At 47.7% G+C, this 72,089-nt stretch overlaps 1 protein-coding gene across 2 annotated transcripts; it reads right to left on the minus strand.

The window, feature by feature from the left end:
• Positions 1–11,739: 11,739 nt before the first annotated feature.
• SCMH1 (Scm polycomb group protein homolog 1) lies at positions 11,740–37,939 on the minus strand. 2 transcript variants are annotated; one of them, XM_078618278.1, is made up of 16 exons: positions 37,814–37,939; positions 32,432–32,486; positions 32,012–32,089; positions 30,461–30,531; positions 29,770–30,004; positions 29,138–29,226; positions 26,533–26,776; positions 23,540–24,105; positions 22,303–22,480; positions 20,987–21,187; positions 19,993–20,148; positions 18,623–18,733; positions 16,742–17,095; positions 15,354–15,467; positions 14,691–14,827; positions 11,740–13,969 (listed from the first exon to the last, which is right to left on the minus strand). In XM_078618278.1, exons 2-16 carry the CDS (start codon positions 32,451–32,453, stop codon positions 13,844–13,846), a joined length of 2,682 nt encoding a protein of 893 aa, XP_078474404.1. In that variant the 5' UTR covers positions 32,454–32,486; positions 37,814–37,939; the 3' UTR covers positions 11,740–13,843. The 2 variants fall into 2 exon arrangements, with proteins under 2 accessions (XP_078474404.1, XP_078474407.1); XM_078618281.1 differs by lacking the exons at positions 11,740–13,969; positions 14,691–14,827 and having other exon boundaries at positions 14,841–15,467; positions 37,814–37,938.
• Positions 37,940–72,089: the final 34,150 nt, after the last annotated feature.

Here is a 72,089-nt window from a genome sequence, read left to right on the forward strand (position 1 = left end):
ATCGAGTTGCGGGCGTTGCTGCGGGAATTTGCTGACATCTGTAGCCAACGTAAATTTGATATTGGCCGTACCTCATTGCTGCAACACTGCATTCACACGGGAGATGCAGCTCCTATTAGGCAGAACTCATATCGCATGAGCCCAAGGGAAAAAAAAACATGTACAGCAGGCGGTGGAGGAGATGTTGGCCGCTGACGTTATTTCTCCCTCAAAAGCCCCTGGGGTGCCCCCATAATGCGAGTTAAAAAACAAGATGGAAGCCTGCGGTTTTGTGTCGATTTTCAGAAGTTGAATAATGTTTCAGTGGCAGACGCATATCCGCTTCCACGAATGGATGATTCGCTGGACGCGTTAATAGGTGCACGTTTTTTTTCATCACTCGATTTGTTATCGGGGATTTGGCAGTTACCCCTGGACAAGGCTTCCAAACCAAAGACTGCATTTCGAACACAATTTTAACTGTCTTCCCATGGGATTGCACTCGGCGCCAGCCACGTTCTCGAGACTGATGGAATTGGTCCTGGCGGGCCTGCAATGGAACTCGTGTCTCGATTACCTAGACGACATCATTGTGTTTGGCCGCACTTTTGAGCATTTGCAGCGGTTGCGTTCGGTCTTCTTCAGGGTCGGGTCAGCTAATCTCAAATTGAAACCTGCTAAGTACCATTTTCTACAAACCTCGGAACGATATTTAGGTCACATCGTGAGCGCTTTCGGAATAGTCACAGACCTGGACAAAACGGCGTGCATACGCAATTGGCCAACCCCGAAGTCTGTGGGTGAAGTGCCCAGTTTTGTCGGGTTTGCGTCCTATTATCGACAGTTCGTTGCACAGTTCGCGACGATTGTAAAAACCGCTCCATGCTTTGACTGCTAAGAACCAAAAGTTTAGATGGGGGGAGGAAGAAGTTGTGTTTGTTGCGCTGCGCGATTGCCTTCCCAATGCACCTCCCCTTGACTATCCGGATTTCTCCCTGCCATTCATATTGGACACAGATGCCAGTGACACAGGCATAGAGGCTGTCCTATCCCAGGTAAAGAATGGGGTGGAAAGAGTGGTTGCGTACGGGAGTCAGATCCTGTCCACTGTGGAGCAGCGATACGGTGTAACCCGCAGGGAACTTTTGGCCATGGTGTATTTTATACAATATAGGCCTTATCTTTATGGCAGGGACTTCGTAGTCCAGTACTCTCTGAAAGTTGACCAGCCTTCCGGCCAACTTTCACGCTGGCTGGAGATACCCCAAGATTACTCGTTCCGTGTAATTTACAGCAAGGGTCTGCGGCACTGAAATGCAGGCGCATTGTCCCATTTGCCGCTGAGTAAACCTTGTGCGTGTTCATCGGGTGCGGGCCGATGAAGACCACCATTGTGGCTGCGTCACCAAGGGTTGTGGCGGCGTTAATTGACGCAGAACCGGCCAAGGTGGCCACACCTGGGAACACCACGTTGGGCCTCACGCAGGCCGAGTGGGGGCGGCGGCATGTAGAGGATGTGTCATTGCTGAGCTTGCGGCGCCGCGCCGAGTTAAATCGAAAAAACCCTGCTCCTACGGGTGTTTCGCAAGTAGTCCTTCAAGAAGGACTTTTGAGGTGGGATGAGGGGATGCAGGGTCACTGCATGGTGGTTCCCACTACCCTGCGGGGTAGGTTGACGCAGGTGGTACATGAAAATAAATTGTTACACCTCGGGGTTCGAAAAACGTTAACTCTGCAGCGAGATTTCTATTGGCCAGGAATGTCGAATTATGTATACCTCTTCTGGGGAAGGGCTGCACTGATTGTGTGCCTAAAACCACTGTTAAGAAAAGCCCAGCCTCCATTGAAGTCCATCAGTGTCCCGAATTAACGAATTGGTTGCGCTTGACATTCTGGAAACTTTTCCGGCTACGCAAAAGGGAAATAAATTTCTCCTGGACGGGGTGTAATATTTTTCCCAGTGGCCAAAGACTTGGCCATTGCCCGAACAATCTGTGGCATCCATTGCCGATGCATTTTTGCACGGCTCGGTAATGGACAAGGGAGTCCCCGAGCAGCTTCTCACAGATCAGGGTCGAAATTTTTGTCAAAATTGCTGCGCGAAGTGTGCGATGCATTAGGCACTAAAAAAAATAAAACATCACTATACCACCCTCAAACAGATGTTCTGGTGGAACGCCTGCACAGGACTTTTACATCGATGCTGTCAGGTGGTGAATGAGGCACAAACTGATTGGGATTTGCACGTGTCCCCGTTTTTTCCATATGTACGGGCGGGAAAAAGTGCATCTGCAGGTTACGCCGGGACGCATATCGGAAGCATGCGAAGCAGCTAAGGAACACACTGCCAAGGTGCAAGCTGCTAACGAAAAGAACGCGGGCGGTGTTAGCACGTGCTTCCATGGGAAATCGGGGACAGGGCATGGCTACACTGCCCACAGGTACCACTGGGGATGTCCCCCAAGTTGCATCGGCCAAGGCGAGGTCCTGTTGAGGTGGTAGAAATCAAACGGCCACAGTGTATATGGATACAGGCAGGGCGTCGCTGTTGGTTTGTTTACCCCTCGCGTCTGAAGCCAAATGTTCATCCCCAGAGTGACAACTTATCCCCAAGTCCTGTAGGGCCGGTGTCTGGTGTGTCCGACGAGCCAGGGCAGTCGGCCACAAAAGTTGTGCCTCAGAGAAAATGTGTTGTGCCACCCACAGGATTCAAGCCCCTGAAGTTCGGGGAATCAGCAGAATCCGCCATGTGCGAAAGACCGCAGGCTGGAGCCGGGTCAAATGCTTTCAAAGAGTCCAGGGATGAGCCTACCCTTTCAAGGCTTTTGTGCAAGCCCCCAGTGTCTGAAGAGGTGCAAGATGCCGCCCAAGGCGATGGACCGGCGTCAAGAACCCGGTCCAAATGCGCAAAATTCTGATAACGGAGTCCCCATGTTGGGGTCATGTGTGGGAGAAATGTGCGTCGGGCTAAGCCTTCCGCATTGTATTGTAAATTGTTTGTCGGGTCGGGCCACTTATATTGAATTGTTGTGCTATTATCGGGTGGGAAGATCTGTCCCGCTCATCCATCTTGGAAGCGCGTCGAGATCATGATCGTCAGACGTCGGGTTATTTTAGTTTTTTTCCCTCTCCTCTCATTTGCCCTAACCACATTGTTGTCCTCGTCTCGCAGGTTGTTGTTCTGCCCTAATCACATAGTTGATTTCGATTTAAAGCTTTCGTGACTGCAGGGATTCATCTCCTTGGTTCTTTCGGTAAAGTCACGTAGAAGGGAAGTAATAAAATAATACAAATAAAACATAATAAAATAAAATAATTCTCACGTTTCGGCTACAACGCAAGCAGCCGTCTTCAGGTGAAGAATGAGACACTGCCAAGCTAGGAGCTTATATATAAGCTGAGTTGGAGGTGGCAGAAGAAGAGAGCCTTAACAAAAGAATGTGCATATCAAGAGGAATTTAGCATATTCATGGGAAATGCGTAGGAGGTGGGCGGGGGGGTTTCAAAGTCATATTATGCCCATGCATTATGCAGGATCAGCAGCACCAAGGGAGGGTGCAGGGAGTAGCATTAACAAAGGAAAGGAATGTTAATAGTATGTAGCTGCAGTTACTAAACAACCACGTAGAAAACTAAAGTATAAACTACATAAAAAACTAAAGTATAAACTACATAGCACCATCAGTATATTTACTATACTCTACAATAAGCTGAGTTACTAACAGCAAGTAATACATTACAATTCTACGTCGTAAAAATTATATAATATGCTTCCATCTAAACTTTATTCTCTTACATCACACGAGCATACACCGTACTGCCATAGATAAACCCAACATTAAATTATATACTGTCTTGATATAAACCACCCGATACCTTATACATTTTAATATAACACTATGTATTATTCTACCCACCCTAATGTGTATCACACTGCTATATGTTTACTATACAATTACGATAATATATATTACTTTGTACATTGTATTAAGCATATAAATGTTATACTATTTGTTATTATACACTATACCATTGACCGTCGTGTCAATGGGTGAGTCGTGGGGGGAAAAAACTTGCAGCGGAGAAAAGAATCCATTCCCTGCGGAGAATACAATGCCAGTGAGTGGAACGCGGTCTGAAAGTCACCGTAAACGTGAACACAATCAGTTAAGATCCGAAATGGTTTATTACATCCTTCCAATGATTGCTAAGCCAGAATCCATCTTCTCGGTTGAAATTGTCTCTGTGTTTGTATATGTGGATCGCCTCATGAACGAATCTCTCATGATAGCCAGATGGCTTGCAGAGAACCTCTGTCTTGGAGAAGTCAATATCATGTGAGCCCACTGAGTTGTAACAGTGATCTGCCACTGCAGAGGTGTTTGTCCTACCGTGTTTCAGGTCTGCTTTATGTTCACTGATGCGGTCCGAGACATGTCGTTTGGTTTCCCCAATGTAACTGCTACCACAGAGGCAACTTAGTTTGTAGACGCCAGGGTACTGTATGTCTGGAACCACATCTTTTACAGACGGGACCAGATCACAGATTTTATGTACTGTGTTGAATCGGACCTGGATCTTGTGTTTAATCAGGATTTTGGAGATCCTTTTTTGTGACCCCAGCAATGTAGGGTAAGGTGATGGTCTTGAAAGGCTCAACAGGATCCTTCTTGATGGTTGGAGTGATGGCTTTGCGGATTGTGTAGTCGGAGTAACCATTAGCCTTAAGAACTTGGCGTACGTGCTTGAGTTCACTGGCAATGTGTTCCTGGTCGGAGATGCATTGGGCTCTATGGTATAGAGTCTTGATGAGGGAATTCTTCTGGGATGGATGGTGGTGGGAATCCGGTTTTAGGTAAGCATCCGTATGGGTGGCTTTCCTGTAGACAGAGTGGCTCATTGAACCATCAGGTCTCCTTTTAATTAGGACATCCAAAAAGGGTAGCTTGCCATCTTTTTCGACTTCCATGGTGAATCTGATGGCTGGGTGTATGGAATTGATGTGGTCGAGAAATTGGTCTAGAGCAGGCCGGCCATGTGGCCAGATGACAAAAGTGTCGTCTACGTACCTCTTCCATAAGGTCGGGCGTAGAGTGGCAGTCTGGATGGCGTCAGTCTCAAATTTCTCCATTAAGATGTTGGCTACAACCGGAGATAGGGGGGAGCCCATTGGGGTGCCCTCAGTTTGCTTGTATAAAGTTCCATTCCAGGTGAAGTATGTATTGGTTAAGCAGTGTCTCACCAGGGGGGGTACCCCAGCATTCAGTCCTTGATGAACCAAGTCTTCAATGATTGCGATGGTGTCAGGTACAGGAACCTTGGTGAATAAGGAAACCACATCAAAACTGACAAGCAGGTCGTCTGGGGACAGGGCAATCCCCTTGATTGTCGATACCAGGTCAGTAGAGTTTAGTACCGCAGAGGTGGTTTTTCCAGTGAAAGGCCGTAGGATTTCAGAAAAAAAACGAGCCAATTTATAGGTGGGGGAGTTGATAGTAGAGACAATGGGACGAAGAAGTGTATCTTCTTTATGTATCTTTGGCAAGCCGTATAATCTTGGTGGCCTGGCTGCAGAAGGTTTCAACGAGAACTGTTTGGTCTTATCAATTAATGCGGTTGAATCAGAAATGATTTGCTTGGTTTTTGAGACGAGGCTGTTGGTGGGGTCTCTTTTTATTTTTGCATAGCTGCCATCGTTGAGTAGTTCTTGGATTTTGTTGTTGTATTCTGTTTTGTCCATGATGACAGTGGCATTGCCTTTGTCGGCTGAGAGGATGACAATGTCATCCCTCTTTTTTAATTGAGCTAATTCAAAACGCTCATCTTTGCTGATGTTGTTAGCTGGCATCTTAGCGTTTTTGAGGGTTGCAGAGATTTCAGATCTTGCTACGTCTGCAGCGATGTGACTCAGGCCCTTGAGAGCTACATCTACTCGAGCAATTATATCATTAACTGGTATGTGTCTAGGTGTGACTGCAAAGTTTAGTCCTTTAGCTAAAACGGATTTCAGACCTTCAGAAATAGACTGTTACTGCGATTAATTACGACTTTGTTAACATCTAGCTTTTCAATGTGTGGGTCCGGTTTCTTGTTTGAGAGGCGGTTGAATTTGGAAATCAAGTTGTCCTTACATTTAGTCGACATAGCGTCAGCTGAAGAGGCAGTGGTTTATAGCAAGACAGTATATAATTTAATGTTGGGTTTATCTATGGCAGTACGGTGTATGCTCGTGTGATGTAAGAGAATAAAGTTTAGATGGAAGCATATATAATTTTTACGACGTAGAATTGTAATGTATTACTTGCTGTTAGTAACTCAGCTTATTGTAGAGTATAGTAAATATACTGATGGTGCTATGCAGTTTATACTTTAGTTTTTTATGTAGTTTATACTTTAGTTTTCTACGTGGTTGTTTAGTAACTGCAGCTACATACTATTAACATTCCTTTCCTTTGTTAATGCTACTCCCTGCACCCTCCCTTGGTGCTGCTGATCCTGCATAATGCATGGGCATAATATGACTTTGAAACCCCCCCGCCCACCTCCTACGCATTTCCCATGAATATGCTAAATTCCTCTTGATATGCACATTCTTTTGTTAAGGCTCTCTTCTTCTTCCACCTCCAACTCGGCTTATATATAAGCTCCTAGCTTGGCAGTGTCTCATTCTTCACCTGAAGACGGCTGCTTGCGTTGTAGCCGAAACGTCGTGAGAATTATTTTATTATGTTTAATTTTTATTATTTTATTACTTCCCTTCTACGTGACTTTACCGAAAGAACCAAGAACACATAGTTGATTTTTAGTATTAGCTGGGATGGTTATCTTTTTAAGAAAGGGGGGGGGGGGGGGGGGGTATGTGATGTAGAGACAGTGCGCCGACTAGCGGGCAGAAGTGGTAATTGCGGGTGTGACAACAATATGGGTTGAAAGAAAGACAGATACAGGGGAGCGACCACGAGGGGGCATATCTAGATCAACGGTCAGGGAGGGGATCCATCTGGGAGTTCTCAGAACCAGCGAGAGAGTTCGAGAAAGGGGGCGTGGCCAGGGCGGAAGTACGGCCACGCTGGGAGGATAAAAGGGAGCCAGGAACGGGGTTCTGGGCTGTCGTGGGGGTCGGAGTCCTGGCCGTCATCGCTGTCGTCTTTGTCATCGCTACGTCATCGTCGTCGCTAGTCAGCCAGCTATCGAGTCAAGTTGGCGTCGTCGTACCTACTGTCAGCATTATATTCCGTGCTACCGGGTCGTAGTCGTGTGTGAGGAAATAAAGAAGTGTCTACAGTTGATGTCTCCAGTCGTTTACACTACACTTATGTAAAACATGGGTTAGCGGTGGCGCAGTGGTTAACGCGCTGCACTAAACTAATTTTTTTACTATTTATTTTATCAGGTAAGGCCCCACTTGAGCTACGTAGTTCTTTTTCAGAAGCGACATGGCCACAAATGATAGCTCAACGCAGTGGCCTATCACGTGGTCATTTATAGCAGCCAAATACTATAAACGCGTGTTTTTAAAGCAAAGGACCCGGAGAAAAATCTCCACGACCAGGGGCAGATGGACACGCAAACTCCAAATTTAAAGCAGGCGTCATGGTCGGTATCGAGCCCACAACCTTCTGTATACCAGGCAAGGTATTTATCATCTCCTAGCCACCGTGATGACGATAATGAGATAGATACATGCAAACCCCCGAATATACAGCAGCAGGCGTCAGGGTCGGGATCCAATCCACAACCTCCTATATACCAGGCGAGGTAGTTAACATCTCCTAGCCACCGTGATGATGACGATGAGAGAGAGGCGTAAACTCCAAATTAACAGCAGCAGACGGGAGCCCAAACACGCGTTGGTGGTGTCAACACATTCAGCACTCTCGACATTTCGTTTTTGTATTTATTGTTTACTCATCTGCTCTGCTTAATCTAACCTCGTCCACCTAACCACCACCCCCCCAGCCCCCTCGACTCTCACAACAGTGGAGGGGGGGGGGGGCCCTCTCTCCCCCGCCATCACCACGGCGGTGACACTAGAATAATACTGAAAAACGAAACGGAACTTCTTTTTAAATATAAAAAAACGACACACACGCTTCGAACTTACAAAACATAACCCCCCCCCCCCGCCTCAACACAAATTATCCACATTTACAGAACATAACGGACCGAGCTTAATGCATAATTGTGTTTCGGCGACCGTCCGGTTATAGCAAAACTTAACCTAGATTAAAAAAAACCCAACAAACACAAACTTAACGCATGTGGGTCATTAAAAAAAAGAAACTAACGAAGATAAAACATCGAGAAACGCACGCAGATAGTGAAACGTTTGTGTGTGTGTCACAATCTAAGTGTGTCACAATCTAAGTGTGTCACAATCTAAGTGTGTCACGGTGTCGGTGAAGGAACAGCAGCAGCAGCAGCCCGGCAGTCCACGTGTGATTGCTGTGTACAAAGACAAAGATGTCCCCCCCCCCAGCATAGCCTGTAACAGACTGTTGGGGCAAGTGCTGTTAGCGAGCGCCTACGAAGGCCGGCACGGCACACGAGGGGGGTGGGTGGCCAACACCACCTTTATCTCCCCAGTGGCGAAGTTTACACATCGCACCGGGTGCTCGTTTGAGGCCGAGTAGACCTGTTGTGAACACAGACATGTGGTGGTGGTGGTCACGACTTTGCGTCTCCCCCCCAGCTCCGCCAGCTACGTACGGTGCGAAAGAAGTTCAACACACGGCACGTACACACACCGTCTGTCTCTCGATCTCTCTCGTGACGCAAGGGCAAATAAACAGACAATCAAATGGTATAAAACGACTACATTCGACTAAGGAACCGTCAACACGCCCTCTTGCTACTTGCCGCGTGGCACGGCGGCTTTGTTCGACCCCCGCTCCGGGTTCTGTAGTGTCCACTTCAGCCGCAACATGAACGTCGCGGGGTTTCCATTGTGTTTGTGTTGCTGCTGCTGCTACTGCAATAGCAGCAACAGCAACTTGATCGCCAGCTCCGTTGACCAAACGGAGCCAAGGCGGGTTGGTGGTGATCGTGTCGGACACGATCACGTCACGATCCTCATCTCGCTCCACTCGCCTGCCTCTCCCCCTCTCATCTCACTCCCCTACCTCTCCTCACTCCACTCTCCTACCTGTCCCCTCTCATCTCACTCCCCTCCAATCGCTTTCCGAGTTGAGCCAATCGGTGAACTCGGTAAACCTGCGTAGACACAAGACAAAGATCCCCCGTATAGCCTTCACAGCGATTTGGGGCAAGTGCTGTTGGCGCGCATCTGTTAAGGCCGGCACGACATTCGAGGGGACTGGGTGGCCAGCACCACGCCCGGCCGCCTTTGTCTCCCCGTGGTGATATTTACACACCGCACCAGGGACTCATTCTTGTCGGCTGAGTCGACCTGGGAGGGGAGGGGAATTCCGGAAACCGGTTCGGATAATCGTCAATGGCCTTGGTGGCGGCCGTGAGCGGGAATCGAACTCGGGTCTCCGGACTCCCCCACTAGTTACACACGGACACACACACACACACAGGCCACAATCAATGCGTGTGCGTTGTCCTTCGTCGCTGCACTGGAGGTGTCCCCCCCCAAAACGTCGCGCACAAAGTTGCTACGAAACCAGTCGAGTGCGAAGTTGCTACGAAACCGGTCGCGTGCGAAGTTGCTACGAAACCGGTTGCTCACAAACTTTCTACGAAACCAGTCGCGTGCGAAGTTGCTATGAAACCGGTCACGATCAAAGTTGCTGCGATAACAAGTCGCGCACGCAAGTTGCTACGAGTTGCACGCGACCACCCACGTTTTTGCGTGGCGCCCCATCGCTGAGGGTGGGGGGGGGGTCACGGAGCCCCTTGGCTTTAGGAACCTCTTCCAGCGAACGACTCTGGGCTCGCGAAGTCGTCACGCGGGACGGCGCGGCACGCACCGTGGTCGGTGATGCAGGAAACACGTTTGCCAAGACGCTTCGTGAAGTTGGGGAAGGGGGCAGTCAGCGCAGGAGCCTTTTTTTCTTTTTCGATGTCGGTAGAGAAAAGAAAAAACCCCACAAACAGCAGCAGCGTCTCGATATTTCGAGAGCCGCAATGCTGCACCGTGGGGGGGAGGGACACGGAGACGCAGGTTTTCCGCGAGCCCCCGCCGCCCCCTCTCCGGTTGGGCGTCGGCACGCGTGTCGCGATACGGCCAAAGGCGTCGTGTCGTGTTGCCCTCCGCCACCCGACACGGCCGAAACGCACGAAGCGGCGCGTGTGGCGACGGGCGGTTTCACCGGTGCGGGGCCGCCGCCACCTCCGACCGTCTCGGACTCGCACGGTGGAGCTGAAGGTCGCGGGCCTCTTGCGGCCGACATTCGGCGAAGTTGCAAACCCACCAATTGGATACAGCCCCCTTTTTCCCCGTTGCGATTTCGTACGTACACTCACGTACGTACACTCACGTACGTACACTCACGTACGTACACTCACGTACGTACACTCACGTACGTACACTCACGTACGATCCCATGTCGCACGTACACTCGTGTACGTACACTCACGTACGTACACAAGTGTACGACCTGCAGAGGGCAGCCCTCTGGCAACCTGCCGCAGTAACGACGTCGGCCACGACGACAACGTGGAGGTGCTCGGTACGCGCACACAGGCAGCGGCGGCGGTGGGAGAGTGGTGGCGATGGGGGTGATGATGGTGGCGGTGATGGTGGCGATGGTGGGAGAGTGGGGCGATGGGGGTGATGATGATGGTGGCGGTGATGGTGGCAATGGTGGGAGAGTGGGGCGATGGCGGTGTCGGTGATGGTAGCGATGGTGGCGGTGATGGTGGCGGTGATGGTGGTGATGGTGGCGGTGGTGGTACTAACAGCCGTAAACACGCAACAGCGACAACAACGCCGTCACGGCCGCCCACTTCAACTGTAAACAACGCAATGGGTGGGGAACGCAGCAGCAGGAACAACAGCAATGAGTGGCAAACGCGGCTCCTAACACTGCACTGCTGCATGTGGCGCCCGCAAACTAACCGCGCGGTTCACAATGGCCGTGACAACCGAACCAGCACCGCTGAGATGTTCGGTTGAAGTACCTCGGTCTCGCGGTGTCAACTGAGCGCAGCGAATCGGGAGGTGCGCGCATCATTCGAATGCATCTCAGAGGTAGTAGCTCTGTGAGATCCTCTTCCCGCGAGCCGTCGTGTCTGGACCAGAGTGCCATTTAGAAGAAGGCACATCAGATGTGGCTCTGTGATATCCGCTTCCCGCGAATCTGATCTCTAACAATTACATCGTCCGAGTGCACTACTTTTGATAACGCAAGGTTTTTGTAACTTTTAAAGCTCTTTAGAACCATCTTCTAATGTATTATACATAAAAAAAAAAATCCAACTGACCCGTTGGAAACTCCACATTACCCTGGCGGAAGCCCCCGTTTTACATGAACCTCCCCCGGGAAATAAACCGGTGCTCGTTTCAACCACCCGCTGCCAATCCCCGATGGGAGATTCGGACCCGGCACACGTCGGAGCCGCGATGAGTACGCAACAGCTCACCCACTGTCGGACTTTACACGGTCCAATGGCCGAGTCCAAGTAACGTTCTAAAATTAAGAAGACAACAGCAATAAAAAAAACACATCCACCGCTGTGATTACCATCGGTGTGCAAGGCCACGGCCCCCCCCCCCCTCCCATCCCCCGCTCCCCCCCAAACTCCACTGCTGGATGACGGCCTCCCCATGCACAGCGCCTGTGCCATGGTGCCATGTGTTGGCTGCGATGACCGGTAGATGGACACCAGCTGTACCCCCTACTGTGCCAACTTGCTGCATTTTAGCCGCCCGGCACTCTGCTCATTGTTGTGAGCGTCGCTCCTCTGCCCTCCGTTGTTGCTGGAGGGCGACTGCCTCGAATTGCCCAGTGGCGTCCTTCATGAGCCTCCTCCATAGAGGCCGATCCTGACACCGCTGGTACCAGTCTCTGGCAAGTCCACTCAGCTCCACATCCTCCTGTACTACAGCAGTCCATCGCTTCTCCAGCCCATGTCGTGCCCATTTAGCCCCCTCTATGCGGCCAAACAGAAGCTGCTTTGGCATGCGGTGGCTACATGACCCAGCCAATGCAGCCTCGCCTGCATGAGGAGCTCACTGATGGGACTGTGTCCAGATCTTTCAAGGATGTGTGCTTCTTACACAATCAAGCTTGGTTAAACCCAGGATGGATCGTAGGCAGGTTAACCTGGATGTTTTAAACTGAATCCGATGTTCCTCCATTAGAGGGGTCCACATCTCGCAAGCAGAGAGCGGCGAAGGCATTACTGTGGCGGAGAAGACCCGAAGCTTCATGTGGAGCAACAGACCTGGTAGGTTCCACATAGCGTTACGCAGCCAATGAAAAGATAATGCTGCCCGATCTCTGCTGTCAAACCGGAGCTGGTCATAAGCACACTGCCCCAGGTATGGGAGGGAATCTGTCCACAACTGCTCCATCATGCCCTCCTCCACCACCACCACCACCATGGCCACCACCTCCACCACCACCACCACGACCTCCACCACCACCATCACGGCCAAGGCCACCATCACGCTACCAAAGCTATCTCCAAACACCCTCGTCGCACCAATTGCTCTTAGACTCGCACGGACACTCGGACTTACAGACTCATAGACCTGCACGGAGACACACAGAGATCCGCAGACATACACAGAGATCAGCAGAGACCGACAGACTCTCACAGACTCATGTGGAGACGCACGAGTCTGCCCTGACGGTATCCCGCCATTGTGTGCTCTCAGGCCTTCACAAGCCCCCCTTCCCCCCTCTGGATTCTCGCCGGACTCGTGAAGTCCACTGCTGCAACGCCACTCTAGAAAGCATCGCAATGTCACTGCTGCTGCTGCTGCTGCTGCCGTTACAGGGGGGGGGGGGGGGGCGGGGTTCACGATGGCCAGCTTCGTCCAAGACGTGCCGTCTCCCGAGTGCCGACGGCACGGAAACGTGAGAACCGTACAAAAATAAAAACAATAAAAGGCGAGCGCGGGCGGGCGGAGAGAGCGAGAGTCTGTTTTTGTTTGCAGCTTTTTGTTTGTTGCAGGCGCCGTTGACCTTTGAACCCCTTCCGGGAAAGGGGGGGAGCAGGTGGGGGAGGTGTGGGGGCTGGGAATGGGGGCCGTGATGCGTGGATGGAGCGAGCGTCTGTGTTTGTGCCGCGTGGCTACGGTGAAGTTCCCAAACGTCACCGCAGGAGGAGCAGGAGGTGGTGGGGGGCAGCCGTTCCAACGCCGTTCCAACGCCGTTCCAACGCCGTTCCAACGCCGTTCCAACGCCGTTCCAACGCCGTTCCAACGCCGTTCCAACGCCGTTCCAACGCCGTTCCAACGCCGTTCCCACGCCAGTCCAACACCGTTCCAACGCCGTTAAAACGCCGTTCCAACGCCGTTCCCACGCCGTTCCAACGCCGTTCCAACGCCGTTCCAACGCCGTTCCAACGCCGTTCCAACGCCGACTTCCGCAGCCGGTGATGCCGCCGCCCTTCAGCGACCACTTCCGCACGGACGGCACGGACGGGCGATGTCACGGACGATGTGATCCACCTCACCCTCCACCTCATCTCCACCTGCACCTCACCCCCCCACCTCACCTCAACCTCCACTTCACCCCTAACCACCACCTCCCCCCAGCCACAGATCCCAGCCACCGCACGGTAAACGTCTTTAAGTAAACGACCGCCGTGAAGTAGTAACGATAGTAGAACGGAAATAACGACGGCTAATTCGTTCGTCGAGACGAGGAGAGAGAGAGAGTGGAGAGAGGAGAGAGGAGAGACATAGCAGAGCAGGGAGAAAGGCGAGGTTGAGCGGTTGTGTGGTTCAGCGCTTGCCCTGCCGCAAGCGGTCGATGTGGTAGGCCAGCTTGAGCGCCGGGCCCAACTTGAGGCCCATGTACTTCATCATCATCTCGCTCTTGAGCAGCAGCAGAGCCCGGCCATCAATCTCCTGTCGTGGGGTCACGTGGTCAGGGGGTCGTCACAGAGGTCAGACGTTGTCCGAGGTGTTCTTGGGGGTCGGCGTGGTGGAGGAGCAATGAGATGAGACGGAAACTACGGCAGTTGTCGAGGCACGATGATGACGATGACGACAATGATGACAATGATGACAATGATGATGATCATAACGATGACGTCGATGACGATGACGACAAAGTCAACAATGACGACAATGACGACGACAATGACGACGATGACGACGATGACAACGATGATGATAACGACAATGAGGACGACGTCGACGACTACAATGGCGACGACGTCGATGACGACGACGCAGATCATGACGACAATGACCATGACGATGATGACAACAATGACGATGGTAATGACGATGATGACGACGATGACGACGTTGACGACAATGACGACAATGACGACGACGTTGACGATGATAATATCGATGATGACGACAATGATGATAATACAACGATGATAACGATGATGACGACGACAATGACGACGACAACGACAATCATGACAATGACGATGATGACATTGATGACGATAATGATGACGAGAACAATGACGACGACAAACGCATGAGTGAGCATGGTGGGATGTGAGCGAGTGCGAGCGAGTGTGAGCGAGTGTGAGCGAGCGAGTGTGAGCGAGTGCGAGCGAGTGTGAGCGAGCGAGTGTGAGCGAGTGTGAGCGAGCGAGCAACTCACGTGCTTGCGGAAGAGCTCCGCGTGGGGGGCGAGCGCCGTGGGGTCGGCAGTGCGGATGAAGCTCATGACGTCGTCCACGCTCCACCCCGACGGGTCGCGGCTCGTCCCCTCCGCGTCGGCGCCGGCCGCCACCAGCACTGAGTACGGCAAGCAGACAAAGGTCCCCCCCCGCATAGCCTCAACGGACTTTTGGGGCAAGTGCTGTTAGTAGCGACTTATGAAGGTTGTGAGCGAGTGAAAGGGCAAGCGTGAATGTGAGCGAGTGTAAGTGAGGGTGAGTGTGAGAGTCTGCCGGTGCCACAGTGTGCGTATGAGAGTGCGAGGGAGCGAGTGAGAGGGTGAGCCAGTGTGAATGAGTAAGTGCAACAGCTAGGGAGTGAGTATGAGTGACTGTGACTGAGTGAGTGAGTGCGAGTGAGTGAATGTGAATGAGTGTGAGTGACACACGTGGGTCTGCGTGTGTCGCTGTGTGTGTATGACAGTGTGAGAAGGCGAGAGTGAGCGAGTGAGCGTGAGTGAGCGAATGTGAGGGTGTGAGTAAGCGAGAGTGAGTGAGGGAGTCTGTGGGTGCCGCTGTGTGTGTATGAGAGTGTGAGATGAGCGAGAGTGTGAGTAAGTGTGAGTGAGCGAGAGTGAGTGAGCGAGCGAGAGTGAGTGACGCACGTGAGAGTCTGCGGGTGCCGCTGGTGCTCGAGGAGGAGGATGAGCGTCGCCCCGCTGCATTCTGGGAGGGCGAGCACGGGCTGCCACGGCCGCCTTCAAACTGTCCTCCCGAGCCTGCAACACGACAACACAACAACACTGGGTGACACAACGCAGGGTGACGTAACACACGGTGAAGTAACACAGGATGACACAATGTGCCCCAATATACGATGACACAAAGTGACACGGCACAGGGTGACACAAAGTGACGTAACATGACACAACACGCCACACGGTGACACATCACGGGGTGAATGAGCGTGTGGGTGAGTGAGTGACTGGGTGGGTTAGCAAGTAAGTGACTGTGTAGGTGAGTGAATGGGCGAGTGAGCGTGTGGGGGGGTTGGTGACTGTGTAGGTTAGTGAGTGGGTGAGTGGGTGGGTGAGTGAGTGGGTGAGAGAGTAGGTGAGTGGGTGAGTGAGGAGGTGAGTGAGTGGGTGAGTGAGTAGGTGAGTGAGTAGGTGAGTGAGTAGGTGAGTGAGTAGGTGAGTGGGTGAGTGAGTGGGTGGGTTGGTGACTGTGAAGGTGAGTGAATGGGCGAGTGAGCGTGTGAGTGACTGACTGGGTGGGTTGTTGGCTGTGTAGGTGAGTGAATGGGCGAGTGAGCGAGTGACTGACTGGGTGGGTTGGTGACGGTGTAGGTTAGTGAATGAGCGAGTGAGCGTGTGGGTGAGTGAGTGACTGGGTGGGTTAGCAAGTGAGTGACTGTGTAGGTGAGTGAATGGGCGAGTGAGTGACTGGGTGCGTTGGTGACTGTGTAGGTTAGTGAATGGGCAAGTGAGTGACTGAGTGGGTTGTTGACTGTGTAGGTGAGTGAATGGGTGAGTGAGTGTATGGGTGAGTGAGTGACTGGGTGGGTTGTTGACTGTGTAGGTGAGTGAATGGGTGAGTGAGCGTGTGGTTGAGTGAGTGAGTGGGTTGTTGACTGTGTAGGTTAGTGAATGGGAGAGTGAGCGTGCGGGTGAACGTGTGGGTGAGTGACTGACTGGGTGGGTTGTTGACTGTGTAGGTGAGTGAGTGAGCGTGTGGGGTCAGCGAGCGAGTGACCGGATGGTTTAGCGATTAAGCCGGACTACGGCCGCCTTCCTTCAATGACGATCGCCCTGCGCTGCAAGAACCGCCCTCAACAACAACAACCACCACCAACAAAACAATTCAGTTCTTATTTATTTTCTGTATATTTTTGTATGTTTATGTAATGTTTTTGAAAAATGTATAATTTTTATTATTTTATTATTTCCCTTCTACGTGACTTTACCGAAAGAACCAAGAAGACGAATTCCCTGCAGTCACGAAAGCTTGAAATCGAAATTTAATTCAGTTATTGCTAAATCTCATCGGTCACCTGATCCGGACGAGGCTTGCCGGTTCAGCTTGCCTCCATCCCGCAGGAGGAACCCCTCCTCTCGCCTCCGCGTCGCCAGGTGCAGCTGCTGCCGGTGCTGTTGATGGTGCTGATGACGGTGCTGCTGCTGCTGCTGCTGCTGACGGTGGAGCTGCTGCTGCAGGTGGTGGTGGTGGTGGTGCCGTGGAGGGAACTGCCTCTGCAGGAGGCGAGGGACGTCGAGGGAGGAGGGAGGGGCGGGGCGCCGCCGCGGGGCCTGCAGCACGGCGAGCGCGTTGAGGGCCGAGTCTTGCGTCTCCAGCGAGGGCCTCTGCAGGCTGTCGCCCGTGAGGCCCTCGGCCACGCGAGGCTCTCCTGGGGGTGGGGGATGGGGGGGAATAGCGACACGGGGCAAGATGTTAACTACCTCGCCTGGTATACAGGAGGTTCGTGGCAGAGGTCGCAACCGGGTACCCGATACCCGTACCCTACCCGATACCCGGCTACCCGTACCCGGCCGGGTACGGGTAGGCCGTGAGTCACTGGTGAGTAACCGTTTATCACTCATTTCCCAACGTCTTGTTTCTTCTCACAATTCAAGTTCCTAGAATCAACCCACCCGTGCCTGCAACATGGCTTCATCCCAGAGGTCGCAATCAGGTACCCGATACCCGTACCCTACCCGTACCCTACCCGTACCCTACCTGTACCCAGCTGGGTACGGGTAGGGTACGGGTACGGATGGGTACGGGTACCCGTTTGCGACCCTGGTACGGCCGGGTACGGGTAAGGAATCAAAACCCGTTCGCGACCTCTGGTTCATGGGTTCGATCCCCATCCTGACGCCTGCCGTATATTTGGAGCGTGTGTTTCTCTATCTCCCTGTGGTCACAACTAAGAATCACACTCTTTGGTTCATCATCAGCTGATGACGGACGCTTGTGTTGTGCCCGAAACGTCGCGATTTATTTTAATTAAATTTTTTTTCTACCCACGTGACTTTACCGAAAGAACTAACGAGTATGGATCCCTGCAGTCACGAAAGCTTCAAATCAAGATCTTAGAATCATTCGCTTAGAGGAGTATTTGGCTGCTATACATTTTCCACGCCTATGGTTAGGTGTGGCCACTCTTGAAGAAGAGCTACAGAGCTCAGGTGGGGCCTTAGCTAGACAAATAAACACAGTAACAAAAAATTAATTCCTGCCACTCCTTGTCCGGTGTACAGAAGGTCGTGGGTTCGATCCCGACCTTCAAGTGGGACTTTGTCTTAGGGTCTTGTAGATTTTCTCCCCAAGTTTAAAATCAACGTCACACGTTCAGAGCATTTTGCCTGCTATCAATTTTCCACAACAGCCACTTCGGTGAGCTATTGTTTGTGGCTTTCCATTATCAGAAGGAAGAGCGCTCGTTGTAGTGAGCGTCGCATGTCTGCCTACACATACACGCATGCACATTCTTACACACGCACACGACAAAAATCCCCACATAGCCTTAACACAAACACACGTGCCTACACTCACACACGCACATGACTACACGCACACACGTGCATTCCTAAACGCACACACGCATGTGACAAATGCCCACTGGCAGGAGGTCACGGGACAGACCCAGCAGGTGTCATGGGTCGGCTGACTGAGATGAATGGCTGATGCACCACCTGTGACCTCCACTGTGCCAACTGTCTGCGCTTTAGCCACCCGACGTTCCGCTCGTTGTTGTGAACGTCGCTCCTCTGCCCTCCGTTGTTGTTGGAGGGCGACTGCCTCTAGCTGCCCAGGAGCAGCGTCCTTCACGAGCCTCCTCCAACAGAGGCCGATCTTGACACCGCTGGTACTGTCATGCCTACACACACACTCGCACATGTACGAACCCACGCGCGCACACGCACGCACGCACCTTCGGAAGGCAGGTGTTGGAGTGGCCGAGGCCGCTTTGGGGAGAGCGGGGAGCTGAACGGCTCCTGTGACGGACGCTTGATCCCCCGGGCCAGGTCAACGTCGTCACGACCTACAAATACAAAGATCACCCGTATAGCGTCGACAAGCCTGCTGGGGCAAGTGCCGCTAGCGAGAACCTACGAAGGGGGGGGTGGGGGTGTACTCATTTGAGGCCGAGTTGACTTAGGGGAAGCCCGGGACAGCTTCAGATATTCGCCATCGGTGAGTGGAAATCGAACTCGGGTCGACTGGTTCGAAGCGTAGCGTGGCGCTAACCACTGAGCTACTGCTCCCCATGACAACAGCAACAACTACAGCCGCCATTCGCCATGAAGTGGCAGTGACGTCACCACGGTGACTGTGCCAGGGCAGGTGCACTTTGAGGCCCACACAAACGCACGCTAACAACTAGCGCATCCAATAACCAAACCCTACTTCGACTCAACCATGCCAAAAACCTTTCACTCATCCTAACCCTACCCTAACCCAACCCTAACCATAAACCCACTTCCACAGAACCCTAACCCAAGCCTAACCCCATCTCAACCCTAACCCTATCCTCAGCTTATCAAAACCTTACCGTAACCTCACCGTAGAAGCATGCGTCTGGAACATTTGGCTGCTATAAATTTCCACACGACGATGATGATAAGCCCACCTCGTTGAGCAAGCATTTGCGATAGTCAGGGTCGCTTCCGAAAAAAAGAGAACGACATAGCAGCTCAGGGGGGACCTTACCCGGTAAAATAAAAACAGTTGAGTAACTTAAATGTAACCTCACCATAACTCAACTCAAACCACGTAGAAGGGAAACAATAAAATAATAAAAAAATAAAACAATTAAATTCTCACGACGTTTCGATTGCAACACAAGCAATCATCATCAGGTGTGAAAACCACAGCAAGAAAATTAGAAAAAAGTGGCGTTTTTTTCTTAACGTTAGTACCACGGACAAGTCGCTGTCAGCAAAGCAGCTTATCATCACGTGGAAATTTGCCGGTGATGCTGACGATGCCGGTGATGCCGACGATGATGATGATGCCGGTGATGATGCCGGTGATGATGCCGGCGATGATGCCGGCGATGATGATAACGATGCCGGTGATGATGATGATGGTAATGCCGATGATGATGACGACGGTGATGATGATGCCGACGATGATGACGGTGATGCCGATGATGATGACGGTGATGCCGGTGATGATGATGATGCCGGTGATGATGCCGGTGATGCCGACAATGATGATGATGCCGGTGATGATGATTATGCCGATGCCGATGACGATGCCGACGATGCCGGTGATGCCGATGCTGCCCGCCGGCGGTACCTGGCAGTGCGTTGCTGCTGGCGAGGCATGCCGGCTGGCTGCTCAGGAGGTTGTCGCACTCCAGCGAGTGGCAGAGCTTCTCCAGGAAGCGCAGCACGAAGGAGGCGCTGCGCACCGACGGCAGCCGCAGCGAGCGCACCTCGCCGTCGTATCGGGCTGCCAGCGCACCACGCAAAGACAAAGATCCCCCGTGTAGCCTTAACGGACTGTTGGGGCAAGTGCTGTTGGCGAGCAGCGCCTATGAAGGCCGACACGGCACACGAGGGGGTGGGGGTTGGTCAGCACCACGCCCGGCCGCCTTTGTCTCCCCAATGGTGATGGTTAATACACACCGCACCGGCCAACACAAGTGACGATTACCTGAACTGGTGCTGGGCTACCCCTAGGTCGACTCAGCCTCAAATGAGTACCTGGTGCGGTGTGTAAACATCGCCACTAGGGGAGAAAGGCGGCCGGGCGTGGTATTGGCAACCCAACCCGCTCGTGTACCGTGCCGGCCTTCATAGGTGCTCGATAACAGCACTTTCCACAACAGTCTGTTAAGGCCACACAGGGGATGTTTGTCTTTGTGTGCGTACGTGTGTGTATGTGTGTGTACGCGCGTGTGTACGTGCGTGTGTGTACGTGTGTGTACGTGTGTGTACGTGCATGTGTGTACGTGTGTGTACGTGTGTGTACGTGCGTGCGTGTACGTGCGTGTGTGTACGTGTGTGTACGTGCGTGTACGTGCGTGTACGTGCGTGTGTGTATGTGCGTGTACGTGCGTGCGTGTACGTGCGTGTGTGTACGTGCGTGTGCGTGCACGTGCGTGTACGTGCGTGCATGTGTGTACGTGCGTGTACGTGCGTGTGTACGTGCGTGTGTGTACGTGTACGTGCGTGTGTGTACGTGCGTGTACGTGTGTGTGTGTGCGTACGCGTGCGTGTGTGTACGTGTGTGTACGTGTGTATACGTGTGTATACGTGCGTGTGTGTACGTGCGTGTACGTGCGTACCGGTGACGATGGTGTCGCCGTCCCCGTTGGGTAGCCTGGCCAGCACGTGTGGCGGGTGGCGAGCGCAGTCCACGCAGGCCTGCACCGCCAGCTGCAGCACGGCCGGCGCCGCCCCCGGCCCAAAGTGCTCGGGCAGCAGCTGCACCTTGCGCCGGTCGAGGAAGGGGCCCGCGCCGGCGCGCTTGTTCACGTACACGCAGACTGCGCAGCGGCAGCGCACACGCACACACAGAGACAAAGATCCACCCGGGTAGCCTCAACAGATTGTCGGGGCGAGTGCTGTTAGCGATCGGCACCTGGGAAGGCCGGCACGGTGGCACGCGAGGGGGTGGGTGGCCAGCAACCACACACGCACGCACACACACACCGCACTCGAGCACACACGCACAAAGACAAAAATTCCCCGTGTAGCCTCAACAGACTGTCGGGACAAGTGCTGTTAGCGAGTAGCACCTATAAAGGCTGGAACGGCACACGAGGGGGTCGGTGGGTGGCCAGCACCACACCCGGCCGCATTGGTCTCCCCAGTGACGATGTTTACACACCTCACCAGCTACTCATTTGAGGTTGAATCAACCTAGGGGAGACCCAGGACCGGCAACACTTGCCCCAATAGTCTCACAGGCAATACAGGGAATATTTGACTCTGAGTGCGAGTAACTGTGAGTGAGTGTGAGTGAGTGCGAATGAGTGTGAGGAGGAGTGAGTTTGTGTATGTGAGTCAGTGACCACGAACGAGCGAGTGATTGTGTGCGAGTGAGTGTGTGCGAGTGTGTGCGAGTGAGTGTGAGCGAGCGAGTATGTGCGAGTGTGAGCGAGCGAGCGAATGTGTGCGAGTGTGATGAGTGAGTGTGTGCGAGTGTGAGCGAGTGTGAGCGAGCGAGCGTGTGCCAGTGTGATGAGTGAGTGTGTGCGAGTGTGAGCGAGCGAGTGTGTGCAAGTGTGAGCGAGCGAGTGTGAGCGAGCATGAGCGAGCGTGAGTGTGATGAGCGAGTGTGCGCGAGTGTGCGCGAGTGTGCGCGAGTGTGAGCGAGCAAGTGTGTGCGAGTGTGAGTGAGTGTGTGCGAGTGTGAGCAGTGTGTGCGAGTGAGTGTGTGCGAGTGTGTGCGAGCAAGTGTGTGCGAGTGTGAGCGAGTGTGAGCGAGCAAGTGTGTGCGAGCGTGTGCGAGCGAGTGTGAGCGAGTGTGAGTGAGCGAGTGTGATGAGTGAGTGTGAGCGAGCGAGTGTGTGCGAGTGTGAGCGAGCGAGTGTGTGTGAGTGCGAGGGAGTGTGAGCGAGCGTGAGCGAGTGTGTGCGAGCGAGCGCGGAGGCCTCACCCGTGGAGAGGCCGGTCTGCATGGCGGAGGGGGCAGGCGTCCGGGCCGGGAGGCCCCTCACAAGGGAGGGGCCCAAGGGGTCGGGCACCGAGGGTCCGGGGCCCCCTCCGCCGATGGCCAGCGGCCCACACTGGGGGCCCGACAGGCTCATGGCCGGCTGAGGAGTCCCACGTCTTCTCTGCACCCACCACGGACACGCAGACACGCCGGCAGACGCCTGCTGCTGTATATATGGAGTTTGCGTCTCTCATCATCATCATCATCACGGTGGCTAGGAGACGTTAACTACCTCACCTGGTATACAGGAGGCCGTGGGTTCGATCCTGACTCTGACGCCTGTTGTATATTTGGAGTTTGCGTCTCTCATCATCATCATCACGGTGGCTAGGAGATGTTAACTACCTCGCCTGGTGTACAGCAGGTCGTGGGTTCGATCCCGACCCTGATGCCTGCTGCTGTATATTTGGAGTTTGTGTGTCTCGGTCTCCCCCTGTGTGGTCACGTTCTTTCCCCTCCACGATTAGAATCACGCGTTTGGAGTATTTGGCTCCTGCTATACATTTCCACGTGATGATGATAAGCCACTTCTTGAAGCTAGAATTTCTGATAGCAAGGTCGCTTCTGAAAAAGAGCTGCATAGCCCAGTGGCCCTTTCTTGGTGAAATAAACATTGTTCAGTTTAGTTTTTGAAGGCCGGCACAGCACACGAGGGGGGGGGGGGGGGGGGCTGCCACCACCACCACGCCCGGCCACCTTTGTCTTCCCAGTGCTGACGTTTACACACCGCACCAAGTACTCATTTGAGGCCGAGTCGACCTCGGGTTAGGCTTGGTGACCGATTCGAATATTCGCCACGGTCGGTCGTTGGCCGGCAATCGAACTGGGGTCGCCGGGTTCGTAGCGTGGTGTCCTAACCGGTACGCCGCCGCTCGCCTTCGGTACATTAATGCCCCCAACTCTCCCGGCCCTCCCCATGGACCCCCCCCCCCACTCCCTTCGCCAAATCACATCTCAACCTCCACTCCCCACCGCGCCTCCCCTGCGGATCTCCCTCCCGCGCCTGCAGTCCACGGGGGGACCCATCATCAACCCCCATCATCCCCCTATGCAGGCCCCCTACACCACCGCCACTGCCACCACCATCGCCACGGCCACCACCATCACCACCACCGTCACTGCTGCCTCCACCATCACCGCCGCCACCATTACCATCACCACCCCCGTCACCGCGGCGTACCCGTGTCCCAGGCTTGGGCCCGCGCTTCTTGTTGTTGCTGCTGTGCAGCCCGCCACGTACGGTGGCCCACAGCATCCCAGCACCACCTACGCCACCACCGCCGCCGCCGCCGCCGTGCGACGGTCGCTCCAGCGGCTTCGCCTTGTTGCGCGAGCCGGGGGGGCGGCCTGGTTTCCGGCGCTCCTTCACCGTCTTACTCCCCGGTAGCGCTGCGCCGCCGGAGTTGCCGGTGGCCGTGGCGGTGCCGCCGCCGCCGCCCGCCGTCATCGTTGCCGCGGCGCCGCCACCGCCGACGCCGCTGTTGATGACGGCGGAGGAGTTGCTACCTCTGCCCTGGACAGCCGCCGCCGCCGCCGAGTGCGACGCCGACGATGCCGACGACGCCGCCGCCGCCATTGCCGCCGTTGCGGTCGACGCCGCCGACGCCGCTGCCACCGCCGACGCCGAGGTCGTGAGCGTGGTTGCCGGGAGAGCCGAGTCGCGGTTGTTGGCCGATGGGGGGGTGGCCGGGACGGTTTCTGTGCGTACGGAGCGGATCACCGGAGCCGGCTTCGGGGTGGGGGCCACTGTGGGGGGGGAATGGAGGGGAGGGGTGCGTCAGGTACAATGCGTGCGCGTGCGCTGCACTTCTTTCGCGCCGTACGTAGCCAACCGTGCCGATCGGAGGTGCAGGGGAAGGACGACAACACTAAACGCAACGCAGCGATACCCCGAGAAGCACCGTTTTTCCAAACCACGATTTCGAGTATCCCCGCATGGCACTGCGCACGCCAACCACAGCTTCGCGTAGCCACCGTTTATCCGCTCACCGACATTTCACATCTCCAGCCGTGCTCAAGCGTCGGCGCCACCGGGGGCGCATCAAGCGCGTCTCACGGCTCATCGGATTCCTCCAGTAGAAATAATTACTCTTTTCGATTTAAAGCTTTCGTGACTTGCAGGGATTCATCTTCTTGGTTCTTTTGGTAAAGTCACGTAGAAGGGAAATAATAAAGCAATAAAAATAAACATAATAAAAAACAATTCTCACGACGTTTCAGCCACAACGCAAGCAGCCGTCCTCAGGTGAAGAACAGGTCTGTCGGAAAGACAGCGCCTGAATGATTTATTATTTTATTATTTCCCTTCTACGTGACTTTACCGAAAGAACCAAGATAATTACTCTTGATCCTTCCGATTCCGATCGGCGTACCCACGCTTGCCTGCGCACAGCGCTCGTCCGTGTCGTTCAGTTGCCGTGCGGCGCGGCGCTGCAATTCAAATCTCGTGAAAGTGTGCCATGATTATGGTACAGCACCAAAAATTGTGTGTCCTTAATCGAGGCCCCTAAGCGCCGAGCTGGTGGTGGTGGCAGTGAGCGCACCGTGGTGAGGGCAAGGAAAGGGTTTTGTCAAGTTGAGAGAGACGAGTTGAGGCGCTCCATCGTCTTGCGGCGTCGGGGGGACGGCATCCGGATGCGAGCGAGTCCAACCCCAACCTCCCCTAACATCACCGTGATAGTCGTCATCGTCCTCGTTGTTGTCGTCGTCTTCATGGTCATCGTAGTCATCATCATCATCATTGTAGTTGTCATTGTAGTCGTCGTCATCATCGTCGTCGTCATCGTCGTCGTCATCATCATCGTCGTCATTGTAGTCGTCATCATCGACGACGACGATGATGACGACATCATCATAATCATTGTCGTCGTCTTCATCGTCGCCTCCATCATCATCAACGTCGTCATCATCATAATTGTGGTACACGAGGGGAGGGGGGGGGGGCGTGTTGCTAGCACCACGCACGGCCGTCTTTATTTAATCAGTGGCGATGTTTACACACCGCACCAGGTACTCATTTGAGGCCGAGTCGACCTAGGGGAGGCCCAGGACCGGTTCAGATAATCGTCACCGGTGTTGGCCGTGAGCGGGAATCCAAACAGTGTCGTCGGGTTCATAGCACAGCGCGCTAACTGCTGCACTACACACACAACAACCGCAATTCGTCACTATAGCAGCGGCGATGTCACCACGGCGTTTTTTGCCAGGCTGTGTGCACTTTAAGGCCATCTCAAGACTGGCAAAAACAACCCCCTACCTCCTCGATTGTGCCGGTGACACTGTGGTGGATGTGAGCATTGCCATGAGGGGGAAGGCCGATTCAATCGGCCGATCCCTTCATGGTGCTTGTAGCCACCATAGCGGCTAACGGGGGCTCTGGACGGGTGTAAGGGGCTGGTAACCCCTCCACCTTCAATTTAATTACCGTGAAATCACATGCAAAATATCTAACGCACACACACACACACACGTACACAAACAAAAATCCCCGTAAATCTTGACTTAAAGCTTTCGTGGCTGCACGAATTCATATTCTTTGGGTCTTTCGGTAAAGTCACAGAGATAGAACAATAAAACAGCCTGCCTCAGCAGTTTATCCCCTTATCTTTTCACCTGATGACAATTGCTTGTGTTGCGATCGAAACGTCGTGATATTTGTATTATTTTTTAATCACTTTATTTTCATTTTTATTTTTTATTATTTTGTTCTATCTACGTGACTTTACCGAAAGACCCAAAGAAAAGATCCCCTTAATAGCCTGAGCAGACTGCTGGGGCAAATTCTGTTAGCGAGCACCTATTAAGGCCGGAATGGCACACGAGGGGGTGGGTGGCCAGCACCATGCCCGGCTGACAACAACAACCGCCATTCGCCACGAAGTGGCGGTGACGTCACCACGACGCTTAGTCCGGCAAAACCACCCCCTATCTGCTCGCGGTGCCGGACGGGCAACACTGTCGTGGACAGTGCTGTGGGGGGAGGGCCAATGCCCATTGGCCTCTCCCCTCATGGCGTCTGTGACCACCACAGCGGCTAAACGGGGACTCTGGACGGGTGCGAGGGGCTGGTAACCCCTCCACTCTCAATTTATTACCACGAAACTACGAATTAAACACACGTACACACACACACAGACAAAGGTGCCTTAACGTAGCCACACGCGGCACGTGCACCTTTGTGCCCTGGCGGTTGCAGGTTGTCTCCGGACGCCTGGCACCACCCGGCGGGGAAGATGTCCCTGCTGTCGTGCCGGCACCAGTAGTCGAAGGCGCCCCTCCAGCCGTCGAACGTCACGAAGATCTCATCGCCGCGCACCTCGCCCACCGTCGCCGGGCAGATGAGGTGCGGGTTCTTGCGATCGACCGCCTCCAGCTTCATGCCCACGCGGAACCCGTTCTGAGTCGGGCTCGGAGGCTCCTGGGGCAGTAGACGGAGAGAGAGGAGGAGGGTTGGAGGAGAGGAGAGAGAGGAGAGGAGAAAGGGGAGAAAGGGGAGAAAGAGGAGAAAGGGGAGAAAGGGGAGCGGGGAGAGCGGAGGGAGCGGGGGGGAGAGGGGGGAGAGGGGGGAGAGAGAGAGGGGAGAGAGATGAGAGGAGGATGATCTAGCACAGTGTCATCATCATCATGGGAATAAGTCATCACGGTCATAAACTAAACTATTTTTTATTTTACCAGGTAAGGCCCACTGAGCTATGTAGCTCTTTTTCAGAAGCAATGTGGCTATCACAAACAATAGCTCAAAGAAGTGGCTTATCATCATCATCGTCATGGGGAAATGTATAGCACCCAAATTCTCTAAACGCGCGACGTTGATTCTAAGCGTGGAGGGAAAAACCGGAGGACCCGGAGAAAAATCCACACGACCACGGGGAGAACATGCAAACTGCAAATATATGGACATCAGGGTTGGGATCGAACCCACGATCTCCTGTATACCAGGAGAGGTAGTTAACATCTCCTAGCCACCGTGATGATGATGATGATGATGAGAGACGCAAACTCCAAATATACAACAGGCGTCAGAGTCGGGTTCGAACCCACGACCTCCTGTATACCAGGAGAGGTAGTTAACATCTCCTAGCCACCGTGGCGCCACTGCTAAGATGGGTGCCGTGGTGGCGAGATGTTAACTACCTCGCCTGGACACATTTCCACGTGATAAGCAAACTTGGTTGAGCTATTGTTTGTGATAGCCAGGTCGCTTCTGAAAAATAGCCATACAGCTCATTGGGCCTTACCTGGTGAAATGAAAATATGATAAAAATGATTAAAAATTGCATCTTATTTTATATTTATGGAGCCCCTTAGCTCAAGGCGCTTTACGTAGTTAAAAAGCGGTGAGATTAAAAGAGTGGTTGAGCTGGCAAGGGAAGTGAAAAGGGCCGAGGAATGAGTGACCGTAACAGAGGGCACGTGGCGGTCACGGAAGGGCAGCAGGGGAGGGACGGGACGGAGTGGAGGGGATGATGAAGGGTAGGGACGATGGAGAAGAGGTGAGGCTTTGAGAGAGGGATGGAAAGAGGTTAAGGAGGTGGATTGCAAAATTTACAGGGGCATTTCGAAGTCCATAGGTAGTGTTGAGCATATGGGCAGTGTTGAGTCTACGGGCAGTGTTGAGTCTAAGGGCAGTGTTGAGTCTATAGGTGGCAGTGCTGAGTCTACGGGCCGTGTTGAGTCTACGGGCAGTGTTGAGTCTATAGGTGGCAGTGTTGAGCCTACGGGCAGTGTTGAGCTTAGGGGCAGTGTTGAGTCTATGGGTAGTGTTGAGTCTACGGGCAGTGTTGAGCCTACGGACAGTGTCGAGTCTACGGGCAGTTTTGAGCCTATGGGCAGTGTTGAGTCTATGGGCAGTGTTGAGTGTATAGGTGGCAATGCTGAGTCTATAGTTGGCAGTGCTGAGTCTATAGGTGGCAATGCTGAGTCGAAAGGTGGCAGTGTTGAGCCTAGGGGCAGTGTTGAGCCTACGGGCAGTGTTGAGCCTAGGGGCAGTGTTGAGTCTATAGGTGGCAGTGTTGAGTCGATGGGCAGTGTTGAGTCTATGGGGCAGTGTTGAGACTATGGGGCAGTGTTGAGTCTACGGGCAGTCTTGAGTCTATGGGGCAGTGTTGAGTCTACGGGCAGTTGAGTCCACAGGCAGTGTTGAGTCTGTGGGGCAGTGTTGAGTCTGTGGGGCGGTGTTGAGTCTATTGGCAGTGTTGCAAGGACTGAACACGGGGACTGAGCACGGGGAGACAGAGACAGGGTGACGGAGACGGAGAAGCTTGGGGACAAAGGGGACGTGAAAGCAGATGAAGAGAGGTGAGATGACGAGGTGGGGGCGGCAAGAAGGCCACGGAGAGAATTCACGACTGGCGTCAGCAATTTGAAAGGCGAGCCGTGTATCAGAGTCGTATGAAACCTAGGGACTGAGTCGTCTTGGTGTGGGGCCTGGGACTCCGTTTGCCGTTGTTTTACTGCTTTGCCCCAAGGCCTGGAAATTCATATCCCTACGCAATCTCTCAACTTATTTACTTGGTAATTTCGTGATTTTCTTACCAAACTTTCTCCTACACTTTCCACTCTTATCGGTGTTTTGTTGCATTGTTTGTTGTCGCAACTTGTTGACCCCAGTGCCCCCTTATTGGACATCTGTGAAAATGAGAGAAAAAAAAAGACCCTAGCAGATCGTCGGATCCCTCCCGGCTACATAAAGAAGATCGTGATGATGCGAGGCTGTCATCGCGGTGGGGAGAGTTGGACTCCGGGACAGGGGGTTGGGGGGGGGTGGCGGGAGTCTCACCGGGTGGAATATCCGCCCAGGAGCCATCTCAGCGCCGTTCAGCGTCCTCAGCAGGAACATCGGCCACGAGGAGGCGTTCATGCGGAATCCTGAACGCGGAGAGAGCACGGACAAGCGTACAGCACGCGTAGAGTACAGCACGCGTCGAGTACAGCACGCGTCGAGTACAGCACGCAGAGCGTACAGCACGCAGAGGGTACAGCACGCGTAGAGTACAGCAGGCAGAGCGTACAGCACGGAGCGTACAACACGGAGCGTACAGCACGCAGAGCGTACAGCACGCAGAGCGTACAGCACGGAGCGTACAGCACGCAGAGCGTACAGCACGCAGAGCGTACAGCACGGAGCGTACAGCACGGAGCGTACAGCACGGAGCGTACAGCACGGAGCGTACAGCACGGAGCGTACAGCACGCAAAGCGTACAGCACGCAGAGGGTGCAACATGCAGAAGGTAGCAGAACGCAGAGGGTGCACAGCACGCATACAGCATGGGTACAGCACGGAGCGTACATCACGCATCCAGCACCTCTTCACTATTGCACCTCGCGGGTGAGAGAGGAGGGGAGAAGGGGGGGGGGGTCGCCTTAACTCCCCACCCACCATCGTCATCACCCCCCCCCCCGGTACGTACCTAGGGGGGGCTGCAGCATGCCCCCCGCGCGCTCGCACGCCCCGACTGGCCGCAGCTCGGCCGAGTCGACGAGCCTCCAGAAGTCGTTGGCGTTGTCGGAGCCGTCGAGGCGCAGGCGCAGGCGCGAGCCGGTCACCGACACCACGCTCGCCACGCACACCGAGTTGGGGTTCCGAGGGTCCCGCGCCTCCAACTTCATGCCGCCCGCAAACTCGTTTCGCGGCGGGGAAGGGCGCTGCCGTGGAGGGGGGCGGTGGAGTTGCGAGCGAGGGTCACTATCGCTATAGTAACCCCCCCCGTCGTCGTAACAACCGTCATCACCGTTATCATCGTAAAAGTCATCACATTCATCGTCACTGTTGTCGTCGTCACTGTCGTCGTCACCGTGAACGTCACCGTGAACGTCACCACGGGCATCACCATCGTCGTCGTCACAGTCATCACCGTCGTCGTCACCATGGGCATCACCATCGTCGTCACCGTTGTCGTCACCATCATCACCTGTGCTCCCTACTGTGCCAACGTACTATGTTTTATCCGCCCCGGCGCTCCGCTCATTGTTGTTGTGAGCGTCGCTCCTCTGTCACTCCACTTTTGTTGAAACAAGTTCAACGTACACACACACGCATGTGTGTGTGTGTGTGCGTGCGTACGTACACACGCGTGTGTGTGTGTGTCACGAGGGACCAACCTGCTTAAAGCAAGAAGGAGGAGCAGAAATCCCCCCGGTCTCCTTGAGGTAGTCATCCCAGCTGAACCGATCTGCAAAGACAGAGACACAGATTATATTTAAAACTATAAAACTAAACTATTTTTATTTCAAGAGGTAAGGGCCCCACTGACCTGCCAAGTAGTTCTCTTTCAGAAGCAACCGGGCAATCACAAATGATAATGAAGTGGGCTTATCAGCAGCAGTCAAATACTCTGAACGCGTGATGTTGATTCTAAATGGAGGGAAAAACCGGTGGACCAGGACAAAAATCCACGCGACCACGGGGAGAGACACAAAAACGCCAAATATACAGCAGCAGGTGTCAGAGTCGGGATCGAACCCACGACCTCCTGTATACCAGCTGAGGTAGTTAACATCTCCTAGCCACCATGGTGATGATGATGAGAGACACGCAAACTCCAAATATACAGCAGGCGTCATGGGTCGGGATCAAACCCACGATCTCCTGCATACCGGGCGAGGTAGTTAACATCTCCTAGCCACCGTGGTGATGATGATGAGAGACACGCAGACTCCAAATATAAAGCAGGCGTCATGGGTCCGGATCAAACCCACGATCTTCTGCATACCAGCCGAGGTAGTTAACATCTCCTAGCCACCGTGATGATGATGAGAGACACGCAGACTCCAAATATACAGCAGCAGGCGTCATGGGTCGGGATCAAACCCACGATCTCCTGTATACCAGGCGAGGCAGTTAACGTCTCCCAGCCACTGTGGCGCCCCTGCCAGCAACTTATTTTAGCTGCCGAGTTAACGTCCAGCTCTCCGATGCAGTCTTACAGACGGCACACGGACGTCATCTTCGTCGTAATCGTTGCCAGTCAAGATCTGTCGAGGCTGGTGACAATGATGAATGGAGTGCTCCCCGAGCCGCTCCTGCACACGAGCTGATTTCGTCGCTCCATATGAATGCAGTGTTTGAGTGTCATATTGTGTGTGGTATTGTGATTAAATGTTGCGTGCGCTGCTATGTGTTTCGGTGACGCTGCATGTGTGTGACACTGTGCGGCGTGGGCGACGCTGTGCGGCGTGGGCGACGCTGTGCGCGTGGGTGACACTTTGGGTGTGGGTGACACTGTGCATGTGTGGGTAACTGTGGGTGACACTGTGGGTGTGTGGGTGACGTCACCGCCACTTAGTGGCGAATGGCGGTTGTTGTTGTTGAGTGTCTGTGTGTGGGTGACGGAGGGCGAAGGAGCGACACTCACAACAACGAGCGGCGCGCCGGGTGGCAAAAGCACAGCAAGTTGGCACAGTAGGGGGCACAGGTGGTGCATCAGCCAGTCGTCTCAGTCAGTCGTCTCAGTCAGTCGACCTGTGGCATCTGGGTCTGCCCCGTGACCTTCCTGCCAGCGGGCGTTCGACACTTCACGTGGCCTCAAGGTGCACATAGCCTGGCACAAGCGTCGTGGTGACGTCACCGCCACTTAGTGGTGAATGGTGGTTGTTGTTGTTGTTTGTTGTTGTGTGGGTGACTGTGTGAGCGTGATTGCAGTGTGGACTCACGGCTGGGCGAGTTCTGTGATTTTGGGTGTCTTCCTCGTCGCTTGTGAGATTTCTCTCTCTTTATCTCCGGTCCCTCCCCTGGAAAGACATCACCATCACCTCATTCACCACCGCCGCCGCCAGTATCGCCACCATCACCACCAACAACATCACCACAACCATCACGACTGCTATCATTACAACCACCACGACCACCACCAGCAGCACCACTCAACTATGACAATAAACACCATCATAACCATTATCACCACCACCACTACCACCACCATCATCAACACCACCACCAACAGCACGACCGTCAGTGTTTTTGCCCTTTCCCCCCACTACCTCCGATCAGCACGGTTGGCTGTGTACGGTGCGAAAGAAGTTCAACACAAGGGCGTACACACAGAATGCGAAATCCGTAAACGAGTAACGAACCTTTACTCGGTGTTCTCTTCATGTTTTGAGCTCTCGTGGCGAACACCTCTAGCGACTGCGATGAGGAGACACACCAAGACACACACAGAGAGACAGAGACGGGCACACAGAGACGGGCACACAGAGAGAGAGAGAGTCATACAAAAAGACACACAAGCAGACAGACACAAAGACACACACATACAGTCAGAAACAGAGAGACATACAGAGATGGGCACACAGAGACGGGCACACAGAGACGGGCACACAGAGAGAGACATACAGAAAATCACACACACGCAAAGACACACAGAGACACACAGAGAGACACACAGAGAGGCACACAGAGAGACAGAGAGACATAAAGAGAGACAGAGAGACACAGAAAGACACACACACAGAGAGACAGACACAGAGAGAGAGACACACACACATGCAGAGAGACACACAGACACACAAACGGAAAGAGACACAGAGAGACACACACAGGCACAAAGACACACAAAGGCAAAGACACACACACACACACAGACAGACACACACAATCAGAATCTTTATTTAGACTGGAGGAAGAATCCGACGAGCTGTAAAGCTCTTCTTTGACAGACGTCCAGGGGTCAGCAAGCGACAACGCTACAAACTGAAGCGGTAGCCGTGTACAACAGAGAGAAGGAAAACGACGTTAGTGAGCAAAGACAAATCACGCCTTTTGGCGTCATCTGATCCAACACCAATGGAGACTAGGCTCTAAGAAAAGCTGTCTCGGGTGTGGACCAATCAACTTCAAGGACAGTGCATATCATTATCATTACACCGGTCAACAAAAAAAAACCTATTTTTCTGGCCTGGACTTTTGCAGCTGTTTTAGACTAATTTCAGGGTGCTGATTCCAAATTTGATCTCAGATTTGCTCACATCTCATTTTATGCTATCGGCATACCCCATTTTCATTGATTTTAACCGAAATTAACTCTGTCACTTATGATTGCAAGTTGTTGCGAGTCAGTGACTGCTTTAGTGTTAAAATATGGTGCTGTATTTTTAGGATAGTGTGTTTATAATATCATTTTATGTAGATATCCACATTTATTTAATATTTTTCTTCAGCAGTTTTTATTGAAAATGCAATATTTGATATCTCAAAAACCTGATGTGATAAGACAAAAACTCATACCAGATTTGGAATCAGCACCCCAAAATGACCTTAAAACTGTTGGAATACCTTATGCCAGAAAAAGTGTGTTGACCAGTGTTATCAGAGTTGTTTCTTTTTGTTTGCATTTTGACTGCTTGTGTTGTGGTTATTGCAAACATGATGCCTTGTAAAAAGGTATCAGTTTTTGTACCAGTTGAAAGGGTAAAAACCTATTACTATACTACTACAAATCAAGTCGAGTAACACCGGCGCTTCACGCGTTCCCGAAAAGGTTGCGACGACGAACATTGAAACGACGTGAATCAAAGCAGTTTCACAATCAAGAGTATGAATTTATAGCGGAGAAATCCGAAGAGCTATTAAGCTCTTTTTACACAGGCGTCCATCAGTAGGGGCACAGGGTACGAACGTACAAATACAAAACACACGATCGGAGTGCAGCAAAGTATAGGAAAGGTAAACAAATCACTTTAAAATATAGAAAAACAGATACAAACTAAACAATTTTTTATCTTACCAGCTAAAGCCCAATGATTTACAGGGTAGGTGGAGGCAAGGGCCATGGTGCCTAGGATATGTGAACTACCTCGCCTGATATACAGGAGGTCTTGGGTTCGATCCTGACCCTAATGCCTACTGCTGTATATTTGGAGTTTGCGTTTCTCTCTCTCATCATCACCACGGTGGCTAGGAGATGTTAACTACCTCGCCCGGTATACAGGAGGTCGTGGGTTCGATCCCGACCCTGACGCTTGCTGCTGTATATAGTTGGAGTCTGCGTCTCTCTCTCATCATCACGGTGGCTAGGAGATGTTAACTACCTCGCCTGGTATACAGGAAGCTGTGGGTTCGATCCCAACCCTGACGCCTGCTGCTGTATATTTGGAGTGTTTTTGACAAATGCGTTTAAAGAGTCTTTACCATGTTCGTGCGTGCCACCGACTCCTCTGTCTACAAACTAAAACCCATTGAAACATTTATTACTTAATGTCACCAGGTGTAAGAGCCTCACTGAGCTACGTATATCTATTATCAGAAGCGACCTGGCCATCACAAATGATAGCTCAACGAAGTGGGTTCATCATCATCATCGCGTGGCATTCGTAGCGGCAGCCAAATACTCTCTAAACGCGTGACGACGATAATTATAAATGTGAAGGGAAAAACCGGAGAAAAAATCCACGCGGCCACGGGGAGAGAGACACGCAAACTCCAAATTGACAGCAGCAGGCGTCAGGATCGGTATCGAGCCCATGACTTCCTCCATACCAGGCGAGGTAGTTAACATTTCATAGCCACCGTGGTGATGATGATGATGAGCGAGACACGCAAAGTGGCACCATCGGTTGTGCGTTGGGAGAGTAAACCCACATTGACAATTTGATTACAGTGGCGTGTCCGCTGGCTACAACTGTTACTTAAGTTGTAAAAGGTAGTGGATTTTACTCTCAAACACACCAGAGTCCTGAAAGCAGTCACTAAAATTGGCACGCTTTTATTTACGTGACAAAAACCTCACCAATTGGTTGCTGGTCGGGTGGTGGCGGGTTACACGACGCATCCAACCCAAAAAAAACTAACTTTATTGTGAAGGTAAGAAGATACGGGCTACGGTTTTCGGGAAATTGTTTTTTCCGTTGTCGCGAAGATAACGGAGACCCACGGATTGGCGTGAAGACAAAGAGTCGCATTGAGACTCAGCAACTTACAAAGATATCATTCACAGGCGAGCAGAGACCAGGAGACCCGCGTCAAGAACCACAGACTAGAACGACGCGTAAACTTGCATAGAGACCCAGAGAGACAACTATACCCAGACAGAGACCTAACAGACTCATATGGAAGAACGTAGATGTCTATGGACTCGCACAGAGACCCATACTCTCAGGCAGACCCACATGATTGCGCAAAGACCCATAGACTCACACACAGGAGACCAATAGACTCACACATAGGACCCAAACATAGACTCACACGTAGAACCAGACTCGAACATGGACCAAAACCCTCACAGAGACTCAAACACATTGCGAAACAGACTCACACAGAGAACCCAGCCACTCACACAGAGAACCCAGAGACTCACACAGAGAACCCAGAGACTCACACAGAGAACCCAGAGACTCACACAGAGAACCCAGAGACTCACACAGAGAACCCAGAGACTCACACAGAGAACCCAGAGACTCACTCAGAGAACCCAGAGACTCACACAGATAACCCAGCCACTCACACAGAGAACCCAGAGACTCACACAGAGAACCCAGAGACTCACTCAGAGAACCCAGAGACTCACTCAGAGAACCCAGAGACTCACACAGAGAACCCAGAGACTCACACAGAGAACCCAGAGACTCACACAGATAACCCAGCCACTCACACAGAGAACCCAGAGACTCACACAGAGAACCCAGAGACTCACTCAGAGAACCCAGAGACTCACTCAGAGAACCCAGAGACTCATATAGAGAACCCAGAGACTCACACAGAGCACCCAGAGACTCACACAGAGAACCCAGAGACTCACACAGAGACCCCAGAGACTCACTCAGAGAATCCAGAGACTCACACAGAGAACCCAGAGACTCACACAGAGAACCCAGAGACTCACACAGAGAACCCAGAGACTCACACAGAGAACCCAGAGACTCACACAGAGAACCCAGAGACTCACACAGAGAACCCAGAGACTCACACAGAGAACCCAGAGACTCACACAGAGAACCCAGAGACTCACACAGAGAACCCAGAGACTCACTCAGAGAACCCAGAGACTCACTCAGAGAACTCAGAGACTCACACAGAGAACCCAGAGACTCATATAGAGAACCCAGAGACTCACACAGAGCACCCAGAGACTCACACAGAGAACCCAGAGACTCACACAGAGACCCCAGAGACTCACTCAGAGAATCCAGAGACTCCAGAAACTCACAGAGAACCCAGAGACTCACACAAAGAACCCAGAGACTCACACAGAGAACCCAGAGACTCACTCAGAGAACCCAGAGACTCACACAGAGAACCCAGAGACTCACACAGAGAACCTAGAGACTCACTCAGAGAACCTAGACTCACTCAGAGAACCTAGAGACTCACTCAGAGAACCTAGAGACTCACTCAGAGAACCTAGAGACTCACTCAGAGGACCCAGAGACTCACACAGAGGACCCAGAGACTCACACAGAGGACCCAGAGACTCACACAGAGAACACAGAGACTCACACAGAGAACCCAGAGACTCACACACAGAACCCAGAGACTCACACACAGAACCCAGAGACTCACACACAGAACCTAGAGACTCACACAGAGAACCCAGAGACTCACACAGAGAACCCAGAGACTCACACAGAGAACCCAGAGACTCACACAGAGAACCCAGAGACTCACACAGAGAACCCAGAGACTCACACAGAGAACCCAGAGACTCACACAGAGAACCCAGAGACTCACACAGAGAACCCAGAGACTCACACAGAGAGACCCACAGACTCACACAGACAACCACAGACTCACACAGACACCCACAGACTCACACAGACACCCACAGACACCCACAGACTCACACAGACACCCACAGACTCACACAGACTCACACAGCCACTCACACAGAGAACCCAGAGACTCACAGACACCCAGACTCACGCAGACACCCACATACTCACACAGACACCCACAGACTCACACAGACTCACACAGCCACTCACACAGAGAACCCAGAGACTCACAGACACCCAGACTCACGCAGACACCCACATACTCACACAGACACCCACAGACTCACAGAGACTCACACAGACACCCACAGACTCACACAGACACCCAGACTCACACAGAGAACCTAGAGACTCACTCAGACACCCACAGACTCATACAGAGAACCCAGCCACTCACACAGCGAGACCCACACAAGTCACCACCACCACGATGAAGGGAGGCGAGGGAGGCCTGTTCTAGTCGACGTCGCGCACTCGGCCCCAGCGCTCAACTCGCCCTCCGTGGGCGGCCGAGTTGGCCGCGCAAAAGCCCCGAACTGAGGCGGCGGCCGTGGCCTAGCGACCCGGGGGGGGGGGCTCCGTGCATCCGAAGCCCACGGGATGAGAGAGCCCCCCTCGGTGAGGGTGCGTGTGGTGGGTGAGCGTGGGGGGTGAGTGTGGCTTTAGGGGGGGGTTGGTGGTGCGTCGGGTGAGCGTACAACCCGGCCGCGTTCGCACATTGCCAGCGAGCGAGGCGGCCGCGCTCACCTCCTGCTGCTGCTGCTCAGCCTCCTCCTCCTCCTGCTGCTGCTCAACCTCCTGCTGCTGCTGCTGTTCCTCAGCCTCAGCCGCCTCCTCCTGCTGCTGCTGCCTCTGCTGAGGCTCAGCGAGGGGAGGGGAGCGCGGGGTGGGGGGGAGGGGTAGTCTTTGTGTTCGCGTGGTGCCCCCGCCCCCCTTACCCTCCCCCCACTCCCCTTACCCCGCCCCCCCTTACCCTTCCCCCCGCCCCCTCCCCCCCAGCCATACACCCGCGCGCGCGCACCCTCCGCCAACCCCCCTTAGTGCCCTCCCCCCACAACCCTCTCCCCCCTTACCACCCCCACCCAACCACCCTCGCACCCCCCCCCCGCCCTCACCCATCCACCCTCGCGACTCCTCCCCCTTTACCCCCCTACCCCTCCCCTCACCCAAACACCCCCCCCCCTCGCGCGCACCCCCCGCCCCTTACCCGTCCCCCCAGCACAATCGCGCGCGCGCGCGCCCCCGTCCGGGTAGCAACGCGAGGGAGCCCCCACCCACCCCTCCACCACCCCAACATGGGGCCTGTGTTTTGGTTCCGGAGGTCTTGTGTGTGTGTCCGCGTGTACACGCACACGCTTACCGGTATTCATTGGTTCCACGAAAATTATCGTGAATTGAGATGATCGAATATTAGGCAATGCATGTTTAAAGGGGCTAAAATTGTCTCCAAGTTGATCGGAAGTTAACACTTTTCACGCTAAGAACATAGTTTATAACATTTAAACACGCGATTTTAATAAATGCACGATATAAGAACATATTAAAGCATTGATTTTAATATATAATGAATAAACATAGCATAAAAAGGTGCACAAATAGAGCATGACACAAATATTCTTACCTTAGGCTAAGAATATGGGTGGCTTAAGGGGTTAATTTTTACACTAATTGTTTTCCACACTTCCCTGTCTTTCTTCACATTCATTTTAGGGGCCATTGCCATTGACCTTATTTAATTGTTAAGTAAAACAAACCACGCACTAAGTATTCAAGAGAGCTGTTTCCATAAACTGTCGGGGACTGTTGAATCACTTCTTTATTTTTCGATTCAAAGCTTTCGTGACTGCAGGGATTCATCTTCTTGGTTCTTTCGGTAAAGTCACGTAGAAGGGAAATAATAAAATAAAAAAAATTAAACATAATAAAATACAATTCTCACGACGTGTCGGCCACAACGCAAGCAGCCGTCCTCAGGTGAAGAACAGGGCTGTCGGAAAGACAGCGTCCGACAGACCTGTTCTTCACCTGAGGACGGCTGCTTGCGTTGTGGCCGAAACGTCATGAGAATTATTTTATTATGTTTTATTTTTATTATTTTATTATTTCCTTTCTACGTGACTTTACCGAAATAACCAAGAAGATGACTTCTTTATTGTTCAAACCACAGCCACACTTATTCCTCAAACCAACCCGAGCACCCGTTTCGCAGCCCCCTTTAAATCCTCTTTCTCCGCCCCACTTCCTTTAACCCTTGACCCCCGCCTAGTGTATTCCCGTGCGTTTAACCTTTGACGTGCGACCAACATCATAGGGACCCTTACTGAACACGTCTGCAAAGTCACACAACAAAGTCCTGAGCTCCCCCAATTTCTTTGCCGACAGATCGGTGTTATTCATGACAAATCCTCTGCGACGACCGATGGACCGTCCAAATGTACATTGTTGACGGTCTGCACCTCGGGGTCCGAATGCATGGGACTGACATTTGCAAACAAGGTCCCTTCCTGAACTGTAATGGGTGTGTCAGTCGTGTCAAGGACCTGCAGGAACAGTGGATGATTCCTGTGCACGAGCATGTCAGCTGCTGCTTGGCAATGGCTACCAACCACCGACGGCACCATGGAAATGATGAGCGGCGCATCCGACCAGGAAGTGACGAGTGGGGTGTGATATTGAAGCGGCACCAGGCGGGATCGAGACCGTAGTCCCTACCAGCACCTGACCTCGTGGAAGCTGCTTCCGATCCCCGTCTGGACGCAAGAAATACAAGCGACCCCCCGACGGGGTTTCGACGCAGTCTTCGTCCGTCAGAATGCGAAGGGGCATGTGACTCAACAGGTCTGTGCCCAGCAAGCAGGGAACCGTGAGCACATTGGAGACCAGTACTGGTGCCCGTACCTCCAGCTCCCTGATGCGGACCGGCACTACCACCTGGCCTATGATCCCCATACTTCTCCCATTCGCTGCTATGTACTTTGCCTGAACCGGCGCGAGATGACGCTGTCCCTCCTGTAACAAGTCAAAGACGCACAGGGATATGATGCTGGCTTGAACCTGACACACCCGTGTCAACCAACATGCGGACGCTAACCCCTGCCACCGAGCCTACCAACACAGACGTCCCAGCCGTGGCCTCCACCACCTTCTGACCAAACTACGCCATTTAGTAACTGTTTCCGGCCACGTCCCCGGACGGGCAGCGGGAATCCTCAGCGCCGCCACCGAGGAATGAGATGCGTGATGGGGTGAACATGGGGTGAACATGGGGTGGATGGTTCTGGCCGGGTGTCTGAGGTGTCAGCACTCACCTGAGTCGGAACGGCCGCGGACCGAGGCTGACAATCCCGGCTGGTCATCCCCGGTGCACTTGTCCTGCTGCGGCATCCGCAGGCGATGTGTCCCTTGCGACCGCAGCGATGGCGGATTACTTCTCTCGTGACCAGAGGATGCTCTCCTGCCTTGCGAGGTGCCCAGCGCCGTGGTCGGCACTCCGCTTCTCGCGGGATCCTCGGATACCGCTGCAGGGCCGCCACCATCTCTCCCTCGTCCTCCTCCGCCGGCGGCGTGTGTCTGGTTGGGGGCCGTGGCAGCCCATTGACGTCGCCGAGATTCCCTGCAACGTGTGCCACACTTCACATGCACAGAGCTGATAATTGGTTTTTTACCCTTCTATCTGGCAACAAAATTGACACTTTTTTTTTTACAAGGAGTTATGTCTGCATAGACCACAATACCTGCAGCCATAATGCAAACAAAAAACACAACTCTGATAATATATGCACTGTCCTTGAAGTTGATTGGTCCACACCCGAGACAGCTTTCCTTAGAGCCTAGTCTCACATGGGTTGGACCAGATGACGCCAAATGAGGTTCCAATGATGCACAGAGCTGTCGTGCGACCCATAGCGAAGTGCAGGCTTCCTCCTCCACCACCGGCAGCATCACTCCCGCCTTCTGTGCCATGGCAAAGAGCTGCTCCACCGCCAGCGAGTCCAGGCCCGGCTCGTTGAGCCGCGGGAATGCGGCTTCTGCCAGCATCAACAATTCTGTCCGGTAGACCAGGAGCGATTCGGACGCTTCCCGCTGGCGGTTTTTAAACTTTTGGCGTGCTCCGGACGGAGAGTTGGACACCTCCGTCATCTCCTTGTAGACCCCCTGCAGGGATCCTCTTTTTGGAGGCAAAATCCAGACGAACACCGTCGTCCAACACAGTGGGTAGTATTGTCAGGGCATGTTCCTCCGTCCACTTCAGTGCCCGGGTGCCGTCTTGAACCGGCAAATGAAAGCACGCCATTCTCTCAATCTGGACGCGAACCTCTGTATCGTGCCCAGCTAGCGGCTCCATCCTGGTCCTCCCTCCACGGGCTGCCTCGGCCGAGTTTCAGGCCGAGTTTCGGGCTGAATCTCGCTCCCGCCCTGTGCCATTGCCACTTGCCTGGTAAGCTGCTCTCCACTGTGGTCCGGTCGTTTACGTCCGCCGGTTGCTGCTGCTGTCAGCGGATATCGGGTCCCGCGCGGGACGCACGGTCGGCGGCATCGCTGGTGCTGCTCGTTGCCCTGATAGCTGCTACAGAGTGATGGGTCTGGAAGGCTGACCGTGGCTCCTGTCCCCTCCCTAGGGAAGCGACACGGCTGAAGTTCCCCCCGCTCGTTCGACCTCAGGACTCAGCCGGCGAAGCACCGCAGTTACTGCCTCCAGCAGCTGATCCATCCTGCGATCCCTGGAGGATGGATCTGCGGCGGCGGCGCTGGGTCTGCACCACCGGGTTGGTGGAGGAAGGTGCCCACCCGGGGCGAGCAGCTGCCTCGGCTTCCGCCGATGAGCCAGGGGACGAATCCTGACTCGGCGGTTCCGTTTCCGAGCAATTCTCATCCCGGGCGCCTAGAGAGCGTTTTCTGGCTGAGCCAAAATAAAGGTGATGTGCTTTCTTAACCATTGTGGTTATACTGCACTTTTGTGATGCAAAAGTCACTTCACCACAAACATAGCAGAAGTTATCTGCTTTGTTCACACAAACACAATGCATCTCTGTTCACTTTGGTGAAACAGAAATGTGTCCCTTTGCAAAATCAAACACTGACAAATAAGAGCACGACACTGTATGATTTCTAGAGCTGATATAGGGCAATTTGTTCAGTAGAGGGATGTAAGCCGAGTTATGGTTGCATCATCCATGACTTTTAGGAATAACATGATGCAATTCATATCATGTATGATGCAATACCAGGTTCAGATTGCATCATTCATTGTTCTGCTCAAAAAGCAAGTACTGTCCAAACCTAGTCATAGATTTATTCATAGCTCCAGTCAATTATGTATTTTAGTCATTTATGGTTTAAATAGAGATCCTCCGCCATTCCCAAGTCAAGGGTTGTATATACTGACCCAGTAGCATATCTTGAAAACTAGAGCTAATAAACAATTTAAGCAGACATGATTCCTTGTAAAATGTGTTTTTCTTTGTTGCCAGAAAAAAGTGGAAAAAAACCTATTCTCATATTTCGGTACTGGCAAAGGAGGTCCCATGATGTAGATGCACTACATTAATTTTACTCCAAATATACACATACCTTCGCGACATCATACCGAAACCCTTCAACGTATTCCTCCAGGTTAATTCCCGAATCCGTGCGTACAACCAACACGAGACACTCCGGTAACCTTCACCCTCCCCACCGCCGCACCACGCAAAGAGGCAATTCTCTATCAAATACGGAGGGACCGTGCTCTGGAATTAGGGGCCGTCCATAAATGACTTCACGCGATTTTTGACGATTTTTGACCCCCCCCTCGTCACACGACGTCACAAATGTCTGACCTCCCCCCCAGGTGCGTGACGTAATTTATGGACGGCCCCTTACTATCTTCACATTGCCCAAATATCATCATCATCATCCCTCAATAACGTCAAGCATACCCTACGAGTCCGCCTGATGGGTAGCAAAACTACCCAGTAGTCTCCTCCATGTAGCTTAACTCTCACAAAGACAAAGATCCCCCATATAACCTTAACAGACTGTGCTGTTAGCGAACACCTATGAAGGCCAGAACGGCACACGAGGGGGTGGGTGGCCAGCACCACACCCGTCAGCTTTTGTTTTCCTAATGGCGATGTTTACACACTGCACCAGGTACTCATTTGAGGCTGAGTCGACCTAGGGGAGGCCCAGGACCGGTTCAGATAATCGTCACTGTTGTTGGCCGTGAGCGGGAATCTAACCCGGTGTAACAGGCCGTAGTATACCCGGGGTTAAAACTGCCTAGGCTAGATTATACCCGGGTATATATTATGGCCTAGGCCAATTTATACTCTGGGGTATATTATGGCCTAGGCCAAATTATGCCCCTCTAGGCCAAATCATACCCCCATGATAGTAATAGTGTTGAGCGATATACACATGAATTACTACATTTTTCCAACATTTTATTTAAAACTGTAAACACATTGACTTTGATTGCTTCAACCAGAAACACTTTAATAATAACCCTAACCCTAAAAATTCTTCAATTGATCAAATTGAGATTCTTACTTTCATTTATAAGCATTTTAGATATCGATTGAAGTTTGTTGTCGGCTGTTCTCTGTATGGATAATTGCCTTTGAACTTTCACATGGGGCATATTCTTGCCTGGAGGGGTATGGTCTGGCCCAGTCTAGTTTAAACCCCCGGTATAGTTTAGCCTAGTACACTTTATCCCCCCAGGTATAATCTGGCCTGGGCCAAACTATACCCGGGTTTAATCGGGGCAGGAGTTGTTTTAGCCTGTTACACCGGGTCGCCAGGTTCGTAGCGCAGCGCGCTAACCAACTCTCTCACACACTCACACACACGAGCACATGCGCACACAGAAACAAATGAGTTACTTTTTTTTAACACCGAGTTAAACATGTTTAAGTGTAATTAGTATGTTTCGTTTAATTGATTGAGCAATCTTTTTTTTAATATACATTGTTCTTTTTTTGGTGTCGGCTTTTATACAAGCCCTCTTGGGTTTCCAACCTCACCTGCACACCTTTTTTAATGGGTGTGTAGTGACATAGAATGGGTCACTATGGAGCACAGCGCGGGTTGATGGCAGGGAAAGGGATCTGCGATTGCAGCAGCCCTGTCTGTCAGCAGGTCACGTGATAAGCAGAGGGGGGGGGGTAGGGCAAAGGTGATAGAGGGGGCACGTGAGGTAAGCCCGGGAACGAACGAGTAGGTTCCAGAAGGGGGGCGTGGCCAGGGGCGGAAGGAGGCCACGCCGGGAGGATAAAAGGGGACCCCGAGCGAATGTTCGGGGCTGTTGTTTGTGGTGGGATCCCGTTGGGCTGCTGGAGTCTTCGTCACCGTCTTCACCTTCTCGGCGTCGTCAGTCAGGCATCTGTCAGCTGTCCTGACTGAAGTGTCGTTACCCCTTGTACCCTGTGAAGACTCTTAATAAATAGAGTGCCTCCTACTCCTCGTGTCTCTGAGTGTAACACTGCAGGTGCATAGATTGATGATGTTAATGATGATGATGGGTAGAAAAATGTATGACATTGATTATTATGGTGTATAGATTGATGGTATTGATTATGGGTGTATAGATTGATGACATTGATTATGGGTGTATAAATTGATGGTATTGATTAAGGGTGTATGGATTGTTGTTGATGATGTTAATGATGATGATGGGTGTAAAGATTAATGATATTGATTAAGTATGCAATGATGATGATGTTAAAAATTATGGGTGTATAAATTGATTATATTGATTACGGGTGTATGGATTGATGATAATGTTGATGGGGGTATGAATTGTTGTTGATGGTGATGGATATTTGAATAGATGATGTTCACGAGGATGTTCACGATGATGTTCATGATAATGTTAATAATGATATGTGTACAAATGAATGATGATGAAGATGGTTGTACGGATTCATTTTGGAGATTGAAAACTAATTTCTTTACAACTGCTTGTTGTTGTTGTGTTTATATTCGTGGTTCTTTCGGCAAAGTCACGTAGAATGGAAATAATAAAATAATAAAAATAAAACATAGTCAAAATTATCACGACGTTTCCGGCCACAACGCAAGCAGCCGTCCTCAGGTGAAGAACAAAGCTGTCGGAAAGACAGCGTCCGAGTGAACACTACTCGTGTTCATTAGGACGCTGTCTTTCCGGCTGCTTGCGTTGTGGCCGAAACGTCGTGGTAATTTTTATGTTTTATTTTTTTCCCTTCTACGTGACTTTACCGAAAGAACCAAAAATATGAATCCTTGCTGTCACGAAAGCTTTAAATCGAAATTTGTTGTTGTTTAGTTTGTTGTCCTTCCCCCCCCCCACACCTCCGATTAGCACGGTTGGCTACGACAGTGCGAAAGAAGTTGAGCATCCCTACATAGAGATCAATGATCATCTCAAATCAAAATCCGAATAAACATAACGAGATAATTAACATGACGACCAACTCAAATCTCATCTCTCCCCGCATCTCTCTTCTCTCCGTCTCTTGTCTGTATATCTTCTATATAATCTCATCTCAAGGGTTAAGGGGCCAGCTGGCATAGACTACGACGGGCGCCACGGTGGCTAGGAGATGTTAACTACCTCGCTTAGTATGAAGAAGGTCGTGGGTTCGATCCCGACTCTGACACCTGCTGCTGTATATTTGGAGTTTGCGTGACTCTCTCATCATCACGGTGGCTAGGAGATGTTAACCACCTCGCCTGCTATACAGGAGGTCATAGGTTTGATCCAAAACCTGATGCCTGCTGCTGTATATTTGGAGTGTGCGTGTCTCTCTCCCCGTGGTTGCGTAGATTTGTTTTCCGGGTCCTCCGGCTTTTTCTCTCCACGTTTAGAATCAACATCACGCGTTTAGAGTATTCGGCTGCTGCTATACATTTCCACGTGATGATGATGATGATACACCCACTTCGTTGAGCTATCATTTGTGAGAGCCAGGTCGCTTCTGAAAAAGATCTACATAGCTCAGTGGAGCCTTACCTGGTAAAATATAACTTTTTCGTAAATGATGAATGTCTTAAATAATAACAGCAGGTGGCGCTATAACATCAGCCAATCTTCATGTAGAACGAGGTGGCGATAATATTATTGAAGGACATACCTTTCAACACATACGTTACACCCGTATTCTTGTACAGGGAAATTTAGTTTTCAGGTGCATACGGCGTACAGCCGTTTCAATACGGGCATACCAAAATTTATAATTTGTCTCTTTGTGTTTCACCCTTGTGATGGGACTTTGTAGGATGAACGTTGAGATTTATAGGGGGGACGGGGTGACCAATGAGGTCTTAATTTGTTCTGCAATACGGCAGGGCACCGACGAGGGGTTGACAGGTATGTTAACGCATTCCCACAAATGCCGACGTAGCAGGGAGCGAATGCCATCAGCGAAGCAACCCATCGAAGGGCCCGCGGGCAGCACGGTCCACGGAATCATGGGGGTGGCCTTGTCCGCCCTCTTCATCGCACCCCACGCGCCCGTCCGCCTCTTGTGCTTTGTTTTTGTTGTTTGCCCTCCAGCGGCGATGTGAACGCGCAACCCGATGGCCTTAATCTAAGTTGTCTTGTGGTTGTTGTTGTTTGACTTGCATCCCACTGGGATATTTGCACAGGGTGTTGGTGTACGGTGATTTTTTTCTGCAATATTTTGCTGTCTTTTCTTGGATTTTCTGTTTGCACATAGTTACTTTAAGATGTTTTCTTGTTCATGTTTTTGTTTTTTGTTTGTTGCGGTTGCACCCGATTCAAGAGCCGAATGGCTCACAGGGCTATACCTAATAAAGAAACTTTGAACTTTGAACCCCCGCACCCGACCATTTTACACTTTCAGGCTGAGTGGACCTAAAGGGGGAGATGACGCGACAACAATAACAACAAAAACAACAGCAGCAGCAAGAACTCCCGAAAAAGTAAAGTCGGTTCAGATATTCGTGGTTGATGTTGGGTTCGGTGGGTCGGTCGGTCGCGAGCGAGCAGGAATGGAACTCGAGGTCGGCCGCGGTTCGTGGCGGTGGCGCGCTAACCGCTGCGCCACCGCTCCTACACTCACAATCAATGGCCCGTCAAAAAAGACGCGTTACAAAACTCGCGTCGCAAGCGCGATAATGAACAGGCACCCCCTACTGCTGGACGAAAAAAAATAAACACCTCAATGGTTCCCCCCCCCCCGTGAGTTATCGGCTGGGCCGGATGGACCCAAATGTCAATAAGGTCCTTAGGCCGCTCGCAATATAAACTATACAACTTTCTTATTTATTTGTTAGAAGGTAAGGGTCCAATGGGCTGCGACGTAGCTCTCGTTTTCAGAAGCGACCTGGCCATCGCAAATGACAGCTCAACGAAGTTGTTGCCCTTTCATCATCATCATCATTACCTCCACGTGGAAATTCGTAGCAGCAGCCAAAGACTCTAAACACGCGTGACGTCGATTTGAAATGTGGAGGGAAAACCCGGAGGACCCGGAGAAAAATCCATGGAACCACGAGGAGAGAGACACGCTAACTCCAAATATACAGTAGCAGGCGTCAGGGTCGGGATCTAACCCACGACCTCCTGCATACCAGGCGAGGTAGTTAACATCTCCTAGCCACCGTGGTGATGATGAGAGAGACACGCAAACTCCAAATATACAGCAGCAGGCGTCAGGGTCGGGATCGAACCCACGACCTCCTGCATACCAGGCGAGGTAGTTAACATCTTTCGCTGCGTGCGCTTTTCAACGTCTCACGTTGCAATATGTGGTTTGGGGGAGGGTTTGTGTGGGGGGGGGGGGTTGTGTGGGGGGATGTGGGGGGGTGTGTGTGGGTTCATGTTGGTGGGGGTTGTCGCCAAACGTGAACCGGTTTTTGTGAGTTCCCTGCCCGAGTGGTGCTCTGACGAGAAGTGCCGCATTCCTGCAACACGCCGCGTCTCTCTCTCGCTCTCTCTTGCGGGAACGCGTCTCGCGTGGCGAGTTCGTGCGGCATGGCCCTGGCGGATCGAGAGAGAGAGTCGCTTGCCCCCTGGGTGACAATGTCCACCCCCCTCCGCCATCAAAACGGGCTAGCGTGTTCAGAGCGATGTTTTGCGTACGTTTCGGAGCAGGTTGTGCAAGGAATTTGAGCTCTGCCACACCCGTTCGCTCCTCCTTCATTGTTTAAACAAATTGCATGGAGCGGTTGCGCAAAAGTATTGTTGAACACGCAGCAGGAGGCTATCGCGACCAGTATCATCAATAATAGAGGGTTTTTTTATTTGGGTTAAATTGCGTAAATATATAAATGTGTCGTTAAACCTGCCACCACCCGACACAGCCAACTAGAAAGGGTTGTCACGTAAACAGAACATGCCAATTCGTAACTAGTACAGCACACCGGTGTGTTGGAGAGCAAATCCACAACATTTACAATCCGAGTACGACGTTTCGCCAGTAATTACAACCGGCATCATCAGGCGGACAGCAAGTAACGAATTGGTATGTTCTGTTGACGTGACGCACCTTGCTAATTAGCCGTGTCGAGTGGTGGCGGGTTTAACGACACATTTATATTTACAAGATCTAACAAAAAAAATCATGATAATTGTTTTTTTACCCTTCTATCTGGCAACAAAACTGACACCTTTTTACAAGGAGTCATGTTTGCATAGACCGCAATACCTGCAGTCATAATACAAACAAAAGACATAACTCTGATAATGTGCACTGTCCTTGAAGTTGATGTGCGCCTTTTGGCGTCATCTGGTCCAACACCATGTGAGACTAGGCTCTAAGGAAAGCTGTCTCGGGTGTGGACCAATCAACTTCAAGGACAGTGCACATTATCAGAGTTATGTCTTTTGTTTGTATTATGACTGCAGCTATTGCGGTCTATGCAAACATGACTCCTTGTAAAAAGGTGTCAGTTTTGTTGCCAGATAGAAGGGTAAAAAACCAATTATCATATTTTTACTGGCAAATGAGGTTCCCATAGTGTAAAAAAAAAATCCCCACATTATGCAAAAGTATTGTTTTATAATCTTTGCAGACAGAGCCGTGTAGGTGACTCTTGCACAATAGATGAACCACAGCAACACACCTCGCTGCCGATCTCGTCAAGGAGCATCGCAAACCACCATCACGTGACACTCCAGTCGTCATCCTTGCAGCAGCGGCAGCTTTTGGCTACACTATACACTACACACTGAATGCTACACTATACACTGAATGCTACGCTCTACACGAAATGCAACGCTCTACACCAGGAGTCTCAAACTCAAATTACCTGGGGGCCGCTGGAGGCAGTATTTGGGTGAGGCTGGGCCGCATCAGGTATTTCACAAAAAAAGACTTTGCTAAAAAAATCCAAACTTCTCAAATGTCATTACTAACAGTTATTTAACTTCAATGGGTTATTTTGAACATGAATAGAATATTGAAGAACATGAACGGTTCTTATGAACATGGCTTTTCTTGCCTACTTCTTGCTGCCAGAGACCTGGCAGCGCTTCCTCTCACATAGCTGAGCCACATTTGGCTTGAGTATGGCTTGAAGATGATCATCAGTAAGTCTGGACCTGTACTTGGACTTATTGAAGTTCAAGGTGGAGAAGAGCTTTTCACACAAATATGTGCTCCCAAAAAGGCACATGGTCCGCTTGAACATTCGGGAAAGCTCAGGGAAGCTGGGGTTCAATTCTCGCAAAAATTGCCCAAGCTTGTGTTCTTTTCCACTCACCTCCCTGAACTTGGCTTTGAGGTCAGAGTTGCACTGCAGGTCAATAAGCTCCATTTGAAGCACAGGAGGGGCATCTTGCACATCAAAGGAGAAGGGATCCGCAAAAATTTGAAAAGTGGCTCTGTGCGTCTTGAAGTCTGCAAATCTGTGATCAAATTCCTCCTGTAGCCTCAAAATGACATCAACATACTTCTCACCACTGAATGGTGTGCCTGCATTCAGGATTGCCTTGCATGCTGGGAAATGGCAAAGGTTTGTCTGAGAGAGCTGGGCTTTACACAAGTTTAGTGGAGAATGCTCTCACGTTGTCATAGGCAGCACTGACGAGCTGCCCCTGGCCTTGTAACTTCTTGTTCAGTACATTCAGCTCATGCGTGATGTCAACAAGAAAAGCTAAGTCCATGAGCCATTTGGGATCACTTAGCACAGGAACAGCCACCCCATCCTTCTCCATGAAGGCTTTCACTTCTGCTCTCAACTCAAAAAATCTCTTCAAGACGTTTCCCCTGCTGAGCCAATGTTCCTCGGTGAAGTAGAGCACATCCTCATATTCTGACTCCATTTCCTCTAAAAAAGTATGGAACATCCGGTGCTTTAAGCCCCTGGATCTGATTTGGTTGATGCATTTCACAACAACAGACATCACATTGTCAAACTTCAGGCATTTGCTGCAAAGGGCCTGCTGATGGATGATGCAGTGCAGAGCAATGGCCTCCTCCACACCCTCCTCTTCTAGTTTTCTTTGAACAAGTGCCACCAGTCCATTTTTCCTCCCTGTCATTGATGGCGCTTCGTCGGTTGTTATTCCAACAAACTTCTTCTATGGCAAACCGGCATTCACAATGGCATCACACAGCTGGCAAAATATCTCCTGAGCGGTGGTGTGGCCATGCATTGGAATTACTGTGAGGAACTCTTCCATCACTTCAAAATTGTCATCAACACCACGGACATATATTGTGAGCTGAGTAGTGTCAGTGATGTCTGAACTCTCGTCAAGAGCGACTGAGTATGCATTGACAAATTTAGCTTTCTCACGCAGTTGATCATAAATGTCACTTGACAGGTCAGAATGCGCTCTGCCACGGTGTTAGCAGAAAGGCTGATGTTGCTAAACTGACCTTTCTTTTTCGGACAGACTATATTTGCAGCCTGTAAGATGCCCTTTTTGATAAACTCGCCTTCTGTGAATGGCTTTCCTGCCTTAGCAATCATCTCACTAACCACGTAGCTTACTTCGACTGCTGCATTATTCTCTTTGGTTGCTTTCTTGAAGACATTTTGTTGCCTAAGTAGACATGTTTTAAGATTGGCAACCCGGTTGGCTCTCTCATCTCCCTGGTATTTTGCATACTCCTCAGCATGTCTAGTTGAGTAATGACGTTTGAGGTTTTATTCCTTGTGCACCGCAACTTTTTCTGTACAAATAAGACACGTCGGGGTGCTCATGTGCTCAACAAAGAAATATTGCATCTCCCACTTTTCCTGAAATTGTCTGTACTCGTCACCAACCTTTCTCTTCACTGCAGGCATTGAAAAAGACATGATTGGGGATGTGACAAGATATATATTCATTCCACTTGCTGTCGCTCACGCAATAAAGTTTCAGACAAGTGTTTAGCCAACCAGCTTTGCACGTAGACGTAATTTCGGCAAATGTACGTCATTTCCGCTTTTTCCGGTAACAACAGATGCGTAGATTATGGGGGGAGGGTAATGCGTTCCCATCATATTTCGTCCCCACACCCCAGTCACAGGCAGACACAGCTGTAGCGGCTGCTACTATACACGCTTCTCTGTTCAAAGCACGGGGATCTGAGCCGGGATGAGCTGTGGATCTGCGCTTTGACGCGCTCCGGTGCGCGCACAGTGGAGAGCCGAAAGAGGGAGAGGAGAGGGCTATATGAGGCAGCGTCATTGTGTGACCACGGGGTTCAAATGCTGCTGGCCACTGTCGGGGCTTTCGCTGCCTTCAGTCACATCATCATATTTTTCTATACATTTTTGTGCTTACTTTGTGCCGGCGTGTTGGCTTGCCTGCGTTCCGGGACTTATTTGAGCAGATCCGGTACCTCTCGTATCGAACAAAAATATGAATATTTAATAAAGTTTTTAAAGAAATGATTAAAATAAAATATAACAATATGATGTAATCACTAGAAAATTACGGAGCCCCTGTTGACATCGGTGGATGAATTACTAATTTGTGGCCACGCAATAACAAGATAATCGAATAAGTTATATATAAAGCTTTCTTAACAACAGCATCACAATTTCATAAAATAATAACAAATACAGACTTCTAAGATGAACCAAAATAATTATGCACATCGTCATGTACAGTCTGTGGCTCAGTGCGTAAATGTCACCACCAGAGGATGAGGGAATTAAAATCATTAAAATTCATCCACACATATCAGGTGTAAATAATAATGTAAAACAGCCCAGACTGTAAAATGTAGATATTAGCTCAATGACGTGTTATAAACTGCTGCGGTTTAGAATAATCCGTCTGCCTAAAGGAGCCGTGGTGTCCCTTGAATTTGCCTTCAATTTAACAAACTGTGTGTGTGTGTTCCGTTCGTTTTCTCCGCTGGACACAGAAGTTGCCTTTGCTCAAGATGCCACTTTATTAATCACTGACACAAAGACTGATACCGTCACTGCAGTATAGCCTAAATAAGTCCCACTGCATTGTAAGTGGCATGTGTGTGCTGTTTTAAGCGTCGTTTTATGTGCGTTCCGGGACCTGTGCTCGTCGTACCTGCGCTGTCATATGTACTTAGCGTTCCGGCACCTTGTGATTTACAAATGAAGCACTGGATACATCATGACCTGCGCGAAAGAGGGCGGAAAACTATGAATTTCACCCTCCTGCTCTCCGCACATCCAAAGCCACTCTTTTCTCTCCCGGCTGTCTCTCTCACTCACTCTCACACGTACACAAACACACACACACACGACCCCGCCCCCCATGTCACTCACATGCATGCCGCATTCACTGGACAGGCACACAGTAGGAAACCAGAACATCATAACATTGTCCCACACAGCAGCTAACAGCGATGTTGCTATAATATAAAAATCGCGGGCCGCACTAACATTAAACTTTCATATTAAGGTGGGGGCCACAAAATATCGTCCCGAGGGCCGCAATTGGCCCGCGGGCCGCGAGTTTCTGACCCCTGCTCTACACTAAATACTACACTCTACACTAAATGATACACTCTACACTAAATGTTACACTCTACACTAAATGCTACACTCTACACTGAATGCTACGCTCTACACTAAATGTTACACTCTACACTAAATGTTACACTCTACACTAAATGTTACACTCTACACTAAATGTTACACTCTACACTAAATGTTACACTCTACACTAAATGTTACACTCTACACTAAATGTTACACTCTACACTAAATGTTACACTCTACACTAAATGTTACACTCTACACTAAATGTTACACTCTACACTAAATGTTACACTCTACACTAAATGTTACACTCTACACTGAATGTTACACTCTACACTAAATGCTACACTCTACACTAAATGTTACACTCTACACTAAATGCTACACTCTACACTGAATGTTACACTCTACACTAAATGTTACACTCTACACTAAATGTTACACTCTACACTAAATGTTACACTCTACACTAAATGTTACACTCTACACTAAATGTTACACTCTACACTAAATGCTACACTCTACACTGAATGTTACACTCTACACTAAATGTTACACTCTACACTAAATGCTACACTCTACACTGAATGTTACACTCTACACTAAATGTTACACTCTACACTAAATGTTACACTCTACACTAAATGCTACACTCTACACTGAATGTTACACTCTACACTAAATGTTACACTCTACACTAAATGTTACACTCTACACTAAATGCTACACTCTACACTGAATGTTACACTCTACACTAAATGTTACACTCTACACTAAATGTTACACTCTACACTAAATGTTACACTCTACACTAAATGCTACACTCTACACTGAATGTTACACTCTACACTAAATGTTACACTCTACACTAAATGTTACACTCTACACTAAATGCTACACTCTACACTGAATGTTACACTCTACACTAAATGTTACACTCTACACTAAATGCTACACTCTACACTGAATGTTACACTCTACACTGAATGTTACACTCTACACTAAATGTTACACTCTACACTAAATGTTACACTCTACACTAAATGTTACACTCTACACTGAATGTTACACTCTACACTAAATGCTACACTCTACACTAAATGCTACACTCTACACTAAATGCTACACTCTACACTAAATGTTACACTCTACACTAAATGTTACACTCTACACTGAATGTTACACTCTACACTAAATGTTACACTCTACACTAAATGTTACACTCTACACTAAATGTTACACTCTACACTAAATGTTACACTCTACACTAAATGTTACACTCTACACTGAATGTTACACTCTACACTAAATGCTACACTCTACACTAAATGCTACACTCTACACTAAATTCTACACTCTACACTAAATGTTACACTCTACACTAAATGTTACACTCTACACTGAATGTTACACTCTACACTAAATGTTACACTCTACACTAAATGTTACACTCTACACTAAATGTTACACTCTACACTAAATGTTACACTCTACACTGAATGTTACACTCTACACTAAATGCTACACTCTACACTAAATGCTACACTCTACACTAAATGCTACACTCTACACTAAATGTTACACTCTACACTAAATGTTACACTCTACACTAAATGTTACACTCTACACTAAATGTTACAATCTACACTGAATGTTACACTCTACACTAAATGCTACACTCTACACTGAATGCTACACTCTACACTAAATGTTACACTCTACACTAAATGCTACGCTCTACACTAAATGTTACACTCTACACTAAATGTTACACTCTACACTGAATGCTACACTCTACACTAAATGTTACACTCTACACTAAATGCTACACTCTACACTAAATGTTACACTCTACACTGAATGTTACACTCTACACTAAATGTTACACTCTACACTAAATGTTACACTCTACACTAAATGCTACACTCTACACTGAATGCTACGCTCTACACTAAATGTTACACTCTACACTAAATGTTACACTCTACACTAAATGTTACACTCTACACTGAATGTTACACTCTACACTAAATGTTACACTCTACACTGAATGTTACACTCTACACTGAATGTTACACTCTACACTAAATGCTACACTCTACACTGAATGCTACGCTCTACACTAAATGTTACACTCTGCACTAAATGCTACACTCTACACTAAATGTTACACTCTACACTAAATGTTACACTCTACACTGAATGTTACACTCTACACTGAATGTTACACTCTACACTAAATGCTACACTCTACACTGAATGCTACGCTCTACACTAAATGTTACACTCTACACTGAATGCTACACTCTACACTAAATGTTACACTCTACACTAAATGCTACACTCTACACTAAATGTTACACTCTACACTGAATGTTACACTCTACACTGAATGTTACACTCTACACTAAATGTTACACTCTACACTGAATGCTACGCTCTACACTAAATGTTACACTCTACACTAAATGTTACACTCTACACTAAATGTTACACTCTACACTGAATGTTACACTCTACACTAAATGTTACACTCTACACTGAATGTTACACTCTACACTGAATGTTACACTCTACACTAAATGCTACACTCTACACTGAATGTTACACTCTACACTGAATGTTACACTCTACACTAAATGCTACACTCTACACTAAATGTTACACTCTACACTAAATGTTACACTCTACACTAAATGTTACACTCTACACTAAATGTTACACTCTACACTAAATGTTACACTCTACACTGAATGTTACACTCTACACTAAATGTTACACTCTACACTAAATGCTACACTCTACACTGAATGCTACGCTCTACACTAAATGTTACACTCTACACTAAATGTTACACTCTACACTAAATGCTACACTCTACACTAAATGTTACACTCTACACTGAATGTTACACTCTACACTAAATGTTACACTCTACACTAGATGCTACACTCTACACTAAATACTACACTCTACACTAAATGTTACACTCTACACTAAATGCTACACTCTACACTGAATGTTACACTCTACACTGAATGTTACACTCTACACTAAATGTTACACTCTACACTAGATGCTACACTCTACACTAAATACTACACTCTACACTAAATGCTACACTCTACACTAAATGTTACACTCTACACTAAATGTTACACTCTACACTAAATGTTACACTCTACACTAAATACTACACTCTACACTAAATGTTACACTCTACACTAAATGCTACACTCTACACTAAATGCTACACTCTACACTAAATGCTACACTCTACACTGAATGCTACACTCTACACTGAATGTTACACTCTACACTAAATGCTACACTCTACACTGAATGCTACACTCTACACTGAATGTTACACTCTACACTAAATGTTACACTCTACACTAAATGATACACTCTACACTAAATGCTACACTCTACACTAAATGCTACACTCTACACTGAATGCTACACTCTACACTGAATGTTACACTCTACACTAAATGCTACACTCTACACTGAATGCTACACTCTACACTGAATGTTACACTCTACACTAAATGTTACACTCTACACTAAATGATACACTCTACACTAAATGCTACACTCTACACTAAATGCTACACTCTACACTAAATTCTACACTCTACACTAAATGTTACACTCTACACTAAATGATACACTCTACACTAAATGCTACACTCTACACTAAATGCTACACTCTACACTGAATGCTACACTCTACACTAAATACTACACTCTACACTAAATGCTACACTCTACACTGAATGCTACGCTCTACACTAAATGATACACTCTACACTAAATGTTACACTCTACACTAAATGTTACACTCTACACTAAATGCTACACTCTACACTAAATGTTACACTCTACACTAAATGCTACACTCTACACTAAATGTTACACTCTACACTGAATGCTACACTCTACACTAAATGCTACACTCTACACTAAATGTTACACTCTACACTAAATGCTACACTCTACACTGAATGTTACACTCTACACTAAATGCTACACTCTACACTAAATGCTACACTCTACACTAAATGCTACACTCTACACTAAATGCTACACTCTACACTAAATGTTACACTCTACACTAAATGTTACACTCTACACTAAATGTTACACTCTACACTGAATGCTACACTCTACACTAAATGTTACACTCTACACTAAATGCTACACTCTACACTAAATGTTACACTCTACACTAAATGTTACACTCTACACTAAATGCTACACTCTACACTAAATGTTACACTCTACACTAAATGTTACACTCTACACTAAATGCTACACTCTACACTAAATGTTACACTCTACACTAAATGCTACACTCTACACTAAATGTTACACTCTACACTAAATGTTACACTCTACACTAAATGTTACACTCTACACTGAATGTTACACTCTACACTAAATGTTACACTCTACACTAAATGCTACACTCTACACTAAATGTTACACTCTACACTAAATGCTACACTCTACACTAAATGTTACACTCTACACTGAATGTTACACTCTACACTAAATGCTACACTCTACACTGAATGTTACACTCTACACTAAATGCTACACTCTACACTGAATGTTACACTCTACACTAAATGTTACACTCTACACTAAATGTTACACTCTACACTGAATGCTACACTCTACACTAAATGTTACACTCTACACTAAATGCTACACTCTACACTAAATGTTACACTCTACACTAAATGTTACACTCTACACTAAATGCTACACTCTACACTGAATGTTACACTCTACACTAAATGCTACACTCTACACTGAATGTTACACTCTACACTAAATGCTACACTCTACACTTAATGTTACACTCTACACTAAATGTTACACTCTACACTGAATGCTACACTCTACACTAAATGTTACACTCTACACTGAATGTTACACTCTACACTAAATGCTACACTCTACACTGAATGTTACACTCTACACTGAATGTTACACTCTACACTAAATGTTACACTCTACACTAAATGTTACACTCTACACTGAATGTTACACTCTACACTAAATGCTACACTCTACACTAAATGTTACACTCTACACTAAATGCTACACTCTACACTAAATGTTACACTCTACACTAAATGTTACACTCTACACTAAATGTTACACTCTACACTGAATGTTACACTCTACACTAAATGTTACACTCTACACTAAATGCTACACTCTACACTAAATGTTACACTCTACACTAAATGCTACACTCTACACTAAATGTTACACTCTACACTGAATGTTACACTCTACACTAAATGCTACACTCTACACTGAATGTTACACTCTACACTAAATGCTACACTCTACACTGAATGTTACACTCTACACTAAATGCTACACTCTACACTGAATGTTACACTCTACACTAAATGTTACACTCTACACTAAATGTTACACTCTACACTGAATGCTACACTCTACACTAAATGTTACACTCTACACTAAATGTTACACTCTACACTAAATGCTACACTCTACACTGAATGTTACACTCTACACTAAATGCTACACTCTACACTGAATGTTACACTCTACACTAAATGCTACACTCTACACTGAATGTTACACTCTACACTAAATGCTACACTCTACACTGAATGTTACACTCTACACTAAATGTTACACTCTACACTAAATGCTACACTCTACACTGAATGTTACACTCTACACTAAATGTTACACTCTACACTAAATGTTACACTCTACACTAAATGCTACACTCTACACTAAATGTTACACTCTACACTAAATGTTACACTCTACACTAAATGCTACACTCTACACTGAATGTTACACTCTACACTAAATGCTACACTCTACACTGAATGTTACACTCTACACTAAATGCTACACTCTACACTGAATGTTACACTCTACACTAAATGTTACACTCTACACTGAATGCTACACTCTACACTAAATGTTACACTCTACACTGAATGTTACACTCTACACTAAATGCTACACTCTACACTAAATGCTACACTCTACACTGAATGTTACACTCTACACTGAATGTTACACTCTACACTAAATGTTACACTCTACACTAAATGTTACACTCTACACTGAATGTTACACTCTACACTAAATGCTACACTCTACACTAAATGTTACACTCTACACTAAATGTTACACTCTACACTAAATGTTACACTCTACACTAAATGTTACACTCTACACTAAATGTTACACTCTACACTGAATGTTACACTCTACACTAAATGCTACACTCTACACTGAATGTTACACTCTACACTAAATGTTACACTCTACACTAAATGTTACACTCTACACTGAATGTTACACTCTACACTAAATGCTACACTCTACACTGAATGTTACACTCTACACTAAATGCTACACTCTACACTGAATGTTACACTCTACACTAAATGCTACACTCTACACTAAATGTTACACTCTACACTAAATGCTACACTCTACACTAAATGTTACACTCTACACTAAATGTTACACTCTACACTAAATGCTACACTCTACACTAAATGTTACACTCTACACTAAATGCTACACTCTACACTGAATGTTACACTCTACACTAAATGCTACACTCTACACTAAATGTTACACTCTACACTAAATGTTACACTCTACACTAAATGTTACACTCTACACTAAATGTTACACTCTACACTGAATGTACACTCTACACTAAATGTTACACTCTACACTAAATGCTACACTCTACACTAAATGCTACACTCTACACTAAATGCTACACTCTACACTAAATGTTACACTCTACACTAAATGTTACACTCTACACTAAATGCTACACTCTACACTGAATGTTACACTCTACACTAAATGCTACACTCTACACTGAATGTTACACTCTACACTAAATGCTACACTCTACACTAAATGTTACACTCTACACTAAATGTTACACTCTACACTAAATGTTACACTCTACACTAATGTTACACTCTACACTGAATGCTACACTCTACACTAAATGTTACACTCTACACTAAATGTTACACTCTACACTAAATGTTACACTCTACACTAAATGCTACACTCTACACTAAATGTTACACTCTACACTGAATGCTACACTCTACACTAAATGTTACACTCTACACTAAATGTTACACTCTACACTGAATGCTACACTCTACACTAAATGTTACACTCTACACTAAATGTTACACTCTACACTAAATGTTACACTCTACACTAAATGTTACACTCTACACTAAATGTTACACTCTACACTAAATGCTACACTCTACACTAAATGTTACACTCTACACTAAATGTTACACTCTACACTGAATGTTACACTCTACACTAAATGCTACACTCTACACTGAATGTTACACTCTACACTAAATGCTACACTCTACACTGAATGTTACACTCTACACTAAATGCTACACTCTACACTAAATGTTACACTCTACACTAAATGCTACACTCTACACTAAATGTTACACTCTACACTAAATGCTACACTCTACACTAAATGCTACACTCTACACTAAATGTTACACTCTACACTAAATGTTACACTCTACACTAAATGCTACACTCTACACTAAATGCTACACTCTACACTAATGTTACACTCTACACTAAATGCTACACTCTACACTAAATGCTACACTCTACACTGAATGTTACACTCTACACTAAATGCTACACTCTACACTAAATGTTACACTCTACACTAAATGTTACACTCTACACTGAATGTTACACTCTACACTAAATGTTACACTCTACACTAAATGCTACACTCTACACTAAATGCTACACTCTACACTAAATGCTACACTCTACACTAAATGTTACACTCTACACTAAATGCTACACTCTACACTAAATGTTACACTCTACACTAAATGCTACACTCTACACTGAATGTTACACTCTACACTAAATGCTACACTCTACACTGAATGTTACACTCTACACTAAATGTTACACTCTACACTAAATGTTACACTCTACACTAAATGTTACACTCTACACTGAATGTTACACTCTACACTGAATGCTACACTCTACACTAAATGTTACACTCTACACTAAATGTTACACTCTACACTAAATGTTACACTCTACACTAAATGTTACACTCTACACTAAATGCTACACTCTACACTAAATGCTACACTCTACACTGAATGCTACACTCTACACTAAATGTTACACTCTACACTAAATGTTACACTCTACACTGAATGCTACACTCTACACTAAATGTTACACTCTACACTAAATGTTACACTCTACACTAAATGTTACACTCTACACTAAATGTTACACTCTACACTAAATGTTACACTCTACACTAAATGCTACACTCTACACTAAATGTTACACTCTACACTAAATGTTACACTCTACACTAAATGTTACACTCTACACTAAATGTTACACTCTACACTAAATGTTACACTCTACACTAAATGCTACACTCTACACTAAATGTTACACTCTACACTGAATGCTACACTCTACACTGAATGTTACACTCTACACTGAATGTTACACTCTACACTAAATGCTACACTCTACACTAAATGTTACACTCTACACTAAATGTTACACTCTACACTAAATGCTACACTCTACACTAAATGTTACACTCTACACTGAATGTTACACTCTACACTAAATGCTACACTCTACACTGAATGTTACACTCTACACTAAATGCTACACTCTACACTAAATGTTACACTCTACACTGAATGTTACACTCTACACTAAATGCTACACTCTACACTAAATGCTACACTCTACACTGAATGTTACACTCTACACTAAATGCTACACTCTACACTGAATGTTACACTCTACACTAAATGTTACACTCTACACTGAATGTTACACTCTACACTAAATGCTACACTCTACACTAAATGTTACACTCTACACTAAATGCTACACTCTACACTGAATGTTACACTCTACACTAAATGTTACACTCTACACTAAATGCTACACTCTACACTAAATGTTACACTCTACACTAAATGTTACACTCTACACTAAATGTTACACTCTACACTAAATGCTACACTCTACACTGAATGTTACACTCTACACTAAATGTTACACTCTACACTAAATGTTACACTCTACACTGAATGTTACACTCTACACTAAATGCTACACTCTACACTGAATGTTACACTCTACACTAAATGTTACACTCTACACTAAATGCTACACTCTACACTGAATGTTACACTCTACACTAAATGCTACACTCTACACTAAATGTTACACTCTACACTAAATGTTACACTCTACACTGAATGTTACACTCTACACTAAATGCTACACTCTACACTAAATGTTACACTCTACACTAAATGTTACACTCTACACTGAATGTTACACTCTACACTAAATGTTACACTCTACACTAAATGTTACACTCTACACTGAATGTTACACTCTACACTAAATGCTACACTCTACACTGAATGTTACACTCTACACTAAATGTTACACTCTACACTGAATGTTACACTCTACACTGAATGCTACACTCTACACTAAATGTTACACTCTACACTAAATGCTACACTCTACACTAAATGTTACACTCTACACTAAATGTTACACTCTACACTAAATGTTACACTCTACACTGAATGCTACACTCTACACTGAATGTTACATTCTACACTGAATGCTACACTCTACACTGAATGTTACACTCTACACTGAATGTTACACTCTACACTAAATGCTACACTCTACACTAAATGTTACACTCTACACTAAATGTTACACTCTACACTGAATGTTACACTCTACACTGAATGTTACACTCTACACTAAATGCTACACTCTACACTAAATGTTACACTCTACACTGAATGTTACACTCTACACTAAATGCTACACTCTACACTGAATGTTACACTCTACACTGAATGTTACACTCTACACTAAATGTTACACTCTACACTAAATGCTACACTCTACACTGAATGTTACACTCTACACTAAATGCTACACTCTACACTAAATGTTACACTCTACACTAAATGTTACACTCTACACTAAATGCTACACTCTACACTAAATGTTACACTCTACACTAAATGTTACACTCTACACTAAATGTTACACTCTACACTAAATGTTACACTCTACACTGAATGCTACACTCTACACTGAATGTTACATTCTACACTGAATGCTACACTCTACACTAAATGCTACACTCTACACTGAATGTTACACTCTACACTAAATGCTACACTCTACACTAAATGTTACACTCTACACTGAATGCTACACTCTACACTAAATGCTACACTCTACACTAAATGCTACACTCTACACTAAATGTTACACTCTACACTAAATGCTACACTCTACACTGAATGTTACACTCTACACTAAATGCTACACTCTACACTGAATGTTACACTCTACACTAAATGCTACACTCTACACTGAATGTTACACTCTACACTAAATGTTACACTCTACACTAAATGCTACACTCTACACTAAATGTTACACTCTACACTAAATGTTACACTCTACACTAATAGCTACACTCTACACTAAATGCTACACTCTACACTGAATGTTACACTCTACACTGAATGTTACACTCTACACTAAATGCTACACTCTACACTAAATGTTACACTCTACACTAAATGTTACACTCTACACTGAATGTTACACTCTACACTAAATGCTACACTCTACACTAAATGTTACACTCTACACTAAATGTTACACTCTACACTAAATGTTACACTCTACACTAAATGTTACACTCTACACTGAATGTTACACTCTACACTAAATGCTACACTCTACACTGAATGTTACACTCTACACTAAATGTTACACTCTACACTAAATGTTACACTCTACACTAAATGTTACACTCTACACTAAATGTTACACTCTACACTAAATGTTACACTCTACACTAAATGTTACACTCTACACTAAATGTTACACTCTACACTAAATGCTACACTCTACACTAAATGTTACACTCTACACTAAATGTTACACTCTACACTAAATGTTACACTCTACACTAAATGTTACACTCTACACTAAATGTTACACTCTACACTAAATGTTACACTCTACACTAAATGTTACACTCTACACTAAATGTTACACTCTACACTAAATGCTACACTCTACACTAAATGTTACACTCTACACTAAATGCTACACTCTACACTAAATGTTACACTCTACACTAAATGCTACACTCTACACTAAATGTTACACTCTACACTAAATGTTACACTCTACACTGAATGTTACACTCTACACTAAATGTTACACTCTACACTAAATGCTACACTCTACACTAAATGTTACACTCTACACTAAATGTTACACTCTACACTAAATGTTACACTCTACACTAAATGTTACACTCTACACTAAATGCTACACTCTACACTGAATGTTACACTCTACACTAAATGCTACACTCTACACTAAATGCTACACTCTACACTAAATGTTACACTCTACACTAAATGTTACACTCTACACTAAATGCTACACTCTACACTAAATGCTACACTCTACACTAAATGTTACACTCTACACTAAATGTTACACTCTACACTAAATGCTACACTCTACACTAAATGCTACACTCTACACTAAATGTTACACTCTACACTAAATGTTACACTCTACACTAAATGTTACACTCTACACTAAATGTTACACTCTACACTAAATGTTACACTCTACACTAAATGTTACACTCTACACTGAATGTTACACTCTACACTAAATGCTACACTCTACACTAAATGATACACTCTACACTAAATGCTACACTCTACACTAAATGATACACTCTACACTAAATGCTACACTCTACACTAAATGTTACACTCTACACTGAATGTTACACTCTACACTAAATGATACACTCTACACTAAATGTTACACTCTACACTAAATGTTACACTCTACACTGAATGTTACACTCTACACTAAATGTTACACTCTACACTAAATGTTACACTCTACACTGAATGCTACACTCTACATTAAATGATACACTCTACACTAAATGTTACACTCTACACTAAATGATACACTCTACACTAAATGCTACACTCTACACTAAATGATACACTCTACACTAAATGTTACACTCTACACTAAATGTTACACTCTACACTAAATGCTACACTCTACACTAAATGATACACTCTACACTAAATGTTACACTCTACACTAAATGTTACACTCTACACTAAATGTTACACTCTACACTAAATGCTACACTCTACACTAAATGCTACACTCTACACTAAATGCTACACTCTACACTAAATGTTACACTCTACACTAAATGTTACACTCTACACTAAATGTTACACTCTACACTAAATGCTACACTCTACACTAAATGTTACACTCTACACTAAATGTTACACTCTACACTGAATGTTACATTCTACACTAAATGTTACACTCTACACTGAATGCTACACTCTACACTAAATGTTACACTCTACACTAAATGCTACACTCTACACTAAATGTTACATTCTACACTAAATGTTACACTCTACACTGAATGCTACACTCTACACTAAATGTTACACTCTACACTGAATGCTACACTCTACACTAAATGTTACATTCTACACTAAATGTTACACTCTACACTGAATGTTACACTCTACACTGAATGCTACACTCTACACTAAATGCTACACTCTACACTGAATGTTACACTCTACACTAAATGTTACACTCTACACTGATTGCTACACTCTACACTAAATGTTACACTCTACACTGAATGTTACATTCTACACTAAATGTTACACTCTACACTGAATGCTACACTCTACACTAAATGTTACACTCTACACTAAATGCTACACTCTACACTAAATGTTACATTCTACACTAAATGTTACACTCTACACTAAATGTTACACTCTACACTAAATGTTACACTCTACACTGAATGCTACACTCTACACTAAATGTTACACTCTACACTGATTGCTACACTCTACACTAAATGTTACACTCTACACTGAATGTTACATTCTACACTAAATGTTACACTCTACACTGATTGCTACACTCTACACTAAATGTTACATTCTACACTAAATGCTACACTCTACACTAAATGCTACACTCTACACTAAATGTTACACTCTACACTAAATGTTACACTCTACACTAAATGTTACACTCTACACTAAATGTTACACTCTACACTAAATGCTACACTCTACACTAAATGTTACATTCTACACTAAATGTTACACTCTACACTAAATGTTACACTCTACACTGAATGCTACACTCTACACTAAATGTTACATTCTACACTAAATGTTACACTCTACACTGAATGTTACACTCTACACTGAATGCTACACTCTACACTAAATGCTACACTCTACACTGAATGTTACACTCTACACTAAATGTTACACTCTACACTGATTGCTACACTCTACACTAAATGTTACACTCTACACTGAATGTTACATTCTACACTAAATGTTACACTCTACACTGAATGCTACACTCTACACTAAATGTTACACTCTACACTAAATGCTACACTCTACACTAAATGTTACATTCTACACTAAATGTTACACTCTACACTAAATGTTACACTCTACACTAAATGTTACACTCTACACTGAATGCTACACTCTACACTAAATGTTACACTCTACACTGATTGCTACACTCTACACTAAATGTTACACTCTACACTGAATGTTACATTCTACACTAAATGTTACACTCTACACTGATTGCTACACTCTACACTAAATGTTACATTCTACACTAAATGCTACACTCTACACTAAATGCTACACTCTACACTAAATGTTACACTCTACACTAAATGTTACACTCTACACTAAATGTTACACTCTACACTAAATGTTACACTCTACACTGAATGCTACACTCTACACTAAATGTTACACTCTACACTAAATGTTACATTCTACACTAAATGTTACACTCTACACTAAATGTTACACTCTACACTAAATGTTACACTCTACACTAAATGTTACATTCTACACTAAATGTTACACTCTACACTAAATGTTACATTCTACACTAAATGTTACACTCTACACTGAATGCTACACTCTACACTAAATGTTACACTCTACACTAAAATGCTACACTCTACACTAAATGCTACACTCTACACTAAATGCTGCACAATCCGCTACACGCTACGTTATACAAACGTACATGTTTTTTGGTTAGATCGCGTAAGAAGAAATGTGTCGTAACCCTCCACCATCCGACACAGCCAGTAACGTTTATCACGTAAACGACGCGCCAATTAGTTGACTACTTCAGCCCACCGGTGTGTTGGAGAGTAAACCCACAACATTTACAATTTGAGTACCGTGACGTTTCGCTGGTAATTACATGAACCAGCATCATCGGGCGATTTGCCAGAATAGTGAAGCAATCCACCTGCTTCCGGTCTTAGATAGAGCAGCAGCAGAAGCAGGACGACGTCATCACTGAACCCATCAGGTGCAGAGATCAGAGGCGGAGGAGGGGGGGTATTGTAATCATTTAATAGAATATGTTCAGCTATATTCTTGGTTCTTTCGGTAAAGTCACGTAGAAGGGAAATATTAATCTACGTGACTTTACCGAAAGAACGAAAGAATATGAATCCCCGCAGTCACGAAAGCTTTAAATCGAAATTTATGTTCAGGTAATTAGCATGCGTTTCCTCTATAAGGAATGCAGTTGTAAGACGTATTACTTAATAATACGCTTCCAGGCTATAGTTTTGTAAAAACAAAAAATCGGAATAAGATTTGGCACGGCACCCAACATTTAACAACTATATTCTTACTTAATTTGGAGCTTTCGTGACTGCAGGAATTACTCTTTGGTTTTTTCGGTAAAGTCACGTATAAAGAGAAAATGATAAATTAAATACTAGCATACGACGCTTCGATTGCAACACAAGCAATCATCATCAGGTATAAATGAAATAGAAACACAAATCTAGTATGTATCTCTGTGATATCTGTCTCTACTTACATGTCTGTCTATATGTCTCTGGTTCTGTCTTTTATCTCTCTCTCTCAAATTTAGCATTCTCAGGAAGAACGTAATCAACCAGGTAGGGTGTTGACTGTTATGTTATCCGACTCTCTGTTGTATTACATTACATTTCTAAGTATACTAGATTTGTGTTTCTATTTCATTTATACCTGATGATGATTGCTTGTGTTGCAATCGAAACGTCGTATGCTAGTATTTAATTTATTATTTTCTCTTCATACGTGACTTTACCGAAAGAACCAAAGAGTAACTATATTCTTGGTTATTTCGGTAAAGTCACGTAGAAGGGAAATAACTTTACCGAAAGAACCAAGAATATGAATCCCTGCAGTCACGAAAGCTTTAAATCAAAATTTAATTAGTTACTTTGTACTAAGATGAATTGCCTAAGTTATCAACAGCAGGTGTGTATCGGATTAATTACTTATGTTGCAGATGCTACATTGGACAGACGGGACTAAACATTGTCGTTCGACTAAAAGAACACCAAATAAATATTACATACTCTCAAATACAACTGTCAGCAGTTGCAGAACACGCTTTGCCAACAAGGACACTCAATAGATCTTGATAACCGTTGAAGTGTCGTGTAAAACTAATTATTACTGGCCAAGACTAATTCGAGAATCCATTGAAATTGAGAGAAATATTAATAATTTCAACCGCTCTGACAGCTACAGCCTTCGGGCGGCCTGGAATCGTATTATTAAGTTATACATCTTACAACTGCATTTCTTATAGAGGAAACGCATGCTAATTAACTGATTACTGATCTATTATATAATTACAATAACCCCCCCCCCCCTACTCTCCTCCGCCTCTGATCTGAAGCAGGTGGATTGTTTCACTTTTCCAGCAAATCGCCCGATGATGCTGGTTGATGTAATTACCAGCGAAACGTCGTACTACTCAGATTGTAAATGTTGTGGGTTTACTCTCCAACACACCGGTGGGTTGAAGTATAGTAAACTAATTGGCGCGTTTTGTTTACGTGACAAATCCCTTACTTATTGCCTGCGTCGGGTGGTGGAGGGTTACGACACATTTATACTTACGCGATCTAACCCAAAAACATTTCTTATGAATAATATTGGTCGCGAAAGCCTGCCACGTGTTAAACACTACCCTATACACTATACTACACACTACGCTATACACTACGCTATACATAGCAGCAGCAGGAGTAGCTGCTGCAGCCGCTGCTGCTGTAGTATTTCGGATTAAAGCGAAGAAAAGCGAATATTTCGCTGACAAGGTATGCGCGTCTGCCTACCAACTTAAGTGCCGCTGCACTTACTCAATAAACCCGCAGGCGTTTGCAACGCGTGCGTGTCCGCAATTTCTTTCTAGCACTACAAAGACAAAGATGCCCCGTGTAGCCTTGAACAGACCTTTGTGACAAGTGCTGTTGGCGAGTAGCATGCTGGCACGGCACACGAACGCTCTCACTTCCGATATGAGGAATTGACAGTGGAGCTGTGTGAACTTTTAAATCTCGATTGAAAACTCGATTTCTTCACAACTGCTCCTTGGTATGTTCCATTTGTTGTCCTGCCCCCGCACCTCCGATTAGCACGGTTGGGCTACGTACGGTGCGAAAGAAGCTCAACACACACGTAGAGACCCAGAGGAATACTTAGAGATACATTGAAGACACGTCCCACGGTAGTGCGACTGTGACCGTGCAACCCAAATTGTGGACCATACAGCAAACCCACAGAGACGCACAGAGATGCATGGAGACTCAAATAAATGCGTAAGGACCATGGAAATACATGTAGATACGTTGAAGACCGCACCTCCGATTAGCACGGTTGTCCACGTACGGTGCGAAATAAGTTCAATCGTACATACTACTATACACTACACTATGCACTACTATAAACTACACTATACCCTACTCTATACCACTATACACTAAGTACTACACTACTATACACTACACTATACAATACACTACCATAAACTACACTATACACTACACTAGTATACACTAAATACTACACTACTATACACTACACTATACACTACACTACCATAAACTACACTATACACTACACTATACACTACTCTATACTAAATTTTGATTTAAAGCTTTCGTGACTGCAGGGATTCATATTCTTGGTTCTTTCGGTAAAGTCACGTAGAAGGGAAATAATAAAATAATATAAATACAATAATAAATTGTCACGACGTTTCGACTGCAACACAAGCAATCATCATCAGGTGTGAAATCCACAGCAAGAAAATTTTGCTGTGGATTTCACACCTGATGATGATTGCTTGTGTTGCAGTCGAAACGTCGTGACAATTTTTTATTGTATTTATATTATTTTATTATTTTCCTTCTACGTGACTTTACCGAAAGAACCAAGAATACTCTATACTACTATACACTAAATACTACACTACTATACACTACACTATACACTACACTACTATACAATACACACTACAATACACTACGCTATACACTACACTATATACTACGCTACTATACACTCTACTACTATACACTACACTATACACATACTACACTACTATATACTACACTACTATACACTACACTATACACTATCCTACTATACACTACATTATACACTACATAATACACGACTATGCACTACACATACATAGGGTACACGCAGGCTGGGTGGGGCTGTGTCACCTCGCCCGACCAACGGAGAGGGTGCGGAGCGAGGTGATGGGCGGTGTTTAATCTGCGTGGTCGCGGCGACGTGAAGGAGTTCTTGGCGGTAGCCTGGAGTTTGTTGTTGCTGGTGTCGCTATCGGGAGAGTGTGTGAAAGGTGTACATTACTTAAAGCCAATAACAGCCCTGGCGTGTTGTGTGCAGTGAGCGAGCGTGCGGCGAGTGGAGTCAGAGCGTTCGAACTCCGTGGTTGTTTTCAGCAGGCAGAGAGGGGTGTATGGGGAGGTGCAGGAGGAGACGAGAGAGTGTGTCAGAGCAGAAGGACGAGTCTTCCGTTTTTTTGTTTCATCTGCTGCACGAAGAGCCGGGCCGCCGAGTCGCCGTGGACATTTAAAACATTTAAATCTCCAGTTACCCGCGAGCAGTGAAACTCCGCGTCGAGAGAATATCACCATCCATCGTGGTGGTGTCAAGAGGATTTCACCACCCATCGTCATCGTCGTCTCTTCGTCTCCTCCTGCAAAACCCTTCGGATATATCGAGGGACTATTTGTGAATAAGCGCAGACCAGCAGCAGCAGTAGCAACAGTAGCTAGCAGCAGTAGTAGCACCATACCAGCTGCAGTGGCAACGGTAGCTACCAGCAGTAGTAGCACCAGACCAACTGCAGTGGCAATAGTAGCTAGCAGCAGTAGTAGCAGCAGACCAGCAATAGTAGCTACCAGCAGTAGTAGCAGCAGACCAGCTGCAGTGGCAATAGTAGCTAGCAGCAGTAGTAGCAGCAGACGTGGCAACAGTAGCTAGCAGCAGTAGTAGCAGCAGACCAGCTGCAGTAGCAACAGTAGTTAGCAGTAGTAGTAGCACCAGACCAGCTGCAGTGGCAACAGTAGCTAGCAGCAGTAGTAGCACCAGACCAACTGCAGTGGCAACAGTAGCTAGCAGCAGTAGTAGCAGCAGACCAGCAGCAGCAACAGTAGCTAGCAGCAGTTCTTAGTAGCAGCAGACCAGTAGCTGCAGTGGCAATAGTAGCTAGCAGCAGTAGTAACACCAGACCAGCTGCAGTAGCAACAGTAGCTAGCAGCAGTAGTAGCAGCAGACCAGCTGCAGTGGCAACAGTAGCTAGCAGCAGTAGTAGCAGCAGACCAGCAGCAGTGGCCATAGTAGCTAGCAGTAGTAGTCGCACCAGACCAGCAACAGTAGCAATAGTAGCTAGCAGCAGTAGTAGCACCAGACCAGCTGCAGTGGCAATAGTAGCTAGCAGCAGTAGTAGCACCAGACCAGCAGCAGCAGTAGCAACAGTAGCTAGCAGTAGT

The sequence above is a fragment of the Lampetra planeri genome, chromosome 57, assembly GCF_965212315.1.
Source record: "Lampetra planeri chromosome 57, kcLamPlan1.2.h2, whole genome shotgun sequence".
NCBI classification, from domain to species: Eukaryota; Metazoa; Chordata; class Hyperoartia; order Petromyzontiformes; family Petromyzontidae; genus Lampetra; species Lampetra planeri.

Coding starts and splice junctions, on each gene's coding strand:
- SCMH1 (XM_078618281.1), bottom strand. CDS start 32,453: ATGAAGAGAACACCGAGTAAAG. Junction 30,005..30,460: donor CTCCTTCTTGCTTTAAGCAG/GTTGGTCCCTCG, acceptor CCTCCACGGCAG/CGCCCTTCCCCGCCGCGAAA. Junction 24,106..26,532: donor GCAACCGCCAGGGCACAAAG/GTGCACGTGCCG, acceptor CCCCCCCCACAG/TGGCCCCCACCCCGAAGCCG.